General features: G+C 45.1%; 5 protein-coding genes and 1 pseudogene across 6 annotated transcripts; all 6 read left to right on the top strand.

Moving 5' to 3' along the window:
- Positions 1-8,969: 8,969 nt before the first annotated feature.
- LOC132251774 (olfactory receptor 14C36-like) lies at positions 8,970-17,331 on the top strand. The gene is made up of 2 exons (XM_059731702.1): positions 8,970-9,183; positions 11,407-17,331. The coding sequence occupies exons 1-2, from the start codon at positions 8,970-8,972 to the stop codon at positions 11,994-11,996; spliced, it is 804 nt and encodes a 267-aa protein (XP_059587685.1). The 3' UTR covers positions 11,997-17,331.
- A 1,607-nt stretch (positions 17,332-18,938) lies between these two features.
- LOC132251373 (olfactory receptor 14A16-like) lies at positions 18,939-21,331 on the top strand. Its single transcript, XM_059730610.1, has one exon. It carries the CDS (start codon positions 20,048-20,050, stop codon positions 21,122-21,124), a length of 1,077 nt encoding a protein of 358 aa, XP_059586593.1. The 5' UTR covers positions 18,939-20,047; the 3' UTR covers positions 21,125-21,331.
- A 2,172-nt stretch (positions 21,332-23,503) lies between these two features.
- On the top strand, positions 23,504-26,490 carry LOC102565378 (olfactory receptor 14A16-like). The gene is made up of 2 exons (XM_014607414.3): positions 23,504-24,680; positions 25,273-26,490. The coding sequence occupies exon 2, from the start codon at positions 25,300-25,302 to the stop codon at positions 26,254-26,256; it is 957 nt and encodes a 318-aa protein (XP_014462900.1). The 5' UTR covers positions 23,504-24,680; positions 25,273-25,299; the 3' UTR covers positions 26,257-26,490.
- An 8,725-nt stretch (positions 26,491-35,215) lies between these two features.
- On the top strand, positions 35,216-38,328 carry LOC132251372 (olfactory receptor 14J1-like). Of its 2 annotated transcripts, none has more exons than XM_059730609.1 (3): positions 35,216-35,860; positions 37,078-37,274; positions 37,866-38,328. In XM_059730609.1, exons 1-3 carry the CDS (start codon positions 35,831-35,833, stop codon positions 38,059-38,061), a joined length of 423 nt encoding a protein of 140 aa, XP_059586592.1. In that variant the 5' UTR covers positions 35,216-35,830; the 3' UTR covers positions 38,062-38,328. The 2 variants fall into 2 exon arrangements, 1 of the variants encoding a protein (XP_059586592.1); XR_009463344.1 differs by lacking the exon at positions 35,216-35,860 and adding an exon at positions 36,009-36,486 and having other exon boundaries at positions 37,866-37,946.
- An 8,062-nt stretch (positions 38,329-46,390) lies between these two features.
- Positions 46,391-47,067, top strand: LOC132251773 (olfactory receptor 14C36-like; the record flags this gene model as incomplete). The annotated part of the gene is made up of 1 exon (XM_059731701.1): positions 46,391-47,067. A coding segment is annotated over one exon (615 nt), but the record flags the coding sequence as incomplete, so codon positions are not given.
- A 9,047-nt stretch (positions 47,068-56,114) lies between these two features.
- LOC132251772 (olfactory receptor 14C36-like) lies at positions 56,115-57,068 on the top strand (annotated as a pseudogene).
- Positions 57,069-70,910: the final 13,842 nt, after the last annotated feature.

Genomic DNA, 70,910 nt, shown 5'->3' with positions numbered 1-70,910 from the left:
AAGGTCTCCTTTAGGCTTTGAATAATGCCTCAATTTGCAAAACAACTCAGAGCCCTGTGGCTCCCACAGTGACACTAATGGACAATATTTTCAAAAGAGTTAGGCACCAAGGCACAGAGCTCTTTTGAAAATCTGGCTCCCATCCAGCTATATTTGGTCTGAACTGCATTTTGTTTCATTTTTAGATCCCTGGTAATGGTTACACTTCCTTGGGAACAATCATTGTAGGACATATTTCCCGCATGCTCGTGCTGCCTTAAAACTCCACTTGTCTTGCAAGAAGAATGTCTCTCGATCTTCCTAAGAGCTTAGCAAAGGTGCTTGGAAATGCCTGTGATGAGGATATATAAATGCCTATAGATAAATGTTATTCAGTTGACAGGGCAGGTGGAATTTTACAGCTCTTGGTTGCAGAGTCAAATTTATTTTGAACAGGAGACCTGGGGCTCTCCGATACGTAAATCAGCTTTCTAGGCAGAGCCACAGAAACAGAAGCAACTGTGAATGTAGCTGCTATGATTTGGTTTTCAGAAATAGTTAAGAGTTGCTCCTGTGATTCTGACATACCTGGAACTAGTATCAGTTTCAGTGGATGTTACCAAAAGCTAAGGATGCTATCACCTGGTGATACGTGGAGACCAATTTCAAGCACAACCAGCCTCTAATCCAGGGGTGGGCAAAATGCGGCCCGGGGGCCGGACACGGCTTGCAGGCCAGCCGCAGCCCACCAGGCTGTTCTCTGCAGCCCATTGGGCCCCTAAAATTTAGAAAATTAATATTTATCTGCCCCTGGTTGCCTGTCATTTGGCCCTCGGTGGCTTGCCAAAACTCAGTAAGATGCCCCCTGCCAGAAATAATTGCCCATGCCTGCTCTAATCCTACTCCTGACCCCGACATTTCATTCAAGCTGGCTCTTGATTTTACAGTAAACTGGTACAAAATAGTCATGTTTATAATATCTGGCTATCTTTCTAATATGCCAAGTCAAAAGCTTGGCTCAACACCTGTGAAATATTGGAGTTGTGGAGGTTCATGGGTAGGGCCCCAGGCCAAAGGAGAGCCCCACTTACCTCCCACAGAGCCCAAAGAGCCAGAGGAGATGTGCGTGGCGAAACTGCCATCGCAGATGATTAGCCGCACGTATATTCAACTGCGGCCAAGCAGCGTGGGTGGGAGACTCCACCCAGCGGAGATAAAAAGCTGCCCTGAGGATGCGGCGGGGCAGCAGACAAACAGAGGCTTGAGGGGAGAGCCCTCACCCGGGGGGGCTCAGCTGCCATGTCTGGCAGCGTGGAGAGTCAGGGGCAGAGTCTGGAGAGGCTCCAACAGTGGAGCCAACAGAGTCGGCAATGACGCCGACAACAGAGCCGGCAGGAACACCGGCAGTAACGCCAGCAGAGAAGCCAGCAGCGAGGCCAGCAGTGGAGCTGACGGAGTCGGTGGTGACGCCGTCAGTAGAGGCGGCAGCAAAGCCAGGAGTTACACCGGCGGAGGAGCCAGCGGAGACGTTGGCAGCAGGGGTCGAGACAAAGTCGAGAGGGAGGTCAGTGGCAACGTCGGTGGAGGCCACAGCGGAGGCCACAGCAGCAGCACCCGCGGCAGAACCAACAGCAGCACCGGCGGAGAGGCCGGTAGCAGACATGGGGAGAAAGCAGCGTCGGGGCATGCCGGTGCTGGGAGCAAAGGGAACCAGCATCAAAGCTTGGGAGAGGAGGTAACTGGGGGCATGGCCAACGGGGCCCCATCGGGTCGCACCGGAGGACTGTCGAAGACACAACGAGGGACTGGACAGGTGACCTACGTGGCCCACTACAGCCCTAGGAAAAGGCTGGGACTCAATACCCAAGTGGGGTGAGCCGCCAGGGCTATGGAACCCAGGGCCCAGGGGAATCCACGAGGCCCATAGACCAGAGGCACCCTTTGCGGCCTCCTGGCCCAGTAGCTTGGTACACCAGTTGTCACGGTGGTGGGATTGGCACGTCATGTCACGGGGTGATTGGTATAGGGCGGTAGGGAGTCGGATTGGAGGGACCAGGTGGTTTTTAGGTCCGTCCATCTGAATTTTTTTTCTGAGAAGCTTTTAAGTGTTTTGTACTCTGTCAAAACCCTGGCTGAATCTGCTGAGAAACATAAACAGTGGGTTACTATCACTTCTGCTGCAATCAGTGTCTGCACCACTCCCCACTTTACCGAGGTTTCTTTTTGCTAAAGGGATTGTTGCTTTTTTGAACAGATTCCAAGAAGTTGCTGATACCATTTGTGAACCAGAGCTTGGAGGTTGGCAAACTGTTTCACGGGAGAGTATTGCTGATGAATCAACACAGGCCATGTCCTGCCTTTGCAAAGGCACAATGAGAGTGGAAGGATTCCCCTTTCCCTGATGAGCCAGGACACAGAGCATGCTCCATCTCTCTCTTCTCTAGGAGATGTTCTAAGTCACCTCCCACATGCATTTTATAGTAAGGCCTTGCAGTGGGATCTGAGATATCCAACTGAGTGCTTGGATGCTTGACAGGGAGCCAGGAATGAGGAAAAATGGCACTGGGACAAGATCAAGTTGGAGGGGACTCCAAAGCAGAGGTCAGGCTTGTTGGGGCAGAGAGTGTGCACAGGGCCCTGGGGTCACTCGAGTGAACCCCTCTTCAGACTCCTGAATATCCAGGAGTCTCCCCACTCTTGTGCGCTCAGCAAATTTCTGTGAGCCTTACTCATAAAGTGTGGCCCTCTCTAGACTGGTGGCTGGAGAGGTGGACAGCCCATTGTATCGCAATCACCTTGCACTAAGCAAACACCTGGCCATTGTCTCTTAGCATCAAATGCTCTGCCCCATGATTGGCTACACCTGACTTATTTGAATAAAGGCTGTATCCTTCCTCCCAGTAGGGTTGGAGTACTGTTGTAGCCATGGTGGTCTGGGCAATATGCAAGGATCAAGGTGATTTTAGGGACATCTTTTCTGTGACCAACCATATAGTTGCAAAAGAATTCCCCAGTTCAATTTCTATTTTTTCTGCCATGTTTTTCTCCTTGTCACAGGCTTTTTGCTTAGTTAGAGAAGTTTCTGGGCACCAGGTGCCCTTCTGCTGTGTCCTTGTCTAACACTGCTCCCAAATTTGAAACCTGGTCCAATGAAAGTCACCCCAAAGGTGTCTCCCCACCACCCTCTTCCTTCTCACTTGCAAAGCCTGTGTCAGGCACAGAGAGACAGAGTCCCTAGCCACATGCTTGACTTCCTCACCCCCTCCTCCTCCTGCCCAATCCTTCTCCTTCCTGCCCACCCACTTGAGCCCCCCCCAGTCCCCCCAGATCCCTTCAAGCACAGCACAGCTGCTCTGCACAACCAGGGGTAGGACTAGGGGATGGCAGGAGGAGAAGGGAAGGGAGAAGTAAGGGAGGGTGGAAAGGCCCCTGTGGACATCAGAGGAGGGTGGGGAAAGCTCTTGTTCAATGTGCAGCGGTCCAACTCCGGTGCTGCTGTACTGAAAACTAAAGGGTTGCTTCATGTCTCAGCCACTGGGGATCAAGCACAGAGTGACAGACAGCTGGACAGACAGACAGAGCTGCAGGGGAACATGGGGATCAAAGCTCCCACCCATTCAAAGGGCACAACTAGGTATTTCATCCCCAGTCCAAACATTTCAGGGGGCCTGAACTGGCTGAGATTTGGCAGAGATCACAACTGGCTTTTACAGCAAAGTTACCCCTGTGTTGTTGCGTGCCAGGGCCCTGTGACCTGGGCCTGAATTGCAGCCTGTGACTGAGAAGGGCCGCAGCCCTGAACTCATTAACCATGAGGAAGGGTTGGGGACCAAGAAGAGAGAGGGACCCAACTGCGCCACTTGGCCCAAACCCGAGAGCTTTGGGGGTGGCACCTGTGGGGCAGGAGGGATGGGCAGATAAGATGGGTGGCCCTGCGACTAGAAATAGGAATCAGATTCTCCCTCACCTGTATCAGCTTCAGCCAGAGAGACCTGCCACCATGAAGGTGTGTTCAGGTCTGAGCCTCTGGCCTGGGTCTCTGGACCTGGCCCTGCAGGCTGATGTCAGCCCTCTATGAGGTCACTGCCCCTCTGGCCCAATGGCTGATCTCCTAGCGACTCATGCCTGTGAGCTCACAGTGTGCCCCACCCAGCTGGACCCATCCCCTGCCCGTAGCAGCCCCTTCACCGTCTAGTCCAGCATATCCTGCATCCCATCCTTGATAGTGCCCAGTGCCCGAGGCTGGAGAGACCAGGACAGGACAACCCTGCCCTGCACAAGGCGGGGGCTAGCCTGGCCAGAGTGGGGACAGCTCTGCCAAAGCCCGTGTAGTGTGTGCAAGATGTCCAGCAGTGTGTGAGACAAAACCAAGGGTGTTTAACTCAAGCACTAGTGCCCCTCCTCCCCTCCCCCACCGCACATGTGAAGCACATATGTAGAGTGGCTTCAAGAGCCATTCTGATGCTTGTGATGCTCTGGGAGTTATAATTAGTGTCCCATGCTGAAAAATGGCAGTGGGGGTACTTTAACTACAGCTCATTGAAAGAGCTTTAGTTAAAGCACCCCGGCCACCATTTTTCAGTGCAGGGACAATGATACACACGATGCTGGAGTCTGCTGGAGCATGGTATTTGCCAAGCTCTAGCAGACTCAAGTCTGCTCCCACATGCCTTGCTGCATGTCTACAGGCACCCCAAGTGACAAAACCAAGTGGAAAACATGGAATGATCCTCTCCAAAACCAATATACCCATCTTTGTTTTGTGACTTTGCTTTACTTACGTTTCTTTTATAATTAACTGATTAAATTATTGTCTTCATACTATAGTGTACAACCTATTTACAAGGAAAAAAAAGGTGGTGGGTTAATTCTGTAGCTTTGTACATACAATGACACTTGACTTGGGTCATTTTGTGTTAAAACTGTTGAAGCGGGGAAGTAATGTTTCATGCATGAATTTTGCTGACTGCGCCACCTAAAATAAATGCCGTGAATTGCAAGATGAGGAATTGAAGATTTCATTTACCAGTTGGTGTAATCCATTATTTGGATATAGACAAATATCCAGATTCTGGAAGGTGGGATGAACCGCAGACACTCTGGAGGATAGGAGTAGAATTCAGATGTATCCGGATAGACTGGGAAGCTGGGCTAGAAACAACAAGATGAAGTCCAAGGAAATAAATGCAAGTTGCTGCACCTAGGGGAGACTGAACAAAAGCACAGATACAAAATGTGTTATAAATGGCTGGGTAGTATGATTCTGGAAAAGGATCTGCAGGGTCTGGTGGATCACAGACTCAATATGAATCAGCAATTTGATGTAGCTACAGAAATATTAATGCAGTTTGTGCTGCAACAACACGAGTATTAGATGTAAAACATGGGAGGTGATGGTACCACTCGACATGGTGCTACTTAGTTTTCACCTAGACTACTGTGTGAATTTCTGGGCTTCATATCTTAAGAGACAATATGAGGAAGTCACAAAAGTTCAGAGATAGGTGACAAAAATGATAAATGGTTGGTAGGCAAGCCATGTTAAAAAGAGATTGAGAACTAGTTAGCTTGCAGAAAAGGTAATTAAGAGGCAGATCACAGCAGTCCTGAAATATCTGAAAAACTGCTGTAAAGAAGAGGGTGAACAATTGTTCTCCCTTATTGAATAGGGAAGGACATCAAGCTTCATATGACAGTGAAGTAGATTTAGATTAGCTTTCAGGGGGAAAAGCACCCTTGTTTATAGACCAGTGCGGATGTAGAATAGACTGCCCAGGGACGTTGTGAAGTTTCCTTCATTTCAGGTTTTCAAAAAAAGGATAGTCATTGCTCATGGATGATTTAGGAGTAACAGTCTTGCATTTGTGCAGGGGGTGGACCACATGGTCCTTGAGGCCCCTTCTAACACTATGAGTTTGTTATTATCATCATTGTAATAACATCATGAAAATATAGTGGATTAAAACAATCAACTGCAAGTGAATGGACACTGAGACAGAAGGATTACTGTGTGTCTTATTACACAATCTCTTTTATTATCTTGTTCCTTTTGTAGGGTAGACAGACAGATGGGAACTAGTCCCTAATAGTTTATCCATGTGTGAACAGCTGGAACTCAGGTTGACACGACTCAGGTTTTGTGAACTTGTCCAGGGATACTAACACAGCACTTCCCAAATAAAAAGTGTTTAAAGGGGAATTTGCTGATCAACTTTGCTACGGATCACAAAACACATTACTGTGTTTTGGTCATAGTAAGGGAGGGTTACCATATTACCAGAAAAAAATTCAGGGCCATAGATATCTGTTCACAAGTTGTGGGGGTTTTTTTGTTTTTTTTTTTAATTCCCTAAAGAAAGTTAGGTGCTTACTTTAAATGAGATTTAAGGTCTCAAACTCACTTGCCTGTTTCAAAATATTCATAGGATCCTAGGACTGGAAAGGAGAGTATTGCTTCCTCCAATGATATGTTTGGTCCTAATACAAGAACGCTGTTCTCTGGGTGCATCTATTCATGCAATGAGCACAGCCGAATGAACTCCAGCACAGTTCTTGCTGGAGTTTCTTGTTCCTGGGTGCAGAATTAGAGTAGATGGCATTAGATTAGCAATTTGCTCCCAGTCACCTTAGGCAGTGGAGGGGCCACAGGGGACAGGTGGTGGGGTGGGAGACCTATTCATGGCTCCTGTGTGGAGATCAGGATCTCAGTCCAGCTTGATGGTGCTGGCTTGCAGTGATGCCTTGTGCCCGAGTGTTTGTGGAGTGGGGGAAGGGGGGCGGTAACCACTGCCGGGACTGGGGAGAGGGGAGACATGACAGGTCTTTCCTGTACGGTTTGTTAAAGACGCCATCAGCATGCCAATGTGGGAAACAAGGATCACATGTAATGAAGAGGATTAGAGGCCAGACCCGTGGAGGGTGGGTGGGTGGCAGAGAGGTCATGGCTGGTCCTGCTGAATGAGGTCCCCCTACTGGCTGGTGGGTCTGAACTTGGTTCCTCCTCTCCCCAGTGCAGCTCTGGTCAGTTTAAAGGGCAATATGTACAGCGTGTGCAGCCCCCAGCCATTCTCAGCCTGGAGCTCCCTCTGGCTGCTGCAGGTGTCAAAGTGGGGCAGATGGGCAGGAACAGCCCTGCACTCAACTGCTCCCGCTGCCCCCCAACAACCCTTCTACCTCTCCCCTCCCCACTGCTGTACATAACTGGATTGATTATTGGATCCAGCATGGAATAGATTATGGTTTCTATGAGGTCAAGAGCTGATGGGGAGCTGGAGATAGGTTTCATATAGGGAAAGGTACACATGCTAATAAGCAAGGAGCCCAGAATGAGGTGAGGAAGGAAGGTGAGAAGTCTTTGTGCTGTCCTTGCTCAGATGGGCACTGTGTTGAAGATCTGAATGTAAGATACCATTATGAAAAGTAAACAGGTTTAAAGTTATGCAAACACCAACAGCAATTATCTCAAGTTGTGTATGGTACAAGTCAGAGCAGGTGAGCTTGATTAGCTGAGGGATTTCACAGAAGAACTGGTTGATGATATTAGCTTCCTGGAAAGATACACTAAAGGTGTTACCAGTGCGCAGGACAGAATATAGAAAACCACAGATCCATGCAATGGCTGACATTTAGATGCAAGCTCTCCTGTTCAAGATTGTCTTATAGTGCAGTGTTTTGCAGATGACAGTGCATCGATCATGTGCTGTGATAGTGAGGAGAGGGAAGTCAGCTGCAAGGAAGAACAAGAAGAAAAGGACTTGGACAACATATCCAGCACAGAACATGGTCCTGGTGTTCAGCAGAGAATTGGCTAAGGATATTGAGAAGGTGACAGAGGTCGTTCCAAGGTGTGGTCATCAGGAAGAAGTGCATGGGGCTGTGGAGATGGTGGTCAAAAATTATAAAACTGTGATACCAAGGAAATTGCCAATCAGAGATGCCATCAGAAAGTGATGGCTTTCACATTGGGAAGGCAAAGCCACTTTTTTCTTGAAGGTTGCAAGAAGGGCTATTGGGATATCTTTGTAACTCTATGTAATGGACACATCAATATGATAGAGCAGGGGATCACCAACATTTTCCATTTTTAGGCAAGATTGACCCAGCTCAGGGGAAAACTAGACTGATACCAAAACCAGGTGACTACTACCACTTTTCCTCAGTGCTGCTTCTTTTTGCTGCCCAGCTGCAGTACAGCACAGCGCAGGGTCAGAGAAGGCCTCTGTTAGCAAAAGACCTTCCTCCACACGGTGGATACAATGGGGTCATGGGCTCTAGATTGTACTTCATTACAGCAGTTGACAAACAAAACTGATAAGGTCAAAATGAATTATTTTCAGACAGCTTGGTTCATGAAAAAGTAAAATAAATCCCAAACTGGGGATTGAGAAAGGCTTATATTTTAATATTTCTCCCATGAAGGGATCATTGCTTCTGGCCATGGGAACATCCATGAAGAGAGTGATTTCCAAACACCATAAATCTTCCAGCTGCTGCACTCCAACCAACCCCTGTCCCAAGTGGGAGTTGCCACTACAGTAAGTTAGCATGGAGGCTGAAGAACAGAGACACATATTGTCAGATCAGGTTCTGGCATCTGTCAGGTTCAGATCAACAGAAATCAGGTCCATGAACAAGTCTCTGATATCTTGATGCTCCTTGTGGAGTCTGCCTGGCATGGGTTGTACATGGCATGAGGCTGCACGGGGATGCCTGCTTCATGTGGCACCTGTGCCAGGCTAGCCCTGTGCACTAGACAGGGGGTTTGTCTGCATTGGGCCCATTGACCCACCCTGCATGCAGGATCCAGTGTGCACAGTCAGAGAACTAAATGAATGCCCAGAACCTGACAAGACTGCGCAGTCCTGAAGGTGCATGGGTCATTTCAAATGCTACTACACAGTACCAATGAGGTAATGCTCAGGAGCTCATTGCTACTGCACAGAAGCGGTAGTATCATAGTTAGTGCCCGCCAACGCTATATTGCTACAGGAATGAATGACATCGCCGTAACACATCGCTGCAGTGACCTAGCATCTTGTATAGACACACCTGGCCTGGTGCAAATGCCACATGCCACGAACGACACGTGCCCATGGAAGCTGGTGGGGAATGGCGACTACCTGCAGGTGGCGGTGGTGGCAGCAAATGGGAAGCACCTCCAGGTAGCCATGATAGTGTTGGTGGCGGAGGCGAGGGGAGTGGCAAGTAGTGACCAGCGGTCATCAGCCACCCGCAGACATCACCAGCAATGTTGGAAGTGGCCAGAGGCGATGAGTGACCATCTGCAGATACTGTCGGCAGTGTTGGCAGTCGGGGGATTAGGTGGGGCGGGAACTGGCAAGTGGCAACTGCCCACAGGCACCAGTGGTGCTTCTTTCACGGGGAGAACTGCCAATCTCAGGGGGTGCACGTGCTCCCACATACACCCCCTACGCATCACCAATGCCACATGCAATACGCACCCCAGTGACCTGCTGTGGGCACCATGCGCCGCAAACTGGCTCTTCACATCTTATGCTGTGCCACAAGATGTGGCCAGCCCACAATGCATGTTGCATGCAGTGCCTCCATTAGACCACCCCTGTGGGCTTGACCTGGCAGATGGGGTCCATCTGTGTTTGATACCACTGGGTTCAAGGGAAGGTGGTGGTGGAAGAAATGCGGAGGAGCTGGGACCTGAGATGGACAAGTCAGGGGAAAGTGGTCCGAGGGGCTGTCATATTCATGACAGTAGATTCAGAACCATGACCTTGCTAATGATGGCTGAGCTAATATTTTGTCAATGTGATGCCTTGCAATGGAGCTTGTTTGTCTGAGTCATGGAATACATTAATTATATTTAGAATTATTTTTTTGCACCTTACAACCTGGCTTTTATTCTCATGTTATGTTCTTATGCAAAACTACATAGGAAGTAACCCAACTGCAACTTGGTGCTTCCCTGCAGGCTAAGGTGCCCAGGCTAGCTACCTGGGACAACAGAACCAGGTAGAGAAGCTCAGGGCCTTCTCAGAGATCCCATGACTTGTGTTGTGTGCAAGATTAAACCAGAGCAAAGCTCTGCTGTTCTGCTAACATCTGTACAGCTCAGACTGTTTACATCTGGGCTTTTCCTTCTGAGCTGTGCAGGACTCCAGGGAATGAGTCTCATGAGCCTTTGGGAAAAGAAAAAAAAACTGAAAAATTGCCGTCTTGCTTCACTCCTTTTCTACAAGGCAGGGCTGAGGTCAGCTGCACACTCAGAAACCTGTTTGGATTCACTCCAGTCGTTCAGTGACAGAGGGAGCAGAGAAAGACCTCTGAGTGAGCTGTGCTTCTGGGGACCTAGACTAGTGGTCGGTGCAGAGGAGATCTGAGAGGTCAACTGGACAAGAGCAAGGATCTTGGCAGGGGAAGCCTGAATATGACACAAGAGACAAGGAAACTTCCATAGAAACAATTTTAGTAAGTTTTCTGCATCAGTGAAGTGTCGTGTCTTAGGAAGATGCAGAAGACAATTAAAAACATTCAAGTTGGAAAACCTGGCTACGAAAATCATACTGCATTTTATGTATAATAGATTCAAACCTACAAGAGTCAATGAAGAATGTTTCACTGTTTTTGCTATTAATTCAGATAAAGTTATACAGCTTATTGGGAGTGGGTGGAGGGTGGGGTGGGAATAGGACCTCCAAGGAAGTCAAATATTATATATCTTTTATTTCACATGTATTTGTTTCCAGCATACATTTTCTAGGTGAGATGGATAAATTATAGACTTTTGGATTTAAATAGATAAAAATAAAAAAATAAAAATTCTGAGTTGTGGCTAGGATAATATTTTCTTCACTTTCTAAATGGAATATCAAGATATTTTATTTTATGTAGGATCTTGCCAGGGAAAAATAAGTTATTAAAATCAAATTTTCCATGAGGCAAAAAATGGAGTATTTACATTCTTAGCATGAAATTTGGCGACATTATTGATGGGAATATCAAAGCCAGTGAGTTTGTTACTCTCCTCCTTACCACTGCCCTTGTTCTATTATACCCAGGACTTGCACGGTGCCCTGGGAAGGAAGATGTCCAACTGCACCACTGTAACCGAGTTCCTCCTCCTGGGCTTCTCTGACACTCGGCAGCTGCAGATCTTGCACTTTGTCATCTTTCTGGCAGCGTACCTGGCAGCTCTGGTGGGGAACCTCCTTGTCATCACTGTTGTAACTACGGACCACCACCTCCACAGCCCCATGTACTACTTTTTGGCAAATTTGTCCATCCTTGACCTTGGATCCATCTCCGTCATTGTCCCTAACTCCATGGCCAATTCTCTCTTAAACACCAGGACAATTTCCTATGCTGGATGTGTGTCCCAGGTCTTTCTCTTCTTCCTCTTTTCTTCAGCTGATTTTTCATTCCTCACCATCATGGCATATGACCGGTACATTGCCATCTGTAAGCCACTGCATTATGAGATAATAATTAACAGGAGAGCTTTAATCCAGATGGCTGCCAGTGCTTGGGCTGCTGGTGTCATGTACTCTGCACTGCACACTGGGAACACCTTTAGTCTCCCCTTCTGCCACTCAAATATCATCAACCAGTTCTTCTGTGAAGTGCCCCAGCTGCTCAAGCTCTCTTGCTCTGACACATACCGCAGAGAGCTGGCAGCAATTGTCTTGAGTATATTTTTAGCATTATGCTGTTTTGCTTTCATCGTTGTGTCGTATGTTCAGATCTTCACTGCAGTGTGGAGAATCCCCTCGGAGCAGGGCCGGCAGAAAGCCTTCTCCACCTGCATTCCTCACCTTACTGTTGTCTACCTGTTTCTTTCCACTTCCAGCATTGCCTACATGAAGCCCGTCTCTGACTCCCCGTCCCCTCTGGATCTCCTGGCAGCTGTTCTGTATTCAGTGGTGCCTCCATTGATGAATCCAGTCATCTACAGCATGAGGAACAAGGAGATCCAAGCTGCCCTGAGGAAACTGCTCCACAGGCTGATCCGCTCCAAGAACAGTCTGTCCATCTTTCTTTCATGACTTTGCTTTACTTATATTTTTCTTTTCTAATTTACACATGCAATTAGTTTTTTCATAGTATTGTGTGAATCCTCCATATAAAACATGAAGGTGGGGGGTTAATTCTGTAACTCTGTAATGTCAAAGACCTGGCTTTTATCATTATGTGCTGACACTGTTGAAGTGGGAAAGTAATGTTTCATGCATCAATTTTACTGTCTTTGCACCATCTAAAATATATCCTATCAATTGCAAGATAATGAAGAATTAAAGAGTTTTGTTTACTAATTGGTGCAATCAATTATTCAGATGACAGAATATACAGGCAAATCTCCAGATGATGTGAAACTGGAATGAAGTGCAAGTACTTTAGGGGACAGGAATAGAGTTCAGATGGATGCGGATAGATTGGGGAGCTGGGCTTGAAACAATAAAATGAAGGCCAAGGAAATAAATGCAAGTTGCCGCACGTAGGGGAGAATAATCAAAAGCACAAATACAGCTTTGGTTATAAATTGGTGGTATCATGGTTGAAAAGGTGGGTCACAGACTCAATATGAACCAGCAATTTGGTGCAACTACAGAAACATTAATGCAGTTTTGGGCTGCAAAAACAGGAATATTAGACGTAAAACAAGCGTGTAGGTTGTAGCCGTGTTGGTCTAAGGACACAGGCGGACAAGGTACTTAGCGTGAATATGATACTTTTCATTAGACCATCTTAAATATTTGGAAACTTATTTCATAGCAAGCATTTGGGTTTAAAAGCCAGGAAGAGCACACACCAACTGCAGATGCTTCCCCAGACTGACAAAGGGGTGTGAAACCCAAAAGCTTCCTAAGAAAGATGTCAAACATGGGAGGTGATAGTACCACTTGACATGGTGCTAGTTAGACTTCACCTAAACTACTGTGCGAATTTCTGGGCTTCACATCTTAAGAAGGAAAATGAAGCAGTTAGAAAAGTTCAGAGATAGGTGACAAGCATGATAAATGGTTGGAAGGCAAGCCATGTTAAGGAGAGATGGAGAGAACTAGGCATATTTAGCTTGCAGAAAAGGTAATTAAGAGGCAGATCACAGCAGTCTTGAAATATCTGAAAAACTGTTGTACAGAAGAGGGTGAATAATTGTTCTCCCTTGTTGAATAGGGAAGCACATCAAACTTCAGATGATAGCAAAGTAGATTTAGATTAGATTTCAGGGGGAAAGCACCCTTGTTTCTAGATCAATGCAGATGTGGAATAGACTGCCCAGGGACGTTGTGGATTTTGCTTCATTTCAGGTTTTCAAAAAGAGGATAGTCATTGCTCACGGATGATTTAGGAGTAACAGGCTTGCATTTGTGCAGGGGGTGGACCACATGATCCTTGAGGCCCCTTCTAACCCTATAAGTTTATTATTATCATCATTGTAATAGCATTATGAATATATAGTGGATTAATACAGTCAACTGCAAGTGAATGGACACTGAGACAGAAGGATTACCGTGTGTCTTATTACATAATCTCTTTTTTTTTTCTTTTTTTTTGGGGGGGGGGGTAGACAAACAGATGGGTACTAGTCTTCCTAATATTTCATGCACGTGTGAACTGCTGGGACTCGAGTTGACATTGTTAGGGTAACGATATGGATTTTGGATGCAGGAGTAACGATAGGGAATTTGGGGAGTGCTGAGCGTGCAGCTAAATGAAGGCTTTTACCTGTGTCTCAGCAAAAAGCTGCTGGTCACAAGATTGGATGATATATTAAAAGGTAACCTCAGGAAAAGCTGCTGGTCACAAGGCTAGCTGACATATTAAAAGCAACCAATTTAGCTAGTGCTTAAGTAAGCGGATTCTTAACAAAAGGATAGAGTGCAAAGTGCATGATGTGTTAAGCAACTAGTGCCAGGAGACAACAGCAAAGATACAGCCTTGGAGATGGAGAAGTCAGCAAGAAAACCAGCAAGAACTGGCGAGAAACTGCAAAGTGACCAAAAGAAGATAGGGGTCAAAAGTTTTATGCATGCGCTCTTAGCAGAGAGGCATGTAAATGAATGAAACGCATAGGTAATACCAAGCTAAGGAGGCAAACAGTAAACAGGTGGAGATGGAGATGGGAGGAGAAATGGGTGGAACCACAGGAAGGTCATGGGTGGAATCCATGTAAATATGTATAGACCAGGTGTATGAATATTGAAAAGAACTGTTGTTCAGGGCTGCTCCCTGTATTCGGTTAGTGAGGGAGCTCGCTCAAAGCCAACTCCACTCTGAATAAAGCTGTTGCGAGCAATGTGTGCTGGTGTTTGCTCCCTGCCCTGCTCTGGCTAATGAGCAACAGGATCCCTGGGCAATTGCACCATCATCTCCCCAGTTGTTTGGTTGCCGCATGGAGTCGGGGTCTAACAGACATGACTAAGGTTTTGTGAACTTGTCCGGTTATAGCAACACAGCACTTTCCAAATAAAAAGTGTTTTAAGGGAAATGTCCTGATCAGCTTTGCTACTGATCACATGAAACTTTCTGGAATTAGCCCGTGTCTTAACTACTGTACATAAGCTTTGAATACAGCAATATTCTGTCTAAACCTCGGTATGGCAAAGCGCTTCCTCTTTCCATCTGAGAACATGCTTCCTTGCCCATATCTCCCAAGTGCTCCTTCATCATTTTTTTCTCTCCAGGCTCTGACTGCAAGGTTTCAGGGCAAGGATGAGAACTACAAACATTAGGAAGCTCAGTCAGTTTGGGCCCACAGTAAGCCATGAAACAAGCCTTTTTTGCACCACAGGGGAAAGGATACCCAAGGAGAACATTCATGTAGATCTCCTTATGGAGACATTTTTATTTGTGATGCAGAAAGATTTTTTTTTTTCCAAATGGCAAAAGAAATGATTCAAGGCTAAGGGAGGCATGCCATTGATGAACAGATTCTCATTAATCTGTGTTAGAGCACACAATTTCTGCCAAAGCCTTGAGATCCAGTGTTCAGAGGGCTAGCACATTCAAAAACGCTTTGGCATTATTGGGTGCCTAACTACATTTGGCTGGTTTGGAAACAGCTGTCTCATTAACTCCAAGCCTTCATACTGTGTTTTGATCAAAGTAAGGGAGGGTTACCAGATCACTGGGGAAAAAAAATCAGGGTCATAAATATCTGTTCACCACTGTTTAAACAGGTTCAGGTTTAAAAAACAAACAAACCCCTTAAGGAAGTTAGGTGCTTACTTTAAATGAGATTTAAGGTCTCAAACTCAGTTGCCTGTTTCAAAATATTCATAGGATCCTAGGACTGGAAGGGAGAGTATTGATTCTTCCTATAATATGGTCCTAATACAAAAACGCTGTTCCTTGGGTGCATCTATTCATTAAATTAGCAGTTGCATGAACTCCATTACAGTTCTTGTTGGAGTTTCTTGTTCCTGGGTGCAGAATTAGAGTAGATGGCATTAGATTAGCAATCTGCTCCGAATAATCCTTGGCAGTGGTGGGGCCACAGAGGACAGGGGGTGGGGTGGGGGACCTGTCCATGGCTCTTGTGTGGAGATCAGGATCTCAGTCCAGCTCGATGGTGCTGGCTTGGGGTGATGCCTTGTGCCCGAGTGTGGGGAGCGGGCAGGGTGGTAAGCACTGCTGGGACTGGGGAGAGGGGAGACACGAGGGGGAAGCAGCACCAGGCCTTTCCTGTAGGATTTGTTAAAGACACCATCAGCATGCCTAGGTGGGAAATGAAGATCCCATGTAACAAAAAGGATCGAAGGCCAGACCAGTGAAGGGTGGGTCGGGGAGGGATCATGCCCTCATCCTGCTAAATGAGGTCCCCCAGCTGGCTGGTGGGTCTGAGCCTGGTTCCTGCTCTCCCCACTGCAGCACTGCTCAATTTAAAGGGGTATACATACACAGGGTGCCGCCCCCAGCTGCTCCCAGCCACGTTCAAGGGAAGGCTGATTTTGGTATCCCCCTGCAGCAGGGATGTGTGAGCTTCTGCTGCTTTCAGATCTGCTCAGAAGACAAGGGCTTTGCCCCAGCTCAGAGCCCTCTTATTATGTTTTCTGCCATGCAGTACAAGGTGTATATGTTGTCCAGCTTCTTACCCCCTCACATCTTCTCCCTGCAGTCCCGGTGCTGCTTAGCCCCAGTGCCAGGCATAAGGTGTCAGAGGGCCTGGGATCCCAAGATCCGTGCAGCTGGGAGCTGTTCCCCACTTCAGGACAGTTCCCGCCTCTCTCCAAAACTCAGGCTTGTCCCCTGTGCCCCCTGCCAACCCAGACCTGGCACCGGGGAAGCCTGGAGCTCCCCCTGGCTGCTGCAGGGGGGCAAAGCAGGGCAGGTGTATAGAAACAGCCCTGTAGTCAACTGTTCCCACTGGGAGCAGATTTGCTCCTGATGCAGGTGCACATGTATACATGTACCCAGGTGCAGTTTAGTGGGTTGATAGTTTTTACCATGCAACACGTTTTGCCATATTGTGCTGAGTTGCTACTGCAGAGCAGTGTAACAGCTGTATATCTCACTGGGCTGCAAGCTTGGTGGACGCACCATGTCTAGTACCCTTTGCATAAAGGCTGCCAATGCCTGCACTGGGTGCCATGGTTTTTCCAAGCAGGAAAATACACTATGCACCATGCATGCTTTTTATTGGACCATCTGCAATGTAATTAGAGCCCTCGCTGAAAACTGAGGGCTCCAATTGGCTGTGCTTGTGCTTTAAAGCACCCCTAATGTGGGAAAGGTGGAGAGTAGGATCCAATTCCAGCTTTGAGAGAGACGGGGGCAGAGGTTCAGCCCCCCACTCCTCCACTGGAACAGGATCTGAGGCTTGCTCCAGGAGCTGACATGCCAGAAAGCAGTCAGTGACTGGGAGGCGGAATGGGGGTCCCCTCACAAGCAATCTTGCCAAATGGGGGGGGGGAGGGGAGGAGGGGGCGTTCCCCCATGGCCGATCACATTGACCAGGAAGCATCCACGGCACTCCTGGAAGTGGCCGCAGCACTCCTGGTAGTGGCTGCGGCACTGATGAAAGGAGTTCAGAGCCTCAAGAAGAACAGGAGCTGTGTTCACACCAGGTAGTGGCAGATCCTCACAATAAATGTGTTGCTATTTATTACAATGAGAGGGGAGCTTAAATTTTAAAAGGAAACTGTTTTGTTTTTCTCAAAAGGATATGACCATGCGAGTGTAATCAGTGCCGGAGTCTGCTGTAAGGGAACAACCCCCTGTATTACAATTATTCACTTACAGTTACATTGCTAGATTGTATTCAAATGATTGGTTTTAATATTCTCTATTGATAATATATACATGTATATATGCCTTCTTTTTGATTAATCTCTCTTCCTGTATATAGTTATATATATAATAAAGAAACCCATCTGTTCATTGGGCTTGGAGTAAATGCTTGGGCAGGGAGGATGAGGGCCAAACACGCTGTCACAGACACCCATCAGCAGATCTGCCTGAGGGAGATCCCAGGGCTACTGGCACCTTGAGGATCTGAAATCTAACACATGGCCCAGCCTAGTGTGCCAGCAAAGGTTACAGTAGTATAAGGCTACTGCACAGCAGTGTCATTTAAAAGGTGTTTGCTGGTGCTACTCTGTAGTAACTCTTGTTACTGTGAATTTATTTATTACTTCACTTATACAAGCACTAAATAAATATTCAGTAACCACTGTGCAGTAGTGTCCTGTGTAGATGCACCCACTGGACCTTTTTTTAATGCACAGTAACTTTGAGGTTAACCTACACGTAAAAAAAGAAAAAAAAGCCTACACTCATCAGCTGCTGCAGCAGCTGTCATAGCCTCTGGGGACTCATGGCAGAGCCCGCCCCTCTCCCCCATACACACACAGCGTGGGGTAGTGGTGGGGCTCTGGGGATCGCCCCCCTGCCTGGCAGGAACCAGTGAAGGCAGGTTATTTTGGGGTTTTTTTAAGGTGCTGGGACACTGGAGCTAGGTGGGGCAGCCATTGATGGGGCTGGGAGAGCGGGTGGGGGATCAGGCCTGTTCGGTTCAGAGATTCGGCCAATATGGCATCCGTTGAATCTCCAACTCAGATTTGGCTGAATTGATTCAGGATAGTGATTTGAATCACTGAATTGAATCACTGTCTGCGAACTGGACGATTCCGAATCCAAAGTGAATACTAGCTACTTTGTACAGGCCTACCGCAGATGACATCTATTCTGGCCCAGAAGTAGGAAACAATAGATAAAAGATGATCAAAGTAAAGAATCAAAACAAAACTTTTTTGCCTTAAAATACATGAACCCAGAAAGGCTTGTTTCTGATTCTGTGCTCCAGAGGTAAGCTGGGCTCTAGGGAACAAGTCCCAGAAGCCCTAACAAGAGAGATGTGGATAAAACACCATCCTTCAGCATCAGTTTTCCCAAAGCAGTGAAGTTCACCGTCTTCTGCAGAGAGAAACTGGTTTGGATCTACTTCTGTCAGGTCAGTCTTGGAGCAGAGAGAAAGCTCCTACAAAGATATTTTGACTTGTGAAGGTTTGGTAGTGGCAGGGAAAAGGGAAATCAAACAGATCAGTAGAAGGAAATAAAGCAAAGACTCCTGGCATTCGAGGATCAGATCAATAGCTGAGAAAAACTTCACATTCATTTGTATAATAAACTTACAGCAATGTGGGTGGTTGGTAAGAAGAGGGATGTGTGTGGAAATTAGATAGATCAATACAGGGAAAATCATGCAACATTCTTTGTGAAGTTTTTCTCAGTTTAAGATCGATCCTCCAGATTCTTTGCTTAAGTTTTTAATTGCAATTAAATGTGGTTGGTTGACAAGAAGGGCGGTGTGTGGGGTATTTAAGAACCTGAAAATGACATTGAAGTGGAAAGCTCTCAGCATTTTAATAGCAAGGTCTTCAAAATTCTTCAGCTTGTCAAAGGTAAAAAGAAAAGAAAGAAAAGAAACAGTTCCCTTTAGAAATCTGAAATTGCTACCAAGTACCCACACATTTCAGTGTTTCAGCAACTTGAGATTTTTTTTCTCAATCAAAAGCTGCTGAATGCAGCCTATTTTAAACCAATTTATTCCTCCACCCCCGTATTGATAGTTCTTCTTCATAAATTGATTGTTTTGAAGAAAATGCATGTATTGTGAGAAAGGACATGTTTAACAGAATACATTTTTATAAGAATCATCTTTATAGGCTTAAATTCTAAGCCCCACGGCAGAGATTCAGTCTTGCCCTGCAACACCAGAATTACAATCCCACCTCAGTCATTGCATCCAGATTTGGTTGTTTTCCAGAAAAAAAAATGTCTGGAGGAGGGAGAATTCAGTAAGTCCCACAGTTGATCCCCCTGAAAATGTCTTTTACATATCTGAGTGCCTCTCAAGTTAAGGTTGGGGGATGCAAGGAAGTGAGATGAGGAAATGCACAGTGAGAAGCATCCCTTGCCCAAAATACTTTCAAATTTTTGTATCCAAATGACAAAGATCAATGACACAATGTGCAGATAACAGAAGGATGGCATTGGCCTATCATGGCATAGAGATGACTGTCCAGATGGGGATAGGAACCATATACACTGGCAAATAGCCACATGGCAGGCACTACTCAGATTCATTTCAGACGAGGTGACACTTAGGATGGTGTCTATGCATATGCAGTATATACCAGGCAAGGGGAAAGGTGGGTGTGCTAGCAGTTTATTGACCAGCTTCTTATTGTAGTCACAAGTGCTGTGTTGCCTGATCTTGATGTTTGCTGAGCTTCTTGCTGTTCTTGTTGTTGCTATTAAAAATCAAATAAAAATGCTGCACTCTGGTCTGCCAATTTGATGAAGGGATATGGCTTCATAGTGAGATCTGAAATGAGGTGAATGAGAGCATGAAGCAATGAAAAGGCAAACCCACTGAGATATTACATAACCAATATTCATAATTATAAACCTTGTTTTGTTCTGGAAGAGTCTCTTTTGTGTGGTTTGGTTTTATATCTATAAAACCACTGTTAAGGATGTTGATGGAGCTCTTTTATACACAAAAAGACATATTCCCAGCAATAATACTTTCCACTGACAATTTTACAGCACTTAAAGACAGTACTGACAGTTAGTTCATGAGCTGTATCTGATGAGATTGCCTCCTTTTATATATGTAACATTAAGCCTGGCAACTATTCTTGTCCTTCCTTCACAGGCCTTGCACTATGCGCTGAAGAGGGAAATGTCCAACCAAACCACCGTGACTGAATTCCTGCTCCTGGGCTTTTCTGATATTCGGGAACTCCAGATCTTACACTTCGTTATCTTTCTCACAGCGTACTTGGCAGCCCTGATGGGGAATCTCCTCATCATCACAGTTGTAACTCTTAACTGTGAACTTCATTCTCCCATGTTCTTTTTCTTGATTAATTTGTCCATTGTGGACCTTGGCTCCATCGCAGTGACCATGCCCAAATCCTTGTCTAACTCTTTATTGACCACCAGGTTGATTACCTACTCTGGATGTGTTGCTCAATTTTTTTGTCTCCTCTGCTTCTTGGGAGCAAATTTATCCCTTCTCACGGTTATGGCATATGACCGGTACATTGCCATCTGCAAGCCACTGCATTATGGGATAATAATGAGCAGAAGAGCTTGTGTCCAGATGGCTGCCAATGCTTGGACTGCTAGTGTCATCTACTCTGCACTGCACACTGGGAGCACCTTTAGTCTCCCCTTCTGCCTCTCAAATACCATCAACCAGTTCTTCTGTGAAATACCCCAGCTGCTCAAGCTCTCCTGCTCTGACACACACCGCAGAGAGCTGGCAGCCCTTGCCTTCAGTGTGTTTTTAGCTCTAGGTTGTTTTGTTTTCATCGTTGTATCATATGTTCAGATCTTCACTGCAGTGTGGAGAATCCCCTCTGAGCAGGGCCGGCAGAAAGCCTTCTCCACTTGCATTCCTCACCTGATTGTGGTCTCCCTGTTTATCTTCACTGGTGTCTTTGCCTACATGAAACCCACCTCCTACTTCCCATCCTCTCTAGATCTTCTGACAGCTGTTCTGTATTCTGTGGTTCCTCCAATGGTAAATCCATTCATCTATAGCATGAGGAACAAGGAGATCAAATGTGCTGTGAGAAAACTGCTCCAAAGGCAGATGCTCTCCAAGAACAGGATGTCCCTTTCTACTTTGTGTGTTTGGTTTACTACTTTGTTTCTTTAGATCTATAATGAAATCATGAAATTAAGTTTTCATAATGTCGTGTGCATTCTGCTTATGAAACATGACACTTCTCAGCTACATTCAGCAGTGCTATAAAGTCTGTGTTACTCAACTAGAGCCATTTTGTGTTAGCATTGTTGAAGTGCAAGTGAAAAAGTCTGGTGTTTCTTGTGCCACCTCAAATAAATCCTTTTAATTCCAAGATGATGATGACTTGTGGGGTGTGGTTTTCTAAATGATATGATGAATTATTTGGATGGCAGAATAGAGAGCTGCCTGAGAAAATTTGTGGCTGGCACAAAACTGGGAAAGCTTGCAAGCACCCCGGAGGACAAGAGTGGAATACGAATGATTGTAGTAGATCATCTGATTATCTAACTGGGTGAGAGGTAACAGGGTGAAAGCCAGTATGGATAAATTTAAGATGCTACATCCAGGAAAAAGTAATGAAAAGCAAAAATACAGAATGGGAGATAAGTGCCAGGGAGCCAGCATTTATGTGAAGGATCCATGAGTTTTGGGAGATCACAGACTCAACATAAATTGGCAATTTGTTTCAATTGTAAAGAAAGCAAATGCAATTTTTTAGCTGTCTTAATAGGTTCAAGACACTTGAGGTGACAGTGACACTTCTTAGTGCTGGTCTGGGCTTCACTTTTTAAGAAGGAAAGGGAGAGGTTGGAGGAGGTATCCAGGTGGGTGAGAAATGAAATAATAAAGTCTTTGAAAGGCAGCCTGTATAAGAAAAATTTGATGGAACTGGGCAAGGTTAGTTAGGGACAGATAATCCTTAGTTATTTTCAATGCTGATTGATGATAATGTTTAGGATTATTGCTTCTGCAGTAGACTCACAAGTCTAATGTAAATATAGCATGAGTAAGAATGGAAAATTAAGTACGTCCCTAACAGTTGTTTAACCTACATTTAATCTTACCAATTTAGGTAAAAATTCTAGTATTGTATATATTCTATAATATATGTTAATAATTTTTTCTCGAAACTTGCAAGGAGCGCTATTGGGATGTCTTTGTAATGCTATGTAATGGACACATCAATATGATAGAGCAGGGGATCACCAACATTTTCCATTTTTAGGCAAGATTGACCCAGCTCAGGGGAAAACTAGGCTGATACCAAAACCAGGTGACTACTACAACTTTTCGACAGTGCTGCTTCTTTTTGGTGCCCAGCTGCAGTACAGCACAGCGCAGAGTAAGAGAAGGCCTCTGTTAGCAAAAGACCTTCCTTCACACGGTGGATACAATGCGGTCATGGGCTCTAGATTGTCACCTGCTGTGATGAAGTCCAGACAAAACTGATAAGGTCAAAATGAAATGTTTTGGGACAGTTTGGTTCATTAAAAAAAAAAAAAAAATCTCAATTTGGGGATTGAGAAAGGTTGATATTTTAAAATTTCTCCCACGATGGGATCATTGCTTCTGGCCATGGGAACATCCATGAAGAGAGTGAGTTCCAAACACCACAAATCTTCCAGCTGCTGCACTCCAACCAACCCCTGTCCCAAGTGGGAACTGCCACTACAGTAAGTTAGCATGGAGGATGAAGGACAGAAACACAGATTGTCACATCAGGCTCTGGCATTTGTCAGGTTCAGATCAAGAGAAATCAGGTCCATGAATGAGTCTCTGATCTCTTGATGCTCCTTGTGGAGCCTGCCTGGCATGGGCTGTACATGGCATGAGGCTGCATGGGGATGTCTGCTTGATGTGACACCTGTGCCAGGCTAGCCCTGTGTACTAGACTGGGGGTCTGTCTGCATTGGGCTCATTGACCCAGCCTACACACAGGATCCAGTGTGCACAGTCAGCTACACGTCTGCCCCACTGGGCAGTTTTTGCTGTGCAGTTATTCAGTATTTGCTTTAGCAAGAACTAAATGAACACAGAGTACCCACCATGACTGCGCAATCCAAAAGGCGCACAGGTCATTTCAAACCCTACTGTGCAGGAGCAATGAAATAATACTCAGCAGATCATTGCTACTGCACGGTAGCGGCGGCATCACAGTTAGAGCCCGCCAGTGCTATGTTGCCACAGCGATGAACGATATCCCTGTAGATTGTCGCTACAGTGACCTAGCATCTTGTATAGACACATTTAGCCTGGTGCAAACGCTACATGCCATGAACAACAAGTGCCCCTGGAAGTTGGGGGGGAACGGCGACTGCCTGCAGGTGGCGGTGGTGGCAGCAAACAGGGAGCTCCCGCAGGCAGCCATGGTAGTGTCGGCGGTGGGGGGTGGGGGAATGGCGAGCGCTGACTGGCAGTAAGCATCCACCTGCAGAAACCACCAGCCGCGTTGGCAGTGGCCAGCAGCAATCCGACACCATCCACAGATGCTGTCAGCAGTGTTGGCAGTCGGCAGGGAGGGCGGGTGGTACTGGCAAGTGGCAACTGCCCAAAAGCACCTTGGTGGTGCTTCTTCAGGGAGTGCACCACCAATCTCAGGGGGTGCACATGCACCTGCATACACCCCTAGCCACCGCCAATGCCACATGCAGTACGCACCCCCAGTGACCTGCTGTGGGTAACATGTGCCGCAGGCTGGCCCCTCACATCTAATGCTGTGCATGGTGCTGGGGCCGGGTTGTGTTGTGTGTGGTGTGCAGGGCTACAGCTACATGGGGCAAGCACCACATGTAACCAGCCCACAAGGCACATTGCATGCAGTGCCTCTACTAGACCACCCCTGTGGGCTTCATTTGGCATCTGGGGTCCATCTGTGTTTGACACCGCTGGGTTCAAGGGAAGCTGGTGGTGGAAGAAATGCGGGGGAGCTGGGACCTGGGGTGTATACGAGTCAGGGGAAGTGGTCCTTGGGGTTGTCGTATTCATGACAGTAGATTCAGAACCATGACCCTGCTAATGATTGCTGAGCTAATCTTTTGTCAATGTGATGCCTTGCAACAGAGCTTGTTTGTCTGAGTTATGGAATATATTAATTATATTTAGAATTATTTCTTTTTGCACCTTACAACTTGACTTTTTCCTTGTGTTATTTTATCATGTAAAACTACGTAGGAACAAACCCAATTGCAACTTGGTGCCTCCCTGCATGCGAAGGTGCCCAGGCTAGCTAACTGGAACAACAGAGCCAGGTAGAGAAGCTCAGGGCCTTCTCAGAGATCCCATGACTTGTCTTGTGAGCGAGATTAAATTAGAGCATTACTCTTCTGTTCAACTCAGACTGTTCACATCTGTGCTTTTCCTTCTGAGCTGTGCAGGACTCTAGCGAACAAGTCCCATGAGCCTTTGGAAGAAAACAAGGGCAAAATTGCTGTCTTGCTTCACTCCTTTTCTACAAGGCAAGGTTGAAGTCAGCTGCACACCCAGAAACCTGGTTGGATTCACTTCAGTCATTCAGTGACAGAGGGAGCAGAGAAAGACCTCTGAGTTAGCTGTGCTTCTGGGGACCTAGACTAGTGGTTGGTGCAGAGGAGATCTGAGAGATCAACTGGACAGGCGCAAAGGATCTTGGCAGGGGAAGCCTGAATATGACACAAGAGATAAGAAAGCTTCCACAGAAACAAGTTCAGTAAGTTTTCTGCATCACTGAAGTGTCCTTTCTTAGTAAGATGCAGAGGAGATTTAAGAATATAAAATTTGGAAAACCTGGTTATGAAAATCATACTGCATTGTATGTATAATAGATTCAAAGCTACAAGAGTGAATGAAGAATATTTCACTGTTTTTGCTATTAATTCAGATAAAGTTATATATTTTATTGGGAGTCAGGTGGAGGGTGGAGTGGAAATAGGACCTCTAAGGACATCTAATTTTATATATCTTTTATTTCACGTGTATTTGTTTCTAACATACATTTTCTTGGTGAGATGGATAAATTATAGACTTTTGGAGTTAAATCAATAAAAATAAAAAAAATTAAAATCCTAAGGTGTGACTGGGCTAGCATTTTCTTCACTTTCTAAATTGAATATCAAAACAATTTATTTTATGTAGGGTCTTGCCAGGGAAAAATAAGTTATTAAAAACAAATTTTCCATGAGGCAAAAAAAGGAATATTTACATTCTTAGTATGAAATTTGGAGGTATTATTGATGGGAATATCAAAGCCACTGAGTTTATTACTCTCCTGCTTACCACTGCCCTTCTTCTATTATACCCAGGACTTGCACGGTGCCCTGGGAAGGAAGATGCCCAACTGGACCACTGTAACCAAGTTCCTCCTCCTGGGCTTCTCTGACATTTGGCAGCTGCAGATCTTACAATTTGTCATCTTTCTGGCAGTGTACCTGGCAGCTCTGGTGGGGAACCTCCTTGTCATCACTGCTGTAGCTACGGACCACCACCTCCACAGCCCCATGTACTACTTTTTGGCAAATTTGTCATTCCTTGACCTTGGATCCATCTCCGTCATTGTCCCTAAGTCCATGGCCAATTCTCTCTTAAACAACAGGATAATTTCCTATGCTGGATGTGTTTCCCAGGTCTTTTTCTTCTTCCTTTTTTCTACAGCTGGTTTTGCAATCCTAACTATCATGGCATATGATCGGTATGTTGCCATCTGTAAGCCACTGCATTATGGAATAATAATGAACACGAGAGCTCTCATCCAGATGGCTGCCTGTGCTTGGGTTGTTGGTGCCATCAACTCTGCAATGCACACTGGGAACACCTTTAGTCTCCCCTTCTGCCACTCCAATATCATCAACCAGTTCTTCTGTGAAATACCCCAGCTGCTCAAACTCTCCTGCTCTGACACAAACCACAGGGAGCTGGCAGCAATTGTCTTCAGTATGTGTTCAGGTTTGGGCTGTTTTGTTTTCATCATTGTGTCTTATGTTCAGATCTTCACCACAGTGTGGAGAATCCCCTCTGAGCAGGGCCGGCAGAAAGCCTTCTCCACCTGCATTCCTCACCTTATCGTGGTCTCCCTGTTTCTTTCCACTGGCATCATTGCCTACTTGAAGCCCATCTCTGACTCCCCTTCCCCCTTGGATCTCCTGGTGGCTGTTCTGTATTGTGTGGTGCCTCCATTGATGAATCCGGTCATCTACAGCATGAGGAACAGGGAGATCCAAGCTGCCCTCAAGCAACTTCTCCACAGGCTGATCCTCTCCAAAACTAATCTGCCCTTCTTTGTTTCATGACTTTACTTTACTTATGTTTCTTTTATAATTAACTCATGATATCATTGTTTTCATACTATAGTGTGCAACCTATTTACAGAAAATGAAGGTGGTGGGTTAATTCTGTAGTTTTGTAAAGACAATGACACTTGACTTGGGTCATTTTGTGTAAACACTGTTGAAGCAGTAAAGTAATGTTTCATGTATCAATTTTACCATTGGTTCCACCTCAAATAAATGCCACCAATTGCAAGACGATGAATGGAAGACTTTTGTTTACCAGTTGGTGTAATCCATTATTTGGATATAGGCAAATATTCAGGTTCTGTGAAGGTGGGATGAACTGCAGACACTTTAGAGGAGAGGCACACAATTCAGATGGATGTGGATAGACTGGGAATCTGGACTAGAAACAATGAGATGGAGTCCAAGGAAACAAATGCAGTTGCTGCGCCTAGGGGAGAATAATCAAAAGCACAGATACAGATTGGGTTATAAATGGTTGTGTGGTATGATTGTTGAAAAGGATCTGCAAGGTTTGGTGGCTCACAGACTCCATATGAATCAGCAATTTGATGTAGCTACAGAAATATTAATGCAGTTTTGTGCTGCAATAACAGGAGTATTAGATGTTAAACATGGGAGGTGATAGTACCACTCAACATGGTACTAGTTAGGCTTCACCTAAACTACTGTGTGAACTATTTTCTGGGCTTCACATTTTAAGAAGGAATATGAAGAAGTTAGAGAAGTTCAGAGATAGGTGACAAAAATGATAAATGGTTGAAACAAAATCCATGTTAAGGATAAATGGAGAGAAGTAGGCATATTTAGCTTGAAGAAAAGGTAATTAAGAGACCAATCATAGCAATGTTGAAATATCTGAAAAAGCGCCGTACAGAAAAGGGTGAGCAATTGTTCTCCCTTATTGAATAGGGAAGGACATCGAGCTTCAGATGACAGCAAAGTCGATTTGGATTAGATTTCAGGGGGAAAAGCACCCTTGTTTCTAGACCAGTGCAGACATGGAATAGACTGCCCAGGGACGTTGTGGAGTTTCCTTCATTTCAGGTTTTCAAAAAGAGGATAGCCATTGCTCACGGATGATTTAGGAGTAAGAGGCTTGCATTTGTGCAGAGGGGTGGATGACATGATCCTGGAGGCCCCTTCTAACCCTATGAGTTTATTATTATCATCGTTGTAATAGCATCATGAAAATATAGTGGATTAAAACAGTCAACTGCAAGTGAAAGGACAATGAGACAGTAGGAATATTTTGTGTCTTATTATGCAATCTCTGTTTTTTTTTTCTTTTTCCTTTGGAGGGTAGACAGACAGATGGGTACTAGTCCTCCTAATAGTTCATGCATGTGGGAAGGGCTGCTGCTGCAGGGTAGGAACAGCCCTGCACTCAAGTGCTCCCTCTGGGAGCAGATTTGTTCCTGATGCAGGTGCACATGTATACACATACCCAAGTGCAGTTTAGCAGGCTAACAGTTTTTACCATGCAACACTGTTTTGCCACATTGTGCTGAGATGCTACTGCACAGTACTGTAACAGCTGCACAGCTTCCTGGGCTGCAAGCTTGGTGGGTGCGCCATGTTTAGTACCCTTCACAGAAAAGCCAGAAAATGCTTGCACCGGGTCCTATGGCTTTTCCAAGCAGGAAAATACACTCTGCATTATGCATGCTTTTTATTGGACCATTTGCAATGTAATCAGAGCCCCCGCTGTGAGCTGAGGGCTCTGATTGGTTGTGATTGTGCATTAAAGCATCCATAATATGGGAATGGAGGAGAGAAGGATCCAATTCCAACTTTGAGAGAGAGGGGAAGAGGCACAGCCCCCCACTCCCTCACTGGAACGGGAACTGAGACTTGCTCTGGAAGCCAACATCAGGACAAGGAAGAGCATGTATAGCAACATCAGGAGCTAATGTCCTCACCAGGCATGGAGCTGTGCAGCTTCTGGATACAGGTGTCCCCAGGAGAAGAGGGAAAGGGAATGGCTAGCCTCAGAGGTAGGCTGTTTGGGAGCTGCCAGGTCAGAACCCTGCAGGCATGGGTGACTGGTGCCACCTTAGTCAGGGGGGCACGTGCCCCCTCAGCAACCAGTCTGTGACTGCGGGGGGTGGAGGTCCCCTCATGGCCAGTCTCACCGAGTGAGGTCGGTGGGACCCACACAGCCAATCGTGTAGACTGCAAAGCAGCCATAGCACTCCTGGAAATGGTCACAGAGCTCCTGGAAGTGGGTTCACAGCCTCAGAAATGACAGGAGCTTTGTCCACAGCATCTAGTGGCACATCCTAGCAATAAATGTGTTGCTATTTATTACAATGAGAGGGGAGGTTTAATTCTAAAAGGAAACTGATTTTTTTTTTTTAAGTCAAAAGGATATTACCAGGTGTGTAATCAGTGCAGGAGTCTGCAGTAAGGAAACAACCGCCTGTGTAAGAATTATTCACTTACAGTTACAATGATAGATTGTATTCAAAGGATTGGTTTTATTATTCTCTATTGATAATATATATATATATATATATATATATATATATATATATATATATATATATGCCTTCTTTTTCATTAATCTGTCTCTCTTCCTGTATATAGTTATACATATAATAAAGAAACCCATCTGTTCATTGGTTCTGGAGTAAATGCTTGGACAGTGAGGGTGAGGGCCACACCCCAGTCAGCAGATCTGCCTGAGGGAGGTCCCAGGGCTACTGGCACCTTAAGGATCTCAAATCTGGCATATCGCCCAGCCTAGTGCGCTGGCAATGTCTACTGTAGTATTAGACTACTGCACAGTAGCATCACATAAAAGGTGTTTGCTGTTGTTGCTGTGTTGTAACTCTGGTTACTGTGCATTTATTTAATACATAACTTATACACGTACTAAGTAGATATGCAGTAACCACAGTGCAGTAGTGTCTTGTGTAGATGCACCCACTGGGCCCTTTTTTTTAATGCACAGTAACTTTGAGGTTAACTGACACTTAAAAAAAAAAAAAGCCCTGCACTCACTGGCTGCTGCAGCGGCTGTTGCAGCCTCTGGGGGCTCGTGGCAGAGCCCCCACTCAGTGCGGAGTAGTGGGGGGCAGTGGGGATTTCCCCCTTGCCTGGCACAAGCCAGTGAGTGCGGGGCTTTTTGCTTCTTTTTTATTTAAGGTGCCGGGATGCTGGGGCTGGGTGGGGAAGCTATTGATGGAGCTGGGACAGTGGGTGGGAGATTGTGTCTGTTCAGTTGGAAGATTTGGCCAATCTGGAAGTGGTTGAATCTTCAAATCATTTTGACTGAATTGATTTGGGACAGTGATTTGAATCACTGAATAGAATCACTGTCCCCAGAAAAGGACGAATCCTAATCCAAAGTGAATACTAGCCGCTTCACACAGGCTTACCGCAGATGATACATATCCTGGCCCAGAAATAGGAAACAGTAGATAAAAGATGATTAAAATAAAGGATCAAAACATAACTTTTTTGCTTTAGAAGACATGAAACCAGGAAGGCTTGTTTCTGATTCTGTGCTTCAGAGGTAAGCTGGGCTCTAGACAATAAGTCCCAGGTGCCCTAACAAGAGAAATGTGGATAAATCGCCTTCCCGCAGCATCAGTCCTTCCAAGCCAGTGAAGTTCACTGTCTTCTGCAGAGAGAAACTGGTTTGGATCTACTTCTGTCAGGTCAGTCTTGACGTGGAGAGAAAGCTCCTACTAAGGTATTTTGGCTTCTAAAGGTGTGGTAGTGGCAGGGAAAAGGGAAATTAGATAAATCAGTAGAGCGGAAATAAGCAAAGACTCCTGGCAGTGGAGGATCAGATCACAAGCTGAGAAAAAATTCACATTGCTGTAAGTTTATTATTCAAATTAACTGTGGGTGGTTGGTAAGAAGAGGGATGTGTGTAGAAATTAGATAGATCAGTAGAGGGAGAAATTAGATAGATCAGCTTCGACAACTTGAGATTTTTCAATCAAAAGCTCCTGGAGGCTGCACATTTACACCATTTATCCCTCCAGCCCTGTATTGATAGTTCTTCTCCATAAATTTATGGTTCTGAAAAAAATAAATGTATTGTGAACAAGTATATGGTTAGCAAAAGACATTTTTATAAGAAACATCTTTCCAGGCTTAAATTCTAAACCCCATTGCAGAGATTCAGTATTGCCCAGCAACACCTGAATTACAATCCCACCTCAGTCATTGCATCCAGATGTTGTCATTTTTTCAAGAAAAAATGCCTGGAGAAGGGTGAAATCAGTAAGCCCCACAGTTGATCCCCCTGAAAATGTTTTTTTACATATCCGAATGCCTCTCAGATTAGGGTCGGCGGACCCAACCAAGTGTGATGAACAAATGCATAGTAAGAAGCATCCCTTGCTCAAAAGAGTTTAAAGTTCTTGTACCCAAATGACAAAAATCAATAACACAACGTGGACATAACAGGAGGACATAACACGAGGAGGCATTTTGGAAGAGGAAGACTTACAGTATTTCCTAAGACAACCTATGACTGAATAATAATATCATGTGTTGGTCCTGTTGATGTGGTTGGGTGTGACCGTTTTCTTTGAAGGGTTCTGATTTTGAGCAATGCATTTATTCACTGATTGGTAAATTGAAAAACATTAACTTTTAGTAACGATGGGATATATGTCCAAGAAGAAGTTGATGTGGGTTCAAACTTCCCTTTGTCAAGATGGTTCTGGAAGCAGATCTCTCAATTTCCAAGCAACTGAGTATGAGGCTGAGTGATGAGAAAGTGCTCTGAGTACTAGGTTGCTGGAAAAGAGGTGGGTTATTCTTCCTCAATTTTGCATAGTTTTAGGACACCTGACATGCACCTAAGAGTCACAGACCCTTTCATTGCCATGATGACATGTTTTGGAATCCCAAATCTCTTTCAGTTGGATGAAGATGGCAATGTACAAAATGGTGGCCATACCCAGACCATACTTTTGTGAGGAAGGCAGCTACACTTAAGACAACGCCAACTGAGCCATTGCAGCTTGTGACAGTTGCAGTTTCTGATCCTGGTCTGTCAGAGCTAGGGCATTGGGCTCTGGCTGCTTTCTGACAGTGTCTACATGAGGTTCTGACTGAGCAGTAGTTAGTCACCAGTCATTTAGTACTTGTATGAACAAGTACTTGTATGAACAAGTACTAAATGACTGCACAGGAAAAGGTGTTATTGCCGAGTTGCACCAACAAATGGCCTTTTCTTGACACTGACTGCACAGTAGCCTGACACCACCCAGCAGTAGCATCACGTCATGTTTTCTGCCAGGTCAAGAGTTGCAATGGCAGTGCAGTGCAGTGGGGGAGTGACCAGTCACGCTGTTGGCAAGGAGTGGGCAGAAGGGTAGGTCCTCCTGGAGGTTTCTGCACAGGCTTCGCCAGCCTGAATGGTCAGCCAGAGAGGCTGTAGGTTGGGATGAGCAGGTTGGGGATTCAGATTTGAGACTTTGGCCTGACAGAAAACAAGGTAACTGTCGCAGGGGAGCTGGGGTTGCAGGAGGGCCCCAGACCAAAGGAGAGCCCCATTTACCTCTCACAGAGCCTGAAGAGCCGGAGGAGATGTGTGCAGAAAATCGCCCTTGCGAGTGATTAGCCACGCATATATCCAGCTGCGGCCGAGCAGCGTGGGCAGGAGATGCCGCCCAGTGGAAATAAATAGCATCTCCGTCAATGCGGCGGGGTGGCTGATGAGTAGAGGCTTGAGGGGAGAGCCCTCACATGGAGAGGATCAGCCGCCACGCCCGGCACTGTGGGAAGTTGGGGACAGAGCCAGGAGAGGCTCCGACAGAGTCGGTAGCAACGCTGACAAGACAGCCAGCAGGGAAGCCGGCAGTAACGCCGACAACAGAGCCGGCTAGAAAGCCAGCAGTGACATCAGCAGAGAGGCCGGCGGTGAGGCTGACAGCAGATCCAACGGAAGCGGCATGGACATCTTCCACAGGGGTGGCAGTAGAGCCGGGAGCGACGCCGGCAGAGAGTCTAGCAGCTGCACCTTCAGCAGAACCGGCAGCAGCACCCACGAAGGAACCGGAGACAGGTGCAGAGAGAGCAGCGTCGGGGCAAGCTGGCACTGAGACTGAGGGGTGAGCCGGCACGAAAGCCTCGGAGAGGAGGGAACAGGGGGCGTGGCCAACGGGGCCCTGTTGGGCCGCACCGGAGGGCGGCCGAAGACCCAAAGTGGGGCTGGACAGTTAACCTTTGTGGCCCACAGCGGCCTTAGAAAGAGGTGGGGACTCAATACCCTAGTGGGGTGAGCCCCCGAGGCTGTGGAACCCGGGCCCAGGGGAATCCACGCAGCCCATAGGCCAGAGGCACTCTTTGGGGCCTCCTGGCCCAGTAGCTTAGGGGCATTAGTTGTCATGGTGGTGGGATTGGCACATCACGTCACAGGGTGATTAGTATGGGGCGGTAGAGAGTCTAATTGGAGGGACCAGGTCCGAGGACTTTGTGGACCATACACCAAGCCCCGAAGACTCAGGCACGTAGCTGGCAAGCCGTGGGCAGAGATTGGGGAAGACCTGAGAGCACCAAAGGGGCCTGAAGATCGGCAACCCAAGGTGGCGAGTGGCCAGCATGTAGGGTAGGTCGGAGCCCTGTGAGTGCCTGCCGGGAGGCGCGATGACCCTGGAGGCTGCCCCAAAGAGGAACCCCTCCACTGAAGCAACATTCCAAGTCGTGGCAGGCGAGTTAAGGAGACCCCCTGACGTCAGCAGGGGTAGCCTGTGGGGTCCACCCGCAAGCCCAGGACAGGCATGGTCCATAGTACAGGCTAAGGACGCACGGGAGTGCTTAATCGAATGGATGTGGGCACAGTAACAATAATTTAGTAAAGCGTTACAAATTTCCTGAAGGGCTTAATCCCACGGTGGTACCTCGAGGTATGTAGAAAAAACATTTCAAGGTGTGTGCCAATCGCCGATTCTCCAAATCAGCCTCGAATCTTCAGAATAGGATTCAGCTGAATCGAAACCAGGGATAGTGATCCGAATCAATTAATCGAATCACTGTCCCCGATTCAGGCCAAATCTGAATCCGAATTGAATAGGGCCCACTTCGCATACCCCTAGTGCGCTCTCCTGGTATAGTGTGTCACTAGAGCAATATAGCGGGAAAATCAACCCATGCACCAGGTGCATGGCGCTGGAGGGGCAGCTGCTGCACTGTGCTTTAGTACTTCCAAAGGAAGAGCTAAAGCATGGCATTGGAGCAACACCGCTGTATGACGACGTGTGGACGCACCCTAAGGGAACAGAGCACTGAAGACCTCGTTCCTCAGTCTCTTCTACTCCTTTGCCAATCCCAGGATTTATTGTTCTGCAATTAAAGAGAACCAAAGCAACAGAAAAGTAACAAGTTGGATATAATGACACATATACCTGAGCATGGAAAATTACAGGGCATAAATGTTAAGACGAACAACACTCAGTCACCTATATCAGAGGCACTGTTATGTGTAAAATGCAGGCAGATCTTAAAGGTACTCAACAACACCACCTAAGCTACATGAGTGAGCCAGCACTCTTACCTGTGTAGCTGTTTTCTGAAATGTGACTATGTATCTCACTGATTTTTTAGATGTTTGAATCCTTTTATCTTGCTCTCAGATGCTATATATCTTGGCCCAGAAGCAGGATACAATAGATAAAAGGTGATCGAACTAAACAATCAAAATAAAACTTTCCGGCTTGAAAATATACGAATCCAGGATAGCTTATTTCTGATTCTGTGCTTCAAAGCTAGGCTGGGCTCTAGGGAACAAATCTTAGAAGCCCTATGAAGAGAGATGTGGATAAATCACCTTCCTGCAGCATCAGTCCTTCCATACCTGTGAAGTTCACCCTCATGTGCAGAGAGAAACTGGATCTACTTCTGCCAGTTCAGTCTTGGAGTGAAGACAAAGCTCCTACTAAGATAATGTGACTTTGAAAGATTTGATAGTGGCAGGGAAAAGGGAAATGAGATAGATCAGTAGCAGGAAAATAAGCGAGGAATCCTGGCACTGGAGGATATATCAGAAGCTGAGAAAAACGCACAAAGAACATTGTTGTAAGTCAGTTATTGCAATTAACTGTGGTTGGTTGGCAACTGGGGGATGTGTATTTTATTTAAGCACCTAAAAAAGACATACCTGGAAAGATATCAAAATTTTAATAGCAAGTATTCAAAATTCTTTAGCTGAAAAAATAAAGAAAAGAAAAGAAAACAGTTTGCTTTAGAAAAATTGAACTTGCTCCGAAGAACCCACATATCTCAGTGACTTTGGAACTAGAGATTTTTGACCAAAATCTCCTGGAGTCTGCAGATTTCAACCAAATAATCCTCCCACCCATATATTTTATTTGTAGCTCTTCTACATAAACTTATGCTTTGAAAGAAATGTGTATATTGAAAAACATTATGTCTTTAAGAGATGACAATTTTAAAAGAAATCTTTTCCCAGTCTTAAATTCTAAGCCCCACAGCAGAGATTCAGTATTTCCCAGCAACACCAGAATTACAATCCCACCTATTCATTGCATCCAGATTATGTTGTATTCCAGAAAAAAAAACCCGGGAGGAAAAATAACTAAGTAAGCTCCACAGTTGATACACCCCAAAATGTGTTTTACATATGTGAGTGCCTCTCGAATTAGGCTTAGGGCACCTGACAAAGTGTGATGAGCAAATAAATAGTGAGAAGCATCCCTTGCCCAAAGAGCTAAAGTTCTTCTGCCCAAATGACAACGATCAATGACACAAAGTGAAGGTAACAGGAAGATGGGATTGGCCTATTGTGGCGCAGAGATGACTGTACAGGCAGGGGGTGGGGACCATACAAATCAGCTTATCCTGGCAGGCTGAACTCGGTGTAGATTCATTCCAGACAAAGTAACTCTTGGGATGCTGCCCATGTTTATGTCATATTTGTTACTTGCATGCTGACCAGTACTCTTGTCTTTCCTTCGCAGGCCTTGCACAATCCATTAAAGAGGGAAATGTCCAACCAAACCACTGTCTCCTCATTATGACAGCTGTAACTCTCAAACATAAGCATCATTCCCCCATGTTCTTTTTCTTGATTAATTTGTCTCTCCTGGACCTTGGCTCCATCTCAGTGACCATGCCCAAATCCATGTCTAACTCTTTATTGAACACCAGGTCGCTCTCCTACTCTGGATGTGTTGCCTAAGTGTTTTGTCTCTTCTGCTTCTTGGGAGCAAATTTATCCCTTCTCACAGCTATGGTATGTGACTGATACATTGCTGTCTGCAAACCACTGCATTGTGAGATGATAATGAACAGGAGAGCTTGCACCCAGATGGCTGTCTGTGCTTAGGCTGCTGGTGTTGTCAACTCTGCAATGCACACTGGGAACACCTTTACCATACCTTTCTGACACTCAAATACCATCAACCAGTTCTTCTGTGAAGTACCCCAGCTGCTCAAGCTCTCCTTCTCTGACACATACCGCAGCCGGGACCCTGTATGCATGCGACTCAGGGGAAAGTGGTCTAAAGGTCTGTTATATGCATGACAGTAGATACAGAACCATGACCCTGCTAATGATTGCTGAGCTAATACTTTTGTCAATGTGATGCCTTGCAACGGAGCTTGGTTGTCCGAGGTATGGGATATATTAATTATATTTTAAAAAAATTTTTTTTGCATTTTACAACCTGACGTTTTATTCTCATGTTATTTTCTCATGCAAAACTACATAGGAACTAACCCAATTGCAACTTGGTGCCTCCCTGCATGCTAAGGTGTCCAGGCTGGCTAACTGGGACAACAGAGCAAGACAGAGAAGCTCAGGGCCTCCTCAGAGATCCCTTGGCTTGTGTTGTGAGGGAGATTAAACCAGAGCACAGCTCTGCTGTTTTGCTAACATCTGTACAACTCAGACTGTTTACATCTGGGCTTTTCCTTCTGAGCTGTGCAGGACTCCAGGGAATGAGTCCCATGAGCCTTTGGAAGAAAACAGCTGAAAAATTGCTGTCGTGCTTCACTCCTTTTCTACAAGATGTGGTTGAGGTCAGCTGCACACCCAGAAACCTGGTTGGATTTACTCCATTCGCTCAGTGACAGAGGGAGCAGAGAAAGACCTCTGAGTTATCTGTGCTTCTGGGGACCTAGACTAGTGGTTGGGGCAGAGGAGATCTGAGAGATCAACTGGACAAGAGTAGAGGATCTCAGCAGGGGAAGCCTGAATATGACACAAGAGACAAGGAAACTTCCATAGAAACAATTTCAGTAAGTTTTCTGCATCAGTGAAGTGTCGTGTCTTAGGAAGATGCAGAAGACAATTAAAAACATTCAAGTTGGAAAACCTGGCTATGAAAATCATACTGCATTGTATGTATAATAGATTCAAACCTACAAGAGTCAATGAAGAATGTTTCACTGTTTTTGCTATTAATTCAGATAAAGTTATACAGCTTGTTGGGAGTCGGGTGGACGTTGGGGTGGGAATAGGACCTCTAAGGAAGTCAAATTTTATATATCTTTTATTTCACGTGCATTTATTTCCAGCACAAATTTTCTAGGTGAGATGGATAAATTATAGACTTTTGGATTTAAATAAATAAAAATAAGAAAAAAAAAATCCTGAGTTGTGGCTGGGCTAACATTTTCTTCACTTTCTAAATGGAATATCAAAATATTTTATTTTATGTAGGAACTTGCCGGGGAAAAATAATTTATTAATATCAAATTTTCCATGAGGCAAAAAATGGAGTATTTACATTCTTAGCATGAAATTTGGAGACATTAGTGATGTGAATATCAAAGCCACTGAGCTGGTTACTCTCCTCCTTACCACTGCCCTTTTTCTATTATACCCAGGACTTGCACGGTGCCCTGGGAAGGAAGATGCCCAACTGCACCACTGTAACCGAGTTCCTCCTCCTGGGCTTCTCTGACACTCGGCAGCTGCAGATCTTACACTTCGTCATCTTTCTGGCAGCGTACCTGGCAGCTCTGGTGGGGAACCTCCTTGTTATCACTGCTGTAACTACGGACCACCACCTCCACAGCCCCATGTACTACTTTTTGGCAAATCTGTCCATCCTTGACCTTGGATCCATCTCTGTCATTGTCCCTAACTCCTTGGCCAATTCTCTCTTAAACACCAGGACAATTTCCTATGCTGGATGTGTGTCCCAGGTCTTTCTCTTGATCCTCTTTTGTTCAGCTGATTTTTCATTTCTCACCATCATGGCATATGACCGGTACGTTGCCATCTGCAAGCCACTGCATTATGAGATAATAATGAACAGGAGAGCTTGTGTCCAGATGGCTGCCTGTGCATGGGCTGCTGGTGTCATGTACTCTGCACTGCACACTGGGAACACCTTTAGTCTCCCCTTCTGCCACTCAAATATCATCAACCAGTTCTTCTGTGAAGTGCCCCAGCTGCTCAAGCTCTCCTGCTCTGACACATACCACAGAGAGCTGGCAGCCCTTGCCTTCAGTGTGTTTTTATGTTTAGGCTGTTTTGCTTTCATCGTTGTGTCATATGTTCAGATCTTCACTGCAGTGTGGAGAATCCCCTCAGAGCAGGGCCGGCAGAAAGCCTTCTCCACCTGCATTCCTCACCTTACTGTTGTCTCCCTGCTTCTTTCCACTACCAGCATTGCCTACACGAAGCCCGTCTCTGACTCCCCGTCCCCTCTGGATCTCTTGGCAGCTGTCCTGTATTCTGTGGTGCCTCCATTGATGAATCCAGTCATCTACAGCATGAGGAACAGGGAGATCCAAGCTGCCCTGAGGAAACTGCTCCACGGGCTGATCCGCTCCAAGAACAGTCTGTCCATCTTTTTTTCATGACTTTGCTTTACTTATGTTTTTCTTTTCTAATTTACACATGAAATTAGTTTTTTCATAGTATTGTGTGAATCCTCCATATATAAAATGAAGGTGGTGGGTTAATTCTGTAACTCTGTAATGTCAAAGACCTGGCTTTTATCATTATGTGTTGACACTGTTGAAGTGGGAAAGTAATGTTTTATGCATCAATTTTACTGTTTTTGCACCATCTAAAATGAATCCCACCAATTGCAAGATAATGAAGAATTAAAGTGTTTTGTTTACTAATTGGTGCAATCAATTATTTGGATGACAGAATATACAGGCAGCTCTCCAGATGATGTGAAAGTGGAATGATGTGCAAGTACTTTAGGGGACAGGGATAGAGTTCAGATGGATGATGATAGATTGGGAAGCTGGGCTTGAAACAATAAGACGAAAGCTAAGGAAATAAATGCAAGTTGCTGCACATAGGGGAGCATAATCAAAAGCACAAATACAGCTTGGCTTATAAATGGGTGGTATCATGGCTGAAAAGGTGGGTCACAGAGTCAATATGAACCAGCAATTGGATGTAACTACAGAAAAGTGAACACAGTTTTTAGCTGCAACAACAGGAGTATTAACTGTAGAACAAGCATGTATGTTGTGGCCGTGTTGGTCTAAGGACACAGGCAAACAAGGTTATTTGGGTGAATCTGATACTTTTCATTAGACCAACTTAAATAGTTGGAAACATTTTTCATAGCAAGCATTTGGACTTAAAAGACAGGAAGAGCACACACCAACTGCAGATGCTTCCCCAGCCTGACGAAGGGTTTTTAAACTCAAAAGCTTGCTAAGAAAGATGTAAAACATAGGAGGTGATAGTACTAGGCTTCACTTAGGCTACTGTGTGAATTTCTGGGCTTCACATTTTAAGATGGAATATGAAGCAATTAGAAAAGTTCAGAGATAGGTAACAAAAATGATAAATTGTTGGAAGACAAGCCATGTTAAGAAGAGATGGAGAGAAGTAGGCATATTTAGCTTGCAGAAAAGGGTAATTAAGAGGCAGATCACAGCAGTCTTTAAACATATGAAAAACTGCCATGAAGAAGAGGGTGAATAATTGTTCTCCCTTGTTCAGTAGGGAAGGACATCAAGCTTCAGATGACAACAAAGTAGATTTAGATTAGATTTCAGGGGGAAAAGCACCCTTGTTTCTAGACCAGTGTGGACGTGGAATAGACTGCCCAGGGACGTTGTGGAATTTCCTTCATTTCAGGTTTTCAAAAAGGGGATAGTCATCGGTCACAGATGATTTAGGAGTAACAGTCTTGCATTTGTGCAGGGGGTGGACCACAAGATCCTTGAGGCCTCTTCTAACCTTATGAGTTTATTATTATTATCATTGTAATTGCATCATAAATTGATATTGTGGATTAAAACAGTCAACTGCAAGTGAATGGACACTGAGACAGAAGGATTACCGTGTGTCTTATTACACAATCTCTTTTTTTTTTCTTTTAATTTTTAGAGGGTAGACAGACAGATGGGTACTAGTCTTCCTAATATTTCATGCACATGTGAACAGCTGGAACTCGAGTTGACATTGTTAGGGTAACGATATGGATTTTGGATGCAGGAGTAACGATAGGGAATTTGGGGAGTGCTGAGCGTGCAGCTGAATGAAGGCTTTTACCTGTGTCTCAGCAAAAGATTGGTTGATATATTAAAAGGTAACCTCAGGAAAAGCTGCTGGTCACAAGGCTAGCTGACATATTAAAAGCAACCAATTTAGCTAGTGCTTAAGTAAGCAGATTCTTAACAAAAGGATAGAGTGCAAAGTGCATGATGTGTTAAGCAACTAGTGCCAGGAGACAACAGCAGAGATACAGCCTTGGAGATGGAGAAGTCAGCAAGAAAACTGGCAAGAACCGGTGAGAAACTGCAAAGTGACCAAAAGAAGATAGGGGTCAAAAGTTTTATGCGTGCGCTCTTAGCAGAGAGGCATGTAAATGAATGAAATGCATAGGCAATACCAAGCTAAGGAGGCAAACAGTAAACAGGTGGAGCTGGAGATGGGAGGAGAAATGGGGGGAACCACAGGAAGGTCATAGGTGGAATCCATGTAAATATGTATAGACCAGGTGTATGAATATTGAAAAGAACTGTTGTTCAGGGCTGCTCCCCGTATTTGGTCGGTGAGGGAGCTCGCCCAAAGCCATCTCCACTCTGAATAAAGCTGCTGTGAGCAACGTGTGCTGGTGTTTGCTCCCTGCCCTGCTCTGGCTAATGAGCAACAGGATCCCTGGGCAAATGGACCATCATCTCCCCAGTTGTTGGGTGCCGCATGGAGTCAGAGTCTAACAGACATGACTAAGGTTTTGTGAACTTGTCCGGTTATAGCAACACAGCACGTTCCAAATAAAAAGTGTTTTAAGGGAAATGTCCTGATCAGCTTTGCTACTGATCACACAAAACTTTCTGGAACTAGCCCGTGTTCTAACTACTGCAAATAAGCTTTGAATACAGCAATATTCTGTCTAAACCTCGGTATGGCAAAGCGCTTCCTCTTTCCATCTGAGAACGTGCTTCCTTGCCCATATCTCCCAAGTGCTCCTTCATTTTTTTTTTCTCTCCAGGCTCTGACTGCAAGGTTCCAGGGCAAGGATGAGAACTACAGACATTAGGAAGCTCAGTCATTTTGGGCCCACAGTAAGCCATGAAACAAGCCTTTTTTGCACCACAAGGAAGAGGATACCCAAGGAGAACATTCATGTAGATTTGCTTATGGAGACATTTTTATTTCTGATGCAGACAGAGCAGTTTTCCAAATGGCAAAAGGAGTGAATCAAGGCTGAGGAAGGCATGCCATTAAAGAACAGATTCTCATTAATCTGCGTTAGAGCACATCATTGTCGCCAAAGCCTTGGGGTCCGGTGTTCAGAGGGCTAGCACATTCAAAAGTGCTTTGGCATTGTTGGGTGCCTAACTACATTTGGCTGGTTTGGAAACAGCTGTCTCATTAACTCCAAGCCTTAATACTGTGTTTTGATCAAAGTAAGGGAGGGTTACCAGATCACTAGGAAAAAAAAAAAAATCAGTGTCATAGATATCTGTTCAACACTGCTTAAACAAGATGAGGTTTAATAAAACAAACAAACAAACCCTAAAGGAAGTTAGGTGCTTACTTTAAATGAGATTAAAGATCTTAAACTCACTTGCCTGTTTCAAAATATTCATAGGATCCCAGGACTGGAAGGGAGAGTATTGCTTCCTCCGATGCTATGTTTGGTCCTAATACAACAACACTGTTTTCCGGGTGCATCTATGCATGAAATTAGCACAGTTGAATAAACTCCATCACAGTTCTTGCTGGAGTTTATTGTTCCTGGGTGCAGAATTAGAGTAGATGGCAATTTGTTCCCAGTCATCCTAGGTAGTGGGGGGACACAGAGGACAGTGGGTGGGGTGGTGGGACCTGTTCATGGCTCCTGTGTGATCAGGATCTCAGTCCAGCTTGATGGTGCTGGCTTGGGGTGACGCCTGTGCCTGAGTGCGTGTGTGTGGGGGGGTGGCGGGGGACATAACCACTGCTGGGACTGGGGAGAGGGGAACCACGAGGGGGAAGCAGCACCAGGACTTTCCTGTAGGGTTTGTTAAAGATGTCATCAGCATGCCTAGGTGGAAAACAAAGATCACATGTAACAAAGAGGATGGAAAGCCAGACTCAAGGAGGGTGGGTGCTGGAGGGATCACAGCCTTGTCCTGCTGAATGCCATCCCCCAACTGGCTGGTGTGTCTGAGCCTGGTTCCTCAATTTAAAGGGGTATAGGTACACAGTGTGCAGCCCCCAGCCATTCCCTGCCTGGTTCAAGTGCCATGCAGTACAAGGTGTATATGTTGTCCAGCTTCTTACCCCCTCGCATCTTCTCCCTGCAGTCCCAGTGCTGCTTAGCCCCACTGCCAGGCATAAGGCATCAGAGGGCCTGGGATCCCAAGATCCGTGCAGCTGGGAGCTGTCCCCCATTTCAGGACAGTTCTCATCTCTCTCCAAAACTCAGGCCTGATCCCTGTGCCGCCTGCCAGACCAGGGCTGGCACCGGGGAAGCCTGGAGCTCCCCCTGGGTGCTGCAGCACAGCAAAGCAGGGCAGGCAGGTAGGAACAGCCCTGCACTCAATTGCTCCCACTGGGAGCAGATTTGCTCCTGATGCAGGTGCACATGTATACACGTGCCCAGGTGCAGTTTAGTGGGTTGATAGTTTTTACCATGCAACACTTTTTGCCATATTGTGCTGAGATGCTACTGCAGAGCAGTGTAACAGCTGTATATCTCACTGGGCTGCAAGCTTGGTGGACGCACCATGTTTAGTTCCCTTTGCATAAAGGCCGAGAAATGTGTGCACTGGGTGCCATGGCTTTTCCAAGCAGGAGAACACACTATACACTGTGCATGCTTTTTATTGGACCATTTGCAACGTAATCAGAGCCCCCAATGCAAACTGAGGACTGTGATTGGCTGTGCTTGTGCTTTAAATCACCCATAATGTGGGAAAGGAGGAGAGGAGGATCCAATTCCAGCTTTGAGAGAGATGGGGGCAGAGGTGCAGCCCCCCACTCCTCCACTGGAATGGGATCTGAGCCTTGCTCCAGGAGCTGACACGCCAGAGATCAATCAGCAACTGGGAGGAGGAGTGGGGGTCCCCTCACAGTCAATCTTGCCGAATGGGCGTTCCCCCATGGCCGATCACATTGACTGGGAAGCACCCACGGCACTCCTGGAAGTGGCCGCAGCATTCCTGGTAGTGGCTGCGGCACTGATGAAAGGAGTTCAGAGCCTCAAGAAGAACAGGAGCTGTGTTCACACCAGCTAGTGGCAGATCCTCGCAATAAATGTGTTGCTATTTATTACAATGAGAGGGGAGCTTAAATTCGAAAAGGAAACTGTTTTGTTTTATCAAAAGGATATGACCATGCGAGTGTAATCAGTGCCGGAGTCTGCTGTAAGGGAACAACCCCCTGTATTACAATTATTCACTTACAGTTACATTGCTAGATTGTAATCAAATGATTGCTTTTATTATTCTCTATTGATAATATATATATGTATATATGCTCTCTTTTTGATTAATCTATTTCTCTTCCTGTATATAGTTATATATATAATAAAGAAACCCATCTGTTCATTGGGCTTGGAGTAAATGCTTGGACTATGAGGGTGAGGGCCAAATCCGCTCCCATGGACACCCATCAGCAGATCTGCCTGAGGGAGATCCCAGGGCTACTGGCACCTTGAGGATCTGAAATCTGGCAATCGCCCAGCCTAGTGTGCCGTCAAAGGTTACAGCAGTATAAGGCTACTGCACAGCAGTGTCACTTAAAAGGTGTTTGCTGGTGCTACTGTGTAGTAACTCTTGTTACTGTGAATTTATATAATACTTCTCTTATACAAGCACTAAATAAATATGCAGTAAAAACTGTGCAGTAATGTCTTGTGTAGATGCACCCACTGGACCTTTTTTTAATGCACAGTAACTTTGAGGTTAACCTACACATAAAAAAAAAAAAGAAAAAAAAGCCCTGCACTCATCGGTTGCTGCAGCAGCTGTCGTAGCCTCTGGGGGCTCATGGCAGAGCCCGCCCCTCCCCCACCACACACACAGCACAGGGTAGTGGTGGGGCTCTGGGGATCGCCCCCCTGCCTAGCAGGAACCAGTGAGTGCTGGTTGTTTTAGGGGTTTTTTTTAAGGTGTTGGGACACTGGAGCCAGGTGGGGCAGCCATTGATGGGGCTAGGAGAGCGGACGGGAGATCAGGCCTGTTCAGTTCAGAGATTCAGCCAATATGGCAGCCCCTGAATCTCCAACTCAGATTTGGCTGAATCGATTCAGGATTGTGATTTGAATCACTGAATTGAATCACTGTCTTCGAACCGGATGAATCTGAATCCGAAGCAAATACTAGCCGCTTTGTACAGGGCTACCGCAGATGACACGTATTCTGGCCCAGAAGTAGGAAACAATAGATAAAAGATGATCAAAGTAAAGAATTAAACAAAACTTATTTGCCTTAAAATACATGTATCCAGAAAGGCTTGTTTCTGATTCTGTGCTTCAGAGGTAAGCTGGGCTCTAGGGAACAAGTCCCAGAAGCCCTAACAAGAGAGATGTGGATAAATCACCTTCCTGCAGCACCAGTTCTTCCAAATGAGTGAAGTTCACCGTCTTCTGCAGAGAGAAACTGGTTTGGATCTACTTCTGTCAGGTCAGTCTTGGAGCAGAGAGAAAGCTCCTACAAAGATATTTTGACTTGTGAAGGTGTGGTAGTGGCAGGGAAAAGGGAAATCAAACAGATCAGTAGAAGGAAATAAAGCAAAGACTCCTGGCACCTGAGGATGAGATCACAAGCTGAGAAAAACTTCACATTCACTTGTATAATAAACTTACAGCAATGTGGTTGGTTGGTAAGACGAGGGATACGTGTGGAAATTAGATAGGTCAGTAGAGGGAAAATCATGCAACATTCTTTGTGAAGTTTTTCTCAGTTTAAGATCGATCCTCCAAATTCTTTGCTTAAGTTTTTAATTGCAATTAAATATGGTTGGTTGACAAGAAGGGCGGTGTGTGGGGTATTTAAGAACCTGAAAATGACATTGAAGTGGAAAGCTCTCAGCATTTTAATAGCAAGGTATTCAAAATTCTTCAGCTGGTCAAAGGAAAAAAGAAAAGAAAGAAAAGAAAAGAGCTCCCTTTAGAAAGCTGAAATTGCCATCAAGTACCCACACATTGCTGTGTTTCAGCAACTTGATATTTTTTTTTCAATCAAAAGTTCCTGGAGGCTGCCTATTTTAAACCTTTTTATTCCTCCACCCCCATATTGATAGATCTTCTTCATAAACTGATTGTTTTGAAGAAAATGCATGTATTATGAGAAAATATATGTTTAACAAAATACATTTTTATAAGAATCGTCTTTCTAGGCTTAAATTCTAAGCCCCACGGCAGACATTCAGTCTTGCCCAGCAACACCAGAATTACAATCCCACCTCAGTCATTGCATCCAGATTTGGTTGTTTTCCAGAAAAAAAATTCTTGGAGGAGGGAGAACTCAGTTAGCCCCACAGTTGATCCCCCTGAAAATGTCTTTTACATATCTGAGTGCCTCTCATGTTAGGGTCGGGGGACAAAAGAAAGTGAGATGAGGAAATGCATAGTGAGAAGTATCCCTTGCCCAAAATACCTTCAAGTTCTCGTATCCAAATGACAAAGATCAATGACACAATGTGGAGATAACAGAAGGATGGCATTGGCCTATCATGGCATAGAGATGACTGTCCAGATGGGGATGGGGACCATATAAATTGGCAAATAGCCACATGGCAGGCACTACTCAGATTCATTTCAAACAAGGTGACACTTAGGATGGTGTCTATGCATATGCAGTATATACCAGGGAAGGGGAAAGGTGGGTGTGCTAGCAGCTTATTGACCAGCTTCTTATTGTAGTCACAAGTGCTGTGTTGCCTAATCTTGATGTTTGCTGAGCTTCTTGCTGTTCCTGTTGTTGCTATTAAAAATCAAATAAAAATTCTGTACTCTGGTCTGCCAATTTGATGAAGGGAGATGGCTTCATAATGAGATCTGAAATGAGGTGAATGAGAGCATAAAGCAATGAAAAGGCAAATCCGCTGAGATATTGCATTACCAATATTCATAATTATAAACCTTGTTTTGTTCTGAAAGAGTCTCTTTTGTGTGTTTTGGTTTTTTATATATAAAACCACTGTTAAGGATGTTTGTGAAGCTCTTTTATACTCAAAAAGACATATTCCCAGCAATAATACTTTCCACTGACAATTTTACAGCACTTAAAGACAGTACTGACAGTTAGTTCATGAGCTGTATCTGATATGAGATTGCCTCCTTTTATATTTGTAACATTAATCCTGGCAACTATTCTTGTCCTTCCTTCACAGGCCTTGCACTATGCGCTGAAGAGGGAAATGTCCAACCAAACCACCGTGACTGAATTCCTGCTCCTGGGCTTTTCTGATATTCGGGAGCTCCAGATCTTACACTTCGTTATCTTTCTCGCAGCGTACTTGGCAACCCTGATGGGGAATCTCCTCATCATCACAATTGTAACTCTTAACTGTGAACTTCATTCTCCCATGTTCTTTTTCTTGATTAATTTGTCCATTGTGGACCTTTGCTCCATCGCAGTGACCGTGCCCAAATCCATGTCTAACTCTTTATTGAACACCAGGTTGATTGCCTACTCTGGATGTGTTGCCCAAGTGTTTTGTCTCACCTGCTTCTTGGGAGCAAATGTATCCCTTCTCACAGTTCTGGCATATGACTGATATGTTGCCATCTGCAAGCCACTGCATTGTGGGATAATAATGAACAGAAGAGCTTGCATCCAGATGGCTGCCTGTGCTTGGGCTGCTGGTGTCATCTACTCTGCATTGCACACTGGGAGCACCTTTAGTCTACCCTTCTGCCTCTCAAATACCATCAACCAGTTCTTCTGTGAAATACCCCAGCTGCTCAAGCTCTCCTGCTCTGACACATACCGCAGAGAGCTGGCATCTCTTGTCTTAAGTATGTTTTTAGTTCTAGGCTGTTTTGTTTTCATCGTTGTGTCGTATGTTCAGATCTCTACCGCAGTGTGGAGGATCCCCTCTGAGCAGGGCCATCAGAAAGCCTTCTCCACCTGCCTTCCTCACCTTATTGTGGTCTCCCTGTTTCTTTCCAATGCCGGCATTGCCTACATGAAGCCCATCTCTGACTCCCCTTCTCCTCTGGATCTCCTGGCAGCTATTCTGTATTGTGTGGTGCCTCCATTGATGAATCCAATCATCTACAGCATGAGGAACAGGGAGATCCAAGCTGCCCTGAGGAAACTGCTCCACAGGCTGATCCTCTCCAAGAACAAAATTTCCATGACTTTGCTTTACTTATGTTTCTTTTATAATTAACTAATGAAATTAGTGTTTTCATGTTATAATGTGCAAACTATTTACAAAAAATGAAGGTGGTAGTTTAATTCTGTAGCTTTGTAAGTACAATGACACTTGACTTGGGTCATTTTGTGTTAACACCATTGAAGCAGGAAAGTAATGTTTCATGCATCAATTTTACTGTCTGCGCCACCTAATATATATGCCATCAATTACAAGATGATGAATGGAAGTTGGTGTAATCAATTATTTGGATATAGTCAAACATCCAGATTCTGTGCCGCTGGGATGAACTGCAGACACTTTAGAGGGCAGGCACAGAATTCAGATGGACCTGGATAGACTGGGAAGCTGGGCTAGAAACAACAGGATGAAGTCCAAGGAAAGAAATGCAAGTTGTTCCATCTAAGGAAGAATAATTAAAAGCACAAATACACCCTGGGTTATAAATAACTGTGTGGCAGCATTGTTGAAAAGGATCTTGAACGGTAAGTGTGGCCAAAATTTGGATATTGCTTCCAAGGGAGGTGGTGCTCTCCCCTAACTTGGGGGTCTGTAAGAGAACCCTGGATAGGCATCTGGCTGGGGTTATCAGACCCCAACACTCTTTCCTGCCTAAGCAGGGGGTCAGATTTGATGATCTGTTGAGGTCCCTTCTGACCTTAGCATCTATGAATATATGGATCCTGGGGATCTGGTGCCTCACAGACTCAACGTGAGTCATTAATTTGATGTAACCACAAAAACATGAATGCAATTTTGGGCTGCAACAACAGGGGTATTAGTTAGAAAACATGGGAGGTGGTAGGAATTAGTGCTTGGACCAATGCTATTCAATATATTCTTTAATTATATGGACGAGGGGGTGGAAAGCTCAATGATTAAGTCAGCAGATAATACCAAGCTGTTCAAATACACGGACGTACCGTAAGATAGGGTGACGATCAGGATGACCTTGGAAGACTGGATTTATGGGTGGAACAAAATCAGATGAGGCTTAACAGGGAGGGAGAAGTGCAAGGTCCTTCACCTGGGTAGGGAGGACCCTCACCACAACTATACAATGAGGGGTGGTCCACTGGCTGGCACAGCATCTGAATCAGACCTGGGGGTCACAATCAACTGGAACACGAGCATATATAAGCCAACTGTGTGTTGAGGCTGCTAGAAGGTAAAACAAAATTCTGGCATGCATCAACTGATATGTGGCCAATAGATCCAGGAAGGGGCTCCTGCCTCTTTAGTCAGCCTCAGCTGGAGTCCTGTGCCGGTTCTGGGCACCACGCTTCAAGAAAAATGTGGATAAGTTCAAGAAGGTACAAAGAAGGGCCACTCGTATGGGTAAGGGCATGGAGGGTAGGCCCTATAAGGAGAGACTCTGGGAACTGGGCCTATTCAGGCTGAGTAAGAGAAGGCTGAGAGATGACTTGATATCTGTTTACAAGCACATCGGGGGGAGCATCAAGAAGTAGGAGAGCGACTATTCAGGAGGGCACCTCAAGGGAGGATGAGGACTCATGGGCATAAACTAATAAAGGGTAACTTCAGGGTGAACATAAGGAAAAACTTCTTCTCTGTAAGGGTCACCAGGTGCAGTCAACCTCCTTGGAGGTATTCAAGATGAGGCTGGAAAGGAGCACATCTGAGTCCAAAAACTTCCAGCCCATGGCAGGGGACTGGACTTGATGATCTTACAGGTCCCTTCCAGTTCTATGTTTCTATGGCTCTATACAGCCAATTGACCTGCTCCTGGTTAGGCTTCATCTAGACTATTATGTGAAGTTCTGGGCTCCATGTTGTAAGAAAAAATTTTGAAAAGTTAGGGAAGTTCAGAGATAGGTGACATGAATGAAAATGGGTTGGAATGCAAGCCATGCAAGGAGAGGTTGAGAGAACTAGGCATATCTAGGTGGCAGAAAAGGAAATTATGGGGGCACATCACAGTAGTCTTGAAATATCTGAATAAGTGCCGTGCAACAGTGGGTGGAAAGCAACAGTTCTTCATTGCTGCATAGGGAAGGATGTCAAGCTTCCAATTAAAGAAAAGTAATTTTTGATTAGATTTGAGGAAAAAAGCACTCTTGTTTTTAGAGGAGTGAGGACATTTAATAGATGTCTCAGGGAAGTTGTGGAGTCTTCTTCATTGGAGGTTTTCAAGAAGAGGTTGGATGAACATTGGCCAGGGATAATTTTGGAGTAACATTCTTGCATTTGTGTAGGGATGAGATCACATGATTCTTGAGGCCTCTTCTATTCTATTGTTATTAACTGAGATTCTATTATTATTAGAATTATTAGAATAATAGAATTGTGATTCTAGTATTATTAATTGCATCACTAATAGGTAGGGGATTTAAACAATGGACCTCTTGCCAGCCTGTAGACTTCTTCAGTCAAATAGAGCTCCTCAATGCAAGTGAGGAAACTTTGTGACTGATCAGATTTGGCTGAATGCTCTTCCCTTGAGATGTCAGGGTGGTTGAAGTCACACATGATGACCATGCACTGAAAGTGTGCAGCTTCTGCCAGTTGCCTAGCAAATTCATGGTCAAGCTCTTCCTCCTGGTTAGGAGGCCTGTAATAGACTCTTAGAGTTATAACACCTGCACCATGTTCTCCCCGTATTGTAACCCAGAGAGTGTCAAGTCACCCTCCTTGGGTGCCAATCTCTGCTTGTAGGAAAGTGTACTGCTCCTTCACATAGAGAGTTACACCCCTGCCCTTCCTCCATTATCCCTATGAGATCATATTCATTTTTGGTTACCAAAAAGGCCAGTTTCTCCTGTTTGACCCCATGCGACTGGCAGTTGTGTACAGGAAGCTAAGCCTGCCATCGGAAGCTCTGGGATTCCCGGTGCTCTTAGAAGAGTCTCGTCCTAGGGCTGGGGTAGGAGTGAGAGCCTTTGTGTTACCTGACCTCCTGATTCTGTGGTTGCCCTGATTCTTCCAGGGCTTGCACTAGTGATTGTTTGCCCGTGTCCTGGTGATTTTAGTGTAAATATCATGTCATCCTTGGATTAAAGAATAGCATCATCAGTATTTCCTTCCAATATTAAATGGCAGGAAAAGAGTTTCTGTAGGTTTCTGGATGGGCACATCCCCAGTTAAAAGACTATATTAATGCTGCTTGGACCTTACCGCATGTTTAGCCATGTGTTAATATGAACCTACAATCTTACATATGTGTCCTTTTTTCTTGTTAAACCTAAGTGGCTAAATACATGCATGCTGTGTCAATTTTAGCATGGTGGAAAGGCATTTTGGAAGATGAGGACATACAGTATTTCCTAAGACAACCTATGAGTGAATAATAATATCACATGTTGATCCTATTGATGTTGTTGGGAGTGACCATTTTCTTTGAAGAGTTCTCATTTTGAGCAATGTATTTGTTCCCTGATTGGTAAATTGAAGCACATAAACTTTTAGTAATGATGGGATACGTGTCCAGGAAGAGGGTGATATGGGTTCAAACTTCCTGTGGCCAAGATGGTTCTGGAAGCAGCTCTCTCAGTTTGCAAGCAACTGAGTACGAGGCTGAGTAATGAGAAAGTGCTCTGAGTACTAGGTTGCTGGAAAAGAGGTGGGTTCTTCTTCCTCCATTATGCACAGTTTTAGGACACCTGACATGCACCTAAGAGTCACAGACCCTTTCATTGCCATGATAACATGTTTTGGAATCCCAAATCTCTTTCAATTGGATGAAGATGGCAATGTACATATCCCTTTCAAAATGGTGGCCATACCCAGACCATACTTTTGTGAGGAAGGCAGCTACACTTAAGACAACACCAACTGAGCCATTGCAGTTTGTGACAGCTGCAGTTTCTGATTCTGGTTTGGTCAGAGGTAGGGCACTGGAGATTCTTTGCCCTCCATCGAAGCTGACCTCGTGAAGTAACACCTTGACAGGCTGGATACCTTCAAGTCAGCCGGCCCTGATGGGTTACATCCCAGGGTACTCAGGGAGCTGACGAGCATCATAGCTCGGCCCCTGGCATGGATCTTTGAGAGCTCTTGGTGCTCTGGTGAAGTGCCTGATGATTGGAAGAGGGCCAATGTCTTGCCTATCTTCAAGAAAGGGAGGAAAGTAGATCCGGCAAGCTACAGGCCCATCAGCCTGACCTCTATCCTGGGGAAAGTTTTGGAAAAGATTATCAAAGAGGCCATCTTTAACAGACTAGCTGAAGGCAATATCCTAAGGGATATGCACCATGGGTTTGTTGCTGGTAGGTCTTGCTTGACCAGTCTCATTTCCTTTTATAACCAGGTGTCCTATCAGCTGGACAAGGGGGAGGAGATCCTCGTTGTATATCTTGACTTGAAAAAAGCCTTCAATCTGGTATCCCACTAGCATCTCTTGGCTAAACTGGCCAACTGTGGCCTCAAGCTCACCACAATCCGTTGGCTGGGGAATTGGCTCTGCGATAGGACCCAGAGGGTGGTGGTCAATAGGAGCCAATCGTTGCGTGCGCTGTGACCAGTGGGGTCCCTCAAGGCTCTGTCATAGGGCCTATAATATTTAACATCTTCATCAATGATGTGGACACTGGTGTCAGAAGCGGACTGGCCAAGTTTGCTGATGACACCAAACTCTGGGGAAAAGCATCCACACCTGAGGACAAGAGGGTGATCCACGCAGATCTTGACAGGCTCAGGAAATGGGCAGACCAGAACCTGATGATGTTAAATGCCAATAAATGCAAGGTTCTCCACCTTGGGATGAAAAACCAGCAGCATGCTTATAGGCTCAGTAGTGCTACGCTGGTTAGCACTACAGATGAAAGGGACTTGGGGGCCATGATTGACCACAAGATGAACATGAGCCTTCAATGTGATGCTGCTAGTAAAGCGACAAAAACGCTGGCTTGCATCCATAGATGCTTCTCAAGCAAATCCCGGGACGTCATTCTCCCGTTGTACTCAGCCTCGGTGAGGCCGCAGCTGGAGTACTGCGTCCAGTTTTGGTCTCCATAATTCAAAAAGGATGTGGAGAAGCTTGAGAGGGTGCAGAGGAGAGCCACGCGCATGATCAGAGGTCAGGAAAAGAGACCTTATGATGAGAGGCTGAGAACCATGGGACTCTTCAGCCTGGAAAAGCGCAGGCTCAGGGGTGATCTGATGGCCACCTACAAGTTTATTAGGGGTGACCGCCAGTATCTGGGGGAATGACTGTTCACCAGAGTGCCCCAAGGGATGACAAGATCAAACAGTCACAAACTCCACCACGACTGATTCAGGCCGGACATAAGAAAGAACTTCTTCACTGTCCGAGCCTCCAAGGTTTGGAACAGACTGCTGCCGGAGGTGGTTCAAGAACCCACTTTGAACAACCTCAAGACACATTTGGATGTTTATCTTGCAGGGATCCTATGATCCCTGCTGACTTCCTGCCCCTGGGGCAGGGGGCTGGACTTGATGATCCTCTGGGGTCCCTTCCAGCCCTAATGTCTATGAAATCTATGAAATTGGGCTCTGGATGCTTTCTGACCATGTCTACATGAGACTGATTGAGCAGTAGTTACTCTTTATACAAGTACTAAATGACTGCATAGTAAATGGAGCTACTGCCTAGTTGGCTTTTTCTTAACACTGACTGCACAGAAGCCTGACACCACTCAGCAGTAGCATCACGTCGTTTTCTGCCATGTGACAGTACTGTGCAGTAGTTTCTGGCTACTGTGCAGTCAACATTTCATGTAGATATGGCCTCTGAGAGTGTCACACCGAGTCCCAGGCTTCCAGATACGGGCATCACTTGGAGTTGAAGGGGGAAAGCAGAGGGAGCAGGTTGCAGGAAGGAGCCAGATGAGGAGCCAGGAGGTCAATCTGAGAATGTGGGGGAAGCTGAGTCAGGAAGCTGGAGGATCAGGAGAAGAATGGAGTAAGAGGGCAAGCCAAATCGTGAAGCCAGGAAAGCACACAGAAAGCAGGAAGAGGCACAAGCTATAACGACCAGGAAGGCTGTCTGAGTTCATGTTGAACCCTGTTGTCCAGACACTTTCTGCTCCACGTCAGGAGTTGAAATGGCAGTGCAGTGAAGTGGGGGAGTGACCGGTCACTTTGGTGGTCGGGAGTGGGCAGAAGGGTAGGCCCTCCTGGAGGTTTCTGCACTGAAGCATCAGCTGAAGAGGCTGTAGGTTGGGATGAACAAGTTGGGGATTCAGATTTGAGGTTTTGGCCTGACAGAAAACAAGATAACAGTAAGTCAGTAAAGAGTTACAAACTTCCTGAAGGGCTTGATCTAGATGGAATGACGGACCCAAGTCTAAATACACAATAAATGGTTATATTTCCTCCAGCCTCTGTTTTGACCCTACAGGGCCCAGAGTGGAACGTTGTGCCCAGGGACATGTGAAGTGATCTATTTGCAGAGATGAGTGCACTTTTTATGAGTCCCAGACATCCTGACCTGCCTTCACTAGCCCGTTTCCTGTCTGTTTGTTGCCATTTTAGGCTCTGATTTTCTGGAGACACTAAGGACATGACTACATATCGCCCTACAGTGATCTAGCAATGTACTATGCCACCATATGGTGTGCTACAGTTACAAAAATCATGTGAGTCTACACGAGATTGGCAGCTACATCGCGGTAGTGGCACGCTCTCCTGGTATAGTGTGTCACTAGGGCAGCATAGCGAGACAATCAGCCCATGAACTAGGTACATGGTGCAGTAGGGGCAGCTGCTGCACTGTGCTTTAGTACTTCCAAAAGGAAGAGCTAAAGAATGGCACTGGAGCAACACCGCTGTACGATGATGTATAGAGGCAACCTATGGGAGCAGTGCACTGAAGACCTCATTCCTCAGTCTCTTCTACTGCTTTGCCAGTCCCAGGATTTATTGTTCTGCAATTAAAGAGAACCAAAGCAATGGAAAAATAACAGGATGGATATAATGGCACATATACCCAAGCATGGAGAATTACAGGGCATGAAAGTTAAGAGCAAAGAACCTGGATCACCTATATCAGAGGCACTGTTATGTGTAAAATGCAGGCAGATCTTAAAGGTACTCACAACACCACCTAAGCTACAAAACTGAGCCAGCACACCTGTGTAACTCATTTCCTAAATGTGACTACATAGCTCACCATTTTTTGAGATGCCTAAATATTTTAACTTGGCTCCCAGATGGTACGTATCCTGGCCCAGAAGCAGGATACAATAGATAAAAGGTGATCAGACTAAACAATCAAAATAAAACTTTCTGGCTTTAAAACATATGAATCCAGGATGGCTTATTTCTGATTGTGTGCTTCAAAGCTCAGCTGGGCTCTAGGGAACAAGTCCCAGAAGCCCTAAGAAGAGAGATGTGGATAAATCATCTTCCTGCAGCATCAGTCCTTCCAAACCAGTGAAGCTCACTGTCTTGTGCAGGAAGAAACTGGGTTGGATCTACTTCTGCCAGTTCAGTCTTGGAGTGGGGAGAAAGCTCCTACTAAGATATTTTGACTTGAAAGATTAGACAGTGGCAGGGAAAAGGGAGATTAGATAGATCAGTAGTGAGAAAAGAAGCGAGGAGTCCTGGCATTGGAGGATCAGTCACAAGCTGAGAAAAATGTCACAAAGAACATTGCTGTAAGTCTGTTATTGCAATTAGCTGTGGTTGGTTGGTAACAGGGGGGCGCGTGGTTTATTGAAGCACCTAAAAAAGACACACACCTGAAAATCTATCAACATTTTAATAGCAAGGTATTCAAAATGTCTTAGGTGGTCAAAGGAATAAAAGAAAGAAAAGAAAACAGTTCCCTTTAGAAAATCTGAACTTGCTCCCAAGATCCCACATATTTCAGTGTCTTTGGAACTAGAGAATTTTGATCAAAGGCTCTTGGACACTGCAGATTTAAACCAAACACCAATATATTTTATTTTTAGTTCTTCTACATAAATGTATGCTTTTGAAGAAATGTACACATTGCAAAACATTATGTCTTGAAGCAAAGACATTTTTAAAAGTAATCTCTTTCCAGGCTTAAATTCTAAGCCCCGAGGCAGAGATTCAGTATTACACCAGAATGCCAATCCCACCTATTCATTGCATCCAAATTTTGCTGTTTTCCAGAAAAACCACCTGGAGGAGGGATAACCCAGTAAATCCTGCTGTTGATACCTGGAAAATGCATTTTACATGTCTGAGTGCCTCTCAAATTAGGGTCAGGGGACCCAACAAAGTTTGATGAGCAAATAAATAGTGAGACGCATCCCTTGCCAAAAGATCTTAAAGTTCTTGTACCCAAATGACAAAGACCAATCACACAAAGTGAAAGTAACAGGACGATGGGATTGGCCTATTGTGGCACAGAGATCACCGTCCAGCTGGGGGTGGGGACCATATAAAGCAGCTTATCGCGGCCGGCAGAACTTGGTGTAGATTCCTTCCAGACAAGGTGACTCTTGGGATGCTGCCCATGTTTATGTGGTAGATACCAGTGAAGAGGGAAGGAGGATGTGTTAGCAAATTATTGACCAGCATTTATTGCCATCACAAGTGCTGTGTTCAATGAGCCTGCTTTTGCTTTGGCCTTCATTTTTTCCAAGTGAATCGTGTTTTTTCTGTTGTTGCCATTAAAAATTGAATATAAAATGCATCCAGCCAAAACTACCATGTTGGTTTTCTACGATGGTTCATAGGCTACTGTCTCAAGGCGTCTGAACACTATTCTGCCCTCCATACTAGGCCCTTTGGTTTGAGTATGTTCCCTGGTCAGCCAACCTGATGAAGGGAGGTGGTTTTACAGTGAGATTTGAAATGGAAGGAGGGGGAAAAGGAAAATGAGGGCATGAAGCAGTTAAAAGGCAAACCCTGTGTGCTATTGCAGTACCAATCAAAGAATTATAAAACTTGTTTTTGTCTGTAATGTTTTCTTTTTGTTGGTGTGATGTTCCTATACATATAGCCAAAGGTAAGGACTTTTGTGGAACTTCTTTACATTGCAAAAAATAAAAATCTGAACAATGTTACTTTCTACTTAAAAATTTACAGCCCTTTAACATAGACCCTGTTGACAGTTTGTTCATGAGTTGTTTCTGACACGAGATTCACTCCTGTTATCCTTGTTACTTGGATCCTGACCAGTACCCTTGTCTTTCCTTCACAGGCCTTGCACAGCACATTGAAGAGGGAAATGTCCAACCAAACAACCATGACCGAGTTCCTCCTCCTGGGGTTCTCTGACATCCAGGAGCTGCAGATCTTACACTTCGTCACATTTCTGACAGCATACCTGGCAGCCCTGATGGGGAATCTCCTCGTTATCACAGTTGTAATTTGCAACCACAAGCTTCATTCCCCCATGTTCTTTTTCTTGATTAATTTGTCTCTCCTGGACCTTGGCTCCATCTCAGTGACCGTGCCCAAATCCATGTCCAATTCGCTATTGAACAGCAGGTTGATCTCCTACTCTGGATGTGTTGCCCAAGTGTTTTGTCTCTTCTGCTTCTTGGGAGCAAATTTATCCCTTCTCACGGTTCTGGCATATGACTGATATGTTGCCATCTGCAAGCCACTGCATTATGGGATAATAATGAACAGAAGAGCTTGCATCCAGATGGCTGCCTGTGCTTGGGCTGCTGGTGTCATGTACTCTGCACTGCACACTGGGAACACCTTTAGTCTACCTTTCTGCCACTCAAATATCATCAACCAGTTCTTCTGTGAAATACCCCAGCTGCTCAAGCTCTCCTGCTCTGACACATACCGCAGAGAGCTGGCAGCCCTTGCCTTCAGTGCTTTTCTAGGTTTAGGCTGTTTTGTTTTCATCGTTGTGTCGTATGTTCAGATCTTCACTGCAGTGTGGAGAATCCCCTCTGAGCATGGCCGGCAGAAAGCCTTCTCCACCTGCATTCCTCACCTTATCGTGGTCTCCCTGTTTCTTTCCACTTCCAGCATTACCTACTTAAAGCCCGTCTCTGACTCCCCATCCCCTCTGGATCTCCTGGCAGCTGTTCTGTATTGTGTGGTGCCTCCATTGATGAATCCGGTCATCTATAGCATGAGAAACAAGGAGATCCAAGCTGCCCTCAAGCAGCTGCTCCACAGGCTGATCCTCTCCAAGAACATGTCCAATTTTCTTTCATGACTTTCCATTTCGTATGTTTTTCTTTTCTTTACACATGAAATTAGTTTTTTCATAGTATTGTGTGAATCTTTCATATTTAAAATAAAGGTGGTAGGTTAATTCTGTAACTTCGTAAGGTCAAAGACTTGGCTTTTATCATTTTTGTTGACACTGTTGAAGTGGGAAAGTAATGTTTCATGCATCAATTTTCAAGTTTTTGCACCATCTAAAATATATCCCATCAATTGCAAGATAATGAAGAATTAAAGAATTTTGTTTACTAATTGGTGTAATCAATTATTCAGATGACAGAATATACAGGCAAATCTCCAGATGATGTGAAACTGGAATGAAGTGCAAGTACGTTAGGGGACAGGGATAGAGTTCAGATGGATGTGGATCGATTGGGTAGCTGGGCCTGAAACAATAAGATGAAGGCCTAGAAACAAATGCAAGTTGCTGCACATAGGGGAGAATAATCAAAAGCACAAATACAACTTGGGTTATAAATGCCTGGGTGGTATCATTGTTGAAAAGGTGGATCCCAGACTCAATATGAACCAGCAAGCTTGCTAAGAAAGATGTAAAACATAGGAAGTGATAGTACCACTCTACATGGTGCTAGTTTGGTTTCACCTAGACTACTGTGTGACTTTCTGGGCTTCACACTTTAGACTGCCCAGGGATGTTGTGGAGTTTCCTTCATTTCAGGTTTTCAAAAAGAGGATAGTCATTGCTCATGGATGACTTAGGAGTAACAGTCTTGCATTTGTGTAGGGGATGGACCACATGATCCTGGAGGCCCCTTCTAACCCTATGAGTTTATTATTATTATCATTGTAATAGCATCATGAATATACAGTGGATTAAAACAGTCAACTGCAAGTGAATGGACACTGAGACAGTAGGGTTACTGTATGTCTTATTACACAATCTCTTTTATTTCCTTTTTCCTTTCAGAGGGTATACAGACAGATGGGTACTAGTCCTCCTAATCGTTCATGCATGTGTGAACGGCTGGAACTCAAGTTGACATGACTAAGGTTTTGTAAACTTTTCCAGTTATATTAACACAGCACTTTCCAAACAAAAAGGGTTTGAAGGGAAATTTCCTGATGAGCTTTACTACTGATCACATTAAACACCACTTAAAAAAACAAAAACAAAAAGCCCTGCACTCATTGGCTGCTGCAGCAGCTGTCAAGCCTCTGGGGGCTCATGGCTGAGCTCCCCCCACACACAGCATAGGGTAGTGCAGGACAGTAGGGATTGCCCCCCTTCCTGGCAGGAGGCAGTAAGTGTGGGGCTTTTTTTTTTGTTTGTTTAAGGTGCCAGGATGCTGGGTTCAGACAGGGTGGCCACAGATGGGGTGGGAGAATGGGTGGGGGATCAGGCCTGTTCAGTTCGGAGATAAAGCCAATTTGGCAGTGGCCAAATCTCCGAATCAGATTTGGCTGAATCGATTTGGGACAGTGATTTGAATCACTGAATCCAAACACTGTCCCCTGAACTGGATGAAACCGAGTCCAAAGTGAATACTAGTCGTTTTGCACATGCCTACCACAGATAACACATATCCTGGGCCAGAAGTAGAAAACAATACCAAAAAGATGATCAAAGTAAAGAATCAAAACAAAACTTTTTTGCTTTAAAATACATGAACCCAGGAAGGCTTGTTTCTGATTCTGTGCTTCAAAGGTAAGCTGAGCTCTAGGAAATAAGTCCCAGAAGCCCTAACAAGAGAGATGTGGATAAATCACGTGCCTGCAGCATCAGTTCTTCTAAACTAGTGAAGTTCACTGTCATCTGCAGAGAGAAACTGGTTTGGATCTACTTCTGTCAGGTTAGTCTTGGAGTGGAGATAGCTCCTACCAAGATATTTTGACTTCTGAAGATTTGGTAGTGGCAAGGAAAAGGGAAATTAGATAGGGAGAGAGAAAATAAACAAAGACTCCTGGCACTGGAGGATGAGATCACAAGCTGAGAAAAACTTCACATCACTGTAAGTTTATTAGTCTAATTAACTGTGGTTGGTTGGTAAGAAGAGGGACGTGTGTAGAGGTTAGATAGATCAGTAGAGGGAGAATAAGCTAAGAATCCGGAGGATCTATCGTAAGCTGAGAAAAAAACTTCACAAGGAATGCTGCAGTAAGTTTTTAATTGCAATTAAATATGGTTGGGTGGCAAGAAGGGCGATGTGTGGGGTATTGAAGAACCTGAAAATGACATTCAGCTGGAAAGCTCTCAGCATCTTAATAGTAAGGTATTCAAAATACTTAACTGGTCAAAGGAAAAAAGGCAAGAAAGGAAAGAAAACAGCTCCCTTTGAAATGTGTGGGTTCTCGGTAGGAAGTTCAGATTTGTAGCATTTCAGCAACTTGAGATTTTTCAGTCAAAAGCTCCTGGAGGTTGCACTTTTATACCAGATTATCCCTCCACCCCGGTATTGATGGTTCTTCTTCATAAATTGATGGTTCTGAAGAAAATACATGTATTGTGAAAAAGTATATGGTTAGCAAAAGACCTTTTTATAAGAAATATCTTTCTAGGCTTAAATTCTAAGCCCCATGGCAGAGATTCAGTATTGCCCAGCAACACCAGGATTACAATCCCACCTCAGTCATTGCATCCAGATTTGGTTGTTTTCCAGAAAAATTCCTGGAGGAGGGAGAACTCAGTAAGCCCCACAGTTGATCCCCCTGGAAATGTACTTGACATATCCGAGTGCCTCTCAAATTAGGATTGCGGGACGCACCAAAGTGTGATGAGGAAATAAATAGTGAGAAGCATCCCTTGACCAAAAGAGATTAAAGTTCTTGTATCCAAATGACAAAGATCAATGGCACAACATGGAGATAACAGGAGGATGGTATTGGCTAATCATGGCATAGAGATGACCGTCCAGATACGGATAGGGATTATGTAAATCAGCTAATAACCCCGTGGCAGGCAGAACTCAGTATAGATTCATTTCAGACAAGGTGACACTTAGGATGCTGTCTATGCTTATGTTGTATATACCAGGGAAGAGGAACGGGGATGTGCTAGCATTTTATTGAGCAGCATTTTATTGTAGTCACAAGTGCTGTGTTCAGTGTGTCTTATCTTGCTGTGGCCTTGAAGTTTGCTGAACTTCTTGCTTTTCCTGTTGTTGCTATTAAAAAACAAATACAAAATGCCACCCTCTGGTCTGAAACTTCATGAAGGGAGATAGTTTCAAAGGGAGATCTGAAATGAGGAGAATGAGAGCATGAAGCAATTGAAAGGAGAAACCTCTGAGATATTGCACGATGAATATTCATAAATAAATATTGTTTTCTGATATATTCTCTTTTGGGTGGTTTGGTTTTATATATATAGAAATATACCCACGGATAAGGAATTCTGTGGATTTTCTTTATACTCATAAAACCATATTGCCAGCAATAATACTTTCCACTGACAATTTTACAGCACTTAAAGATAGACAGTACTGGCAGTTTGTTCATGAGTTGTTTCTGATGTGAGATTCCCTCCTGTTATATTTGAAGCTCCGATCCTGACCACTATATTGTCCTTCCTTCACAGGCCTTGCACTATGCACTGAAGAGAGAAATGTCCAACCAAACCACCGTGAATGAGTTCCTCCTCCTGGGCTTTTCTGATATTTGGGAGCTGCAGATCTTACACTTCGTCACATTTCTGACAGCATACCTGGCAGCCCTGATGGGGAATCTCCTCGTTATCACAGTTGTAACTTGCAACCACAAGCTTCATTCCCCCATGTTCTTTTTCTTGATTAATTTGTCTCTCCTGGACCTTGGCTCCATCTCAGTGACCGTGCCCAAATCCATGTCCAATTCGCTATTGAACACCAGGTTGATCTCCTACTCTGGATGTGTTGCCCAAGTGTTTTGTCTCTTCTGCTTCTTGGGAGCAAATTTATCCCTTCTCATGGTTATGGCATATGACCGGTACATTGCCATCTGCAAGCCACTGCATTATGGGATAATAATGAACAGAAGAGCTTGCATCCAGATGGCTGCCTGTGCTTGGGCTGCTGGTGCCATCAACTCTGCCCTGCATGCTGGCAACACCTTTAATCTACCCTTCTGCCACTCCAATATCATCAACCAGTTCTTCTGTGAAGTGCCCCAGCTACTCAAACTCTCCTGCTCTGACACATACCGCAGAGAGCTGGCAGCAATTGTCTTGAATATATTTTTAGCATTAGGCTGTTTTGTTTTCATCATTGTGTTCAGATCTTCACTGCAGTGTGGAGAATCCCCTCTGAGCAGGGCCTTCAGAAAGCCTTCTCCACCTGCATTCCTCATCTTATCATGGTCTCCCTGTTTCTTTCCACTGCTGTCATTGCCTACTTGAAGCCCATCTCTCACTCCCCGTCCCCTCTGGATCTCCTGGCAGCTGTTCTGTATTGTGTGGTGCCTCCATTGATGAATCCAGTCATCTACAGCATGAGGAACAAGGAGATCCAAGCTGCTCTCAAGCAACTGCTCCACAGGCTGATCCACTCCATGAACAATGTGTCTTTCTTTCTTTCATGACTTTGCTTTACTTATTTCATGCATAAATTGTGTGTAAGCGAGCAGGTCACGTACACAGCTTAAGCTATGAGGAAGTCAAAAGGCATGACCCCAAACTGCTAGGCTAAGCACAAATTCGAACAATTCTAGTTTAGTAAAAACAGGATAGTGGTATAGAAAGAGTGTGGCTATTAAATAGATTGATGCATCTGTTACTATGCATAAGATGTCATACTTCCTATATCATACTTGCTATAAAATCAAGCTGCACGCGAAGTAGAACAACAGACAGTTTCCTCTCGGGGCAGTTGTCTGTTCAGAATGCATTCTTTAATAAATCAAGTCTTTAAACTTATGTTGTTGTTCATCTGAGCCTCTGCCTAATGAACCCGGGGACAAGTTTTCCCCAACAGTTTTCTGGTGTCAGCGTTGGGATGCGGCGGAACACCGAGCTGACGGCTTGAACAGTTTGGGGACACAGCTGACACCCGTGGCTCCAAACACAGAGGTAAGAGATCCTAATTGAAAAATCTCACTTAACGGGTCTCAGTGCTCCCTAGCCTGGACGAGTTATGTCTCTCGGGGGTAAGAGCTCCCTACGTTATTAACATAGAGTTTAAGACTTGCTTTATCTGACTGACTGAAATTTGTAACAGGATACTTTATCTGAAACTGAATATATGGGATCCCTGACAGGTAGACTACTCTGACTTGGTCTGGGGACGCCCGGACTCTTCTCTGCCTATCCCTTTGCCTACTGGCTTTAGCAGTCCCTGACCTCAGGCTAAAATTTGATTTGACAAACTTGTTATCTTTCTACAAGTGTAGTGGGGAACCGGGTTTATATTAGATTACTATAGACTAAGGGATATTGAATCCTCAAAAGTACTATGAACATTATCCATACCCTCGCTGACCAAGGCTGGGACTAAAGAAAAATTTCTTGAACCCCGTGCCTCAGTGCTATCCTTTAAAATGATAATGAGCTGCTGACCAGATCTGAGACTAAGGCTGAGTCTAGCCGCCCCAAGGCTGCCCGCAAAGCAGACTTGAAAGCAAGGGGGGTCAGCTCAAACCTCGTGATCCAGCCGACAGGTTCTCCTCCGTTTCCTTTCTCCTCATTCATGAACGGGCTGTCTGATTAGTCAGCGGGTAAACATAAAACACCGCTTTGTGTACTACCCTTGGTTACAATTATTATATTTAAGTTCCCATTCTCTTCCTTAACTGAAGACAAAAGAAATGGGTCAGGGATCCTCTTGCCCAGACCCCAAAACACCCTTGGGTTATATGTGTAAAACTTATGGAACTCAGTTGGGTTCCAAGAAGCAAAAGTGCTTAGTTGAATTGGCACATGCTTGGAATGGGCATACTTACGAAAACCCCGAGTTACAGTTCCCTGATGAAGGAACCTTTGACCCTGACAAATTAAATTATCTGAGGGGATTCCTAGAAATACCCAAGCCAAAGCAAATGGAATATTGGTACCTATGGGATAATGAAGCTTCTAAAAGAAAACAAAAATCAATTGAGGCTAGTCTCAGAGATTCAAACAAAAAATTGAAAAAACAATTGGCTACTTTAAAAGAGGCAAAATCCAGCCCTAGCGTTCCCCGACCTGATCCTCCTACCTATAAAAAAAACTGTACCCCAGTATTCCGGCGCCCAGCGATACCACTCCGGAAGACACAGAAGATTTGCTAGACTCCTGGGTACCCAGTCAAGCTCCTCCACCTCCACCTCCAGTTCCTGCAGAGGGGTCCGTTACCTCTGAAAGCAGCGTCAGACAAAATTCTGCTAAAACACCAACTGTTTCCCTCTCTCCCCCACCTTCTACTGACTCAAGTTCAGATGAGGATGACCTGCCCACTGTCCATGATGTTAAGAAAAATTTAAAGTCTGAATTAAGACCATTATATGACATTAAAAATATCGAAAGGGGTCCAAATGGGCAGACTGTAATAACCCTATATGCCCAAGAGGGAGGAAGATTGATTGTAACCACCTTCGGAGACCCTCAGTATTTTAAATCAACTGTTCTCTGCCCATTGCAGCAATACCCACCTCAAATGCATGGTGGCCAAAGGACTATTGTTCATGTTCCTTGGACTGCTAGTGACATCACCACCTTTTGCAATACCTTTCCAAAACTGAGAGAAAGTCCCTCAGATTTTAGAGAAAAGTCACAACAAGTTTTTAATATCTATAATCCCACTGTGTCAGATGTCGATTGGCTCTTAAACAGTCTTTTAAACCCAGAGCAAAAGCGGCTTCTTATTGCTGAAACCCGAAACATACAGAACGGCACTCCGTGGCCAGAAAATGTTTACAACTACGAGAACAATCAGGGATTGCAAGATTTGCAAAATGCAAGGGCCACTCTGTTAAACACCATTACCAAAGTAGCTCAGAATCATGTAGCTTGGACAAAGGTAGAAAATTGCAAACAAAATCCTGACGAGCATCCAGCCGATTTTCAAAATCGACTTTGTGCAGCAATTCAAAGACATACTGGCATTGATCCTGGTGCAGAAAATGTGCGAAGGTTAATAGTTACCACTTATGTAAAGAATTTACAGCCAAAGCTACAAGATAAACTACAGCAATTAGTCCTGAGCTGGAAGGGTAAAACCATGGCCGAGATTGTTCAGGCTTGTGTAGATTTATGGGAACAACAGCAGGCAGAAAAGGAAAAAAAGAAAAGAACTTAAAACTAACCTTATGGCTTTGCAAATCCAAGACTTAGAACAAAAACAGTGTACTGGTTCTCACCCATACGTCCAACCTCGCAAAAACTTTTATCCTGGGGCCCCAGAGTCCAATCAAAACCCTCATTCACAAGTTAACTCAAGATCAAATGTACCTCCTTTTTTTTTTTTCTAACGTGGACCGTGTCCTGACAATGTTTGTAATTACTGTAAACAAAAGGGACACTGGAAAAATAATTGCCCAGACTGGCCCCAGCATAATGGCCCATCTGTTTCCTGTCCCTCAAGCCCTACTCAATGACGGTTCAGCACGACCTCTGTGTCGCCAGGATGTGCTGCGTTGCATTCTCTCATCAAAACCTCTAAAGATGCCAGTGTAACTGTGACTGTGAATGAAAAATCTCATAGTTTCCTTGTAGATACAGGGGCCTCTATGTCTACTATAAAATATAAAGAAGCTGAAAGACTAATACGCACCAATGAAACAGTCAATGCAATTGGAGTAGGGGGACAAATCATTCCGCATAAATATGCTAGTCCAGCTACAGTCAAAATTGGGCCATTGTCTGCTGAACATGCTTTCTTGTTAAGTCCTACTGCTCCAATAAATCTATTAGGAAGAGATTTGTTGTGTAAATTGGGTGCCACAATCTACTGTTCCCCTGAGGGTGTGTATTTAGATCTGCCCTCTGATCAGACCCAAAATTTAATGCTCTTATTCTCTACAGAACCTGAGAATAACCAAATAGATGGTGACTCTTCCAACTCTCCATCTCTTTCGGATGTTCCAGAGTCCTTGAGGGCTTCCCACCTCAATGAAACGAGGAAGCTCTTGAACATTGAGCCAGTTCAATTGACTTATAATACACACAAACCTTTTCCTGCTGTAGATCAGTATCCCCTTTCCCGAGAACCTGAGGAAGGTATTGCCCCGGTACAGTCATAGATGCACTGTTGCAACAGGGTGTTTTGATTCCAATTCGCTCTCCCTGTAACAGCCCTATCCTACCTGTAAAGAAACCTGGGAAATTAGACAAACATGGAAAACCTGTTTATCGCTTTGTACAAGATTTAACAAAAATTAATCAATTTGTTATTCCTTCTCATCCTGTTGTGCCAAACCCTTCTACTATCCTCAGCATGATTCCTGCCTCTGCTGCTTTCTTTTCTGTTGTTGATTTATGTTCTGCCTTTTTCTCTATCCCAAAACACCCTAACTTCCAATTTCTGTTGGCGTTCACTTACAAAGGAAGGCAATATACATGGACACGATTGCCTCAAGGGTTTACTGAAAGCCCTTCCATATTTTCTCAAGCGCTAAAGAAAGATTTAGATACTATCACGTTACCTTGTAACTCAGTACTCATTCAGTATATTGATGACCTTATGATTGCTTCAGAAACTGAAATCGCCTGTGTTATAGATACAGTTCACCTTCTAAAATGTTTAGCCCAACAAGGTCATAAAGCTTGCAAAGCCAAGTTGCAGTTTTGCCAGCCAAAAGTTATATATTTGGGGCACAAAATCTCCAAGGGGCATAGACATTTAACCACAGATCGCATTTCTGCTGTTCTTTCTCCCCCCAAACCTACTACCAAGAAACAACTCAGAGGGTTTCTAGGCTCTGCTTCATATTGTCGACAATGGATACCCAACTTTTCCTTACTGGCAAAACCCTTAAACGAGCTTACTAGAGACGATTCTGTGATAACCCTCTCCCGTGGACCGAACACCACGAACAGGCATTTGTTGATTTAAAGGCGGCCCTAGCCTCTGCACCAGCATTGGGACACCCTGACTACGATAAGCCCTTTACTTTGTACTGTCATGAAAGAGAAGGTGTTGCTTCTGGAGTTCTCACTCAACTTTTTGGTTCTTTTCACAAACCAGTTGCTTATTTTTCTTCCTTGCTTGATCCTGTTGCACAAGGATTTCCACCCTGCCTGCGTGCTGTAGCTGCTGCTGCATTGCTTTTGGACAAGTCAGCAGCTATAGTGTTAGGATCTCCCCTTACCCTTGCTGTTCCCCATGCTGTATCTGCCTTGTTAAACTGTGGAAAAACTCAACACTTGTCCTCTCAAAGGTTATCTTCTTATGAGAGCACTATTTTAGCTGCTGATAATGTTACTATTTTTCGTTGTAATGTTTTAAATCCTGCTTCTCTTTTACCTTTACAGCACGATGGAGATGCTCACTTGTTAGATCATGACTGCATTACTCAGACAGATCAGGTATTTACCCCACATCCAGATCTCACAGATACACCTCTAGTTAACCCTGATTGTATTTTTTTCATAGATGGCTCATGCAAAAGAGATGCGACTGGGCAACTTTGTGCAGGATTCGCCGTATGTTCACCACATGCAGTCATTGAAGTTCTCAGTCTCCCTGGTATCTGTAGTGCGCAACCCGCTGAACTAATAGCCTTAACCCGTGCTTGTATTCTAGCTAAAAATAAGTCTGCTAATATTTACACTGACTCTCACTATGCCTTTAAAGTGTGCCATTCCACAGGTTAGATTTGGAAGCATTGTGGATTCCTTACCTCTGCAGGGTCCTCAATTTCTCATGCTCTGTTAATTAATGCCTTGTTAGAAATGCTTTGCTAATAGCCACATGAGGGTGGTAAGGATTTTTCCTCCCTCCCGTTGCTACAAGTGTCGGGCTTCACCTCACCCCACAGCCCTGCTTTTCTCACAAGCAGTCAGTACTGGCTGCTAATTGGCAGTATTTAGCCACACCTAAAAGGTCTACCCTCCCTGCCCCTGGGCCACTCATAGTCATGCCAGTCACCACGTTTGGGAGCAGGAGGGCATTTTACTGCAGAGTGGGATGGGTGGAGACTTGTGGGGAGATGGGGGTCCTTGCTCTGTACTACAGAGCATGGCTGCCTTACGTGCATCTCCTGAAGGTGTTTTAAACCCCTTGCAGCAGCAGGACACGGACAGTCTTCATCTCCCTCTCTTACCTGTGGCAGATTTCAGTGGTTTTAGTGTCTGTGGGCAATATACCTTGTAGTGGTGTGACAGGGTGTCTGCAAGGTTCTAAAAACAGTTTAAATAAGGTTACATATGTGATAGTTTGGATAGGGAAGATGCTGCCTTGAGCAGGAGGCTGGACCTCCTTCCAGAGCTGCTTCCAGTCCTACGTTTGTGCTAGTCTGTGATTTATCACATTTGACTTGTACATGGGACCATCCTCTGGTCTATTGTCCAATGTGGACTCTAACTAAGACGTCTCCTGGGAGTGAGATGGTGTTCATCTTTCCAGTTCTCTTTGCTTTTTCTTCCTAAGGACTGCAATGGAGGAGAGCCCACAAGCCCAGAAGGATGCAGGTGTGGAAAGAGAGGGTACAATGGCATGGCAGCATGTGGTAGACGAGCAGATGAGGGTGGCACATAATGACCGGAGCTGGGGGGAAAGGTGGGATGATGTCCACTTACATGGTACTGTGGGAGATCTGAAGGAATGGGGGCAAGGACTGGGGGAAGCAGGACAGAGGGGAGAAGAGAAGGGGAGAAGAGAGTGAATCCAAAACACCGGTAAAGTAGGTTTAGATTGGGTATCAGGACCCTCCACTCAGGGTCAGACGAATCCCTGTATTTGGCATCAGGGAGGAATTTCAATTTATGATCAAATGGGGAGCACCATGGCAGGGTTTCCCATCCTCCAATGGAAGGGGGTTGCCTGTGCAGTTTTAGTAAAAATTTAGACAGGGTTTGGCTTTGGATAGCGATGCTCCTTCTTCAAGCCAAGGGTTGGAGTAGATGACATCCAGGGGTCCCTTCTAGCTCTATTTTTCTCTGATTCTAGGGGAATTCAGGAGGGCCGTCTCCTTCTCCAGCTTCCAAAACCTGCGGGTTGGGCGCTTTCTACAACTACACGTTTAGGACCGCCACCTCTCCATTCAAATACCCGAGGAAGCCTGTTTCTTTGCACAGCTCTGCACATCAGCCAACCCCCTCCGCACCCTCAGCTGCATTTGTTTCTGGTCCCATGAACTTGTACAGGTCCAGCTTTCTAAATAGACCCTAAACTGAACTTTTCCCAGTATTGGCTGCTCATCTTCTCCCCAAAATGTGCTGCCAAGTGCAACAGTCTGGGAGCTGATCTTGCCTGTGAAGACTGAAGTCAAAAAAGGCATTGAGCACTTCAGCCATTTCCCCATCATTGGTCAATAAGTTGCTTCCACCACTCAACAGGGCACCAACGCTTTCCCTGATCTTCCTCTGGTTGCTGACATACTTGTCAAAATTCATCTCATTTCCTTCCTCATCCCTGGCTACCTGCAAGTCCAACAGCACTTTGCCCTTCCTGATTTCATCCCAGCTGGAATGAGTAATACTCTTACCCTCCTCCCTTGCCATTTCTCCACATTTCCACTTCTTTTACGTTTCTTTTTAGGTTTTAGTCCTGGATATTTGGAAAAGGGCAGGTATAGTGCCCATCTTTAAGAAAGGGAAGAAGAAAGATCTGGGGAACTACAGAACAGTTGTCCTCACCTCATCCCTGGAGAAATCATGGAGCGGGTCCTCCAGGAACCTGTTTGTAAGCACTTGGAGGAGACAAAGGTAATGAGGAACAGTCAGCATGGAGTCACTAAGGGCAAGTCATGCCTGACCAACCTGATGGAAGAGATGACTGCCCCTATGGATGTAGGGAGAGCTCTGAATGCTCTATACCTGGACTTTGGCAAGACTTTGGATACAGTCTCCAACAATATTGTTACAAGCAAGCCAAGGAAGTATGGGTTGAATGGACTGTGAGGTGGATTGAAAATGGCTGATTGGTTCAGCTCAGACAGTAGTAATCAATGGGTCACTGTCTAGGTGGCAGGTGATATCCAGTGGACTGTCCCTAGGGTTGGGCTTGGGGCCTATTTCAATATTTTCATCAAAGACCTGAAAGATGTGATGGAGTCACTCCTCATCAAGTTTGAAGTTGACACCAAGCTGGGGGGGAGTAGTAGATATGCTGGAGGGTAGGGCTAGGATTCAGAGACACCTCGACAAACTGGAGGATTGGACCAAAAGAAATATAATGAGGTTCAGTAAGGACAAGTGCATAGAAGGACAACGTAGACAATTACACTTGGAAGGAAGTTGAGGAGGTCTTCTAGTTCAACCCCTTGCTGAAAGAAGGATCATCTCCAACTGGATCGTGCCAACCATGACTTTGTCCATCCAGGTGTTAAAAACCTTCAAGGATGGCAATTCCACAGCCTCTCTCCATTTCATCTCTCAATAGGAGTTCCCCTTCTTCCATTTCTTGTATGTAAACTTCATTGCCAGAGCTAGCTGCAAATTGTTCAAATTGGATGAGGGGGTGGAAAGCACACTCTCCAAGTTTGCTGATGACACTAAGATGTGGGGCGAGGTGGACACACTCAAAGGGAGAGAGAGGCTGCAACTAGATTTAGAGAGACTACAGAAGTGAGCAGATGAGAATAGGATGGGGTTCAACGTAGACAAATGAAGGGTGCTGCAGCTCGGGAGGAGGAGTCCACAGCATACACACAGGCTGGGGAGTTCCCCTCTTGAAAGCACAGAGGTGGAAAGGGATCTTGGAGTCATTAGTGACTCCAAGACGAACATGAGCCACCGATGTCAGACCACAGCCAGCAAGGCCAGCCAGACCTTGTCATGCATCCAAAGGTGCATCTCAAGCCGGTCCAGAGAGGTGATGCTCCCCCTCCATGCCGCTTTGGTCAGGCCACAGGTGGAGTACTGTGTCCAGTACTGGGCGCCATACTTCAGGCCAGCCTGGAGAGGGTTCAGAGGAGGGCCACCCACTTGGTGAGAGGGCAGCAGGACAGGCCGTACGAGGAGAGGCTGAGGGACCTGCACCTGTGTAGCCTCGGCAAGAGGAGGCCGAGGGGGGACCTGGTGGCTGCCTACAAGCTCATCAGGGGGGATCAACAGCAAATAGGCAGAGCCCTTTTCTCCCCAGCACCACCTGAGTTGATGAGGAACAATGGTCATAAGCTGATGGAAAATAGGTTTAGGTTGGAGATCAGAAGGGTGGTCACAATCTGGAACCAACTTCCCAGGGAAGTGGTCCTCGCTCCTACCTTGGGCAAATTCAAGAGGAGGTTGGATGCTCACCTGTCTGAGGTCTTGTGAACCCAGCATTCATTCCTGCCTGTGGCAGGGGGTCAGGTGAGATGATCTGTTCAGGTCCCTCCTGCCCCTACCTACTATGAAACTATGAAACTATGTGTCCATATCAGTCAAAACAATCCAATTCCTTACTCTCAAAATTGCCTTTTTGAGTGTCAATTCTGGACAGTTTTCTAAATTGCTAGCAGTATTTTCTTGGAGAAGAAAATTTTTCTTCTACTTTTTTTTTGTTGGAAACTCTTTTTTCACTGGGGAATGTTGATTATTCTATCTGATTTGAAAGCAAAACACAGTTCATATTTTGCAGGATTTGGGGTGGAACAGCAATCCCAATTTCCATGGAGTTCTACAGTACCAGATTCGGGTCTCCACTGAGTTTGCTGCTTTATCATTTCTAAGAAAGGCCATGCTCCTGGAATTAGTGGACTTCATAGGATAGGCTGCTTGTTGGAAAGGATAATGGATTGAGGGACTGGCGGCTCGAAAGCCATTTTGGCTTGACATAGTTAAATC

This window comes from Alligator mississippiensis, chromosome 7 (assembly GCF_030867095.1).
Source record: "Alligator mississippiensis isolate rAllMis1 chromosome 7, rAllMis1, whole genome shotgun sequence".
In the NCBI taxonomy this organism is placed as follows: Eukaryota; Metazoa; Chordata; order Crocodylia; family Alligatoridae; genus Alligator; species Alligator mississippiensis.
Note: the sequence above shows the minus strand (reverse complement) of the source record. Positions and strands in the feature narration are given on the sequence as shown.

Bases quoted from the DNA above. Each gene is read 5' to 3' on its own strand.
- LOC132251774 (XM_059731702.1), top strand. From the start codon at position 8,970: ATGAATGACATCGCCGTAACACATCGCTGCAGTGACCTAGCATCTTGT. The intron at 9,184-11,406 runs GTAGTGACCAGC...ACCGGTACATTG, and splicing joins GGAGGCGAGGGGAGTGGCAA to CCATCTGTAAGCCACTGCAT.
- LOC132251373 (XM_059730610.1), top strand. From the start codon at position 20,048: ATGAGATTGCCTCCTTTTATATATGTAACATTAAGCCTGGCAACTATT.
- LOC102565378 (XM_014607414.3), top strand. From the start codon at position 25,300: ATGCCCAACTGGACCACTGTAACCAAGTTCCTCCTCCTGGGCTTCTCT.
- LOC132251372 (XM_059730609.1), top strand. From the start codon at position 35,831: ATGCCTTGCAACGGAGCTTGGTTGTCCGAG. The intron at 35,861-37,077 runs GTATGGGATATA...TATTATACCCAG, and splicing joins ACGGAGCTTGGTTGTCCGAG to GACTTGCACGGTGCCCTGGG. The intron at 37,275-37,865 runs GTACTACTTTTT...TTCCACTACCAG, and splicing joins CACCACCTCCACAGCCCCAT to CATTGCCTACACGAAGCCCG.